General features: G+C 31.3%; 3 protein-coding genes and 1 long non-coding RNA gene across 4 annotated transcripts; all 4 read right to left on the bottom strand.

Annotated features, from left to right (window-relative positions):
• Positions 1-8,705: 8,705 nt before the first annotated feature.
• Positions 8,706-10,112, bottom strand: LOC107415244 (calcium-transporting ATPase 12, plasma membrane-type). The gene has a single exon (XM_048474215.1). It carries the CDS (start codon positions 10,110-10,112, stop codon positions 8,706-8,708), a length of 1,407 nt encoding a protein of 468 aa, XP_048330172.1.
• A 2-nt stretch (positions 10,113-10,114) lies between these two features.
• Positions 10,115-14,301, bottom strand: LOC125422440 (calcium-transporting ATPase 12, plasma membrane-type). Its single transcript, XM_060818560.1, has 3 exons — positions 14,277-14,301; positions 11,396-11,750; positions 10,115-11,306 (listed from the first exon to the last, which is right to left on the bottom strand). The coding sequence occupies exons 1-3, from the start codon at positions 14,299-14,301 to the stop codon at positions 10,115-10,117; spliced, it is 1,572 nt and encodes a 523-aa protein (XP_060674543.1).
• Positions 14,302-22,022: 7,721 nt separating this feature from the next.
• On the bottom strand, positions 22,023-23,678 carry LOC125419304 (uncharacterized). The gene is made up of 3 exons (XR_009635092.1): positions 23,585-23,678; positions 22,929-23,506; positions 22,023-22,412 (listed from the first exon to the last, which is right to left on the bottom strand). It is a non-coding gene; the product is annotated as an uncharacterized LOC125419304 (long non-coding RNA).
• A 4,517-nt stretch (positions 23,679-28,195) lies between these two features.
• On the bottom strand, positions 28,196-45,154 carry LOC107435188 (calcium-transporting ATPase 12, plasma membrane-type). The gene is made up of 3 exons (XM_016046746.3): positions 44,891-45,154; positions 42,606-44,555; positions 28,196-28,453 (listed from the first exon to the last, which is right to left on the bottom strand). The coding sequence occupies exons 1-3, from the start codon at positions 45,152-45,154 to the stop codon at positions 28,196-28,198; spliced, it is 2,472 nt and encodes an 823-aa protein (XP_015902232.3).
• Between the last annotated feature and the right edge of the window lie 15,794 nt (positions 45,155-60,948).

Raw genomic sequence — 60,948 nt, 5'->3', positions numbered from 1 at the left:
CTATTGACAAATGTTAGCTTTACAACGAAAGAATTATATAAAATAAAAATGATGATGATAAAAAAAAAAAGTAAAATTCATGAAAAATTACAATAAATTAAAAAAAATAAAATGTGTACATGAAAAAGGTATTCGATAAAAATTAAACGATAAAAATTAAAAATCCATATAGAAAGAGAGGCAAAATTGAAACCTCTTGAAATACAAGCCTCATGCAAATCTCTCCTCCCACCATCATGCAATAGAATCTCTACTGCCACCATTGTGCAAATCTAAACTCAATAAAATCAATAATTTTTATAAAATCAAAACATCAACCATCATCACTCCATCATACAACCCACCAACACCATTATACCCAGAATTCCCACCGCTTTGAGCTCATTGGATCTCCATCATTCCCACCTCTACTACTCGAAGCGGTCACGCCTGCATAGTTGCTGGAGAAACCCTAGAACCACTACCGAAAATTTACATTTGGGCCTTTACTTTTTAATCACCAGCTTTAAAAAAGAAGGTACACAAAGAAGGATTGAAGAGAGGAGACATTGCAGAGGGATTAGAGAGAGGAGAGATACCTCACCTCCCCAATTTGCAATCCCTAACTTGTCTTACGCATTTGTTTCAAAAAAAATAAAATAAAATAAAATAAAAAACAATCATATTATGTAAGAGGAGAGAGGACATATAAAAAGACATATTTTAGTCCTAGAATTATGCATCTTTTGCTACACATGTGAGCTTCAACGTGCATTCAGATACAAATAAGCCTAGAAACTTAGGTGACATGCTTAAGTAAGTTTAGGGACTAATTTGCGAAAAAAAATTGAGATAAATTTGTAAAATGCAATATAACTTAAGAACATGCAATTATAATAATCCTATATATATAAATATTATCCTTCCTCTATTATGATATTTTGGTGGGGAAACCATCTATACTTTTTTTATTAATGTTTAAATTTCATCAAAGATTATAATTTATAAATGTTTTGTTTGACCATATAAGTTTAGTAAAATACTAAAATTTTAAATTTAATTAAAAAATTAAAATCTTAAAATAGGAATATGAAAAAGTCTACTAAAATACTTAACATTGGGTGACATATTATCATTTCATTAGTTGAAAATTTAATATAATTTAAAATATGAATAAATAAAGTTTAGAAACAACTAATGTAATTAAATATATAAATTGATAAAATCATAATGCTTCATTACTTGATAAATTAGCATTATTTATATTTTTAAATCTTATTCTCTTTCATATAATTAAAGGGTACATAAAAGAAGGTCCTCACATGAAACTCTCTGTATACATGTATATATGTAGCCATTATTAAATTAGGAAATTACTACTTCACCTCTACAAGTTTCTTGGTTTTCCCCATATGGGAAGGAATTTCCAAATTTATCATTCCAATAATCAAAATTCCCATTAAATCGGTTTCTGTTTACTTGAAAACGATTTTTTTTTATTTATTAAAAGAAATTGAAAAGAATTTTGGGTACATCACATCATAAGAAAACTTCAATTAATATGAACTTTTTCTTTTTAAAGTACTTCTTTTGTTAGATATTCTTTTCAAAGTACTTCACATCATAAGTCGAAATCACATCACATAAATAATAAACTCATATATATATATATATATATATATATATATATAATTTTGATACACTAAACTAACTAATTTATTTTATATGATACATGATTTGATATATATATCGAACAAAATGAAAATAAAAATAAGGGCAAAAAAATGCAGAACATTTTTAATTCGTTTTTCAAAAAAAAAATAATCCTGTGTCAATGTTCTTTTGAACCAGTCACAACTTGCATTTTGACTAAAAAGTGAAGCAGAGCATACGAGCAAAACGACTTGTGTCACGCTCGACATCTTACCGCGAATTTTCGACGTTATTGTAAACATGTTTGAAATTTTTGTTTTTAGATAATTTACATTTATAATTTGGTGACGCCCAAGCAGACATACATACATACATACATACATAGAAGCTTAAGAAAACCAGCCCCTTATACATACACATGCTTATATTTAATTTCCCCATTATCATCCCAAGCTGGTCGCATAGTCAAAATTCAACTTCCCATGGAACAAATTTCTTTATATTTATATGAAAGTGACAATTTTTTTTTAAAAATACAATGAAAATAATTACAAGTATATATATATATATATATAATGAATTCGAGAAAACCTTGCTTGTGTTGGTTAATTTATTAAACTTGTTTTACTTCTTTTTATTATTATTGGTTTTTTTACTTTTTAATGTATTGTTAGTTATTAGAGATAAATAAAAATGTCAGAAATCACAAATTCATCAAAATGGAGAGCATATCCAAATTTTAAAATTTGATTGCATGGAAATATTATATATATATATTATAAATCTTCATCTCCAAAATTAAAGTCGCTAATTAAGAAAGAAACTCTTTAATCTTACAATTTAATTAATTCATAAAGCACAGATACAAAAAAAAAAAAAAAAAAAATGTAAATGGAAGGTGTTTGTGAGTTTCCACCTACATTTCAGTTGTAACTAAAGGGAAAAAGAGACGAAAAGCCTCAAATATCAATAACCTTGGTCCTTTATCTCCGGTCCTCACATGAAGAAATTAGGAAGCGGCCGGCGTCTCAGTTGTTAAGTAGGACAATCTTAATCTGGTCCATATGATGAAGAAACATTGAACAAGATTTCACTACAAAAATGAAAGGTGCAAAAGTCAACGCTACCGTTGACATGAAACGTCACTGCCTCTGCTGGTGGTTTTCTAACCGCACGATGAGGAGCTAAAAAGGTGACATACCGGTCACCTTCTCTTAATTCTTTCGTTAAAACCCTTATTTTTCACTATAATTAAAAAACTAAAACTTTTTACTAGTATATCTAGTTATATAAATCATTATTTAGCAAATAATATTTTTTTTAATCTCATTTTAAAACAAATTGTTTTATTATGATTTTATGCTTCATATAATTTGTCATTTAATTTATCCTTATGTAACCTTCTTAAATTAAATATTAAGAAAATTGTATAACTTTGTTTATATTAAAATAGAGATAATTTTATAAAATTCATCTGTAATTTTAATTTTATAAAAGTAGGGATACATTAATAAACTTACGTTATATTAATACATTAGTGAATGGTATTAATGAACTTTTGAACCAAGCTTTCTTTTATTTTATTTTTATGAAATATGACATTTTTGTTTAACCACTTTACAAATATAAAAATATAATTTTTTTTTCAATTTGTTACTATTTTCACCTTTTAATTTTCATTTATTATAATTTTGATCCTTTATTTATAAATATTTGCACTTTAATACTATTTAATTTAGTCTCTACAAAACCAAAAAATAAAAATAAAAAATAAAAAAATAAAAACAACAACCAATCTTCACCAAAGAATATATGAAAAGTAGTTGAGATCACTTTCGATTAAATATTTAATCAATGGGATCTAAAATCTCACAACTTTTTAAATATCATAAAATGTGAACTGCATTTAGCTATTTTATAGTTTCTGTCATTTTTTCTTCAAAATTATGATATGTTTTTATGTTGCAGTTTAAACAATGAAATTTTTCACAATGCCATATACATTATTGCTTTTATATGTCTAATCTAAATATTTTCAATGAATGATTCTAGAGTTTTCAAAAAAAGATAAAAAAAAAAAATGAATGATTCTAGTGAAATTAGCCACCTTATGTAATTTGTTTGGAAACAATCTTATGATATTCTATTTTACTTTTATATAATGTACATATATGACTTGAATGATCAAATTAATTAGAAAAAATTCATTATTGGATGAAAACGAAAGAAAAAAAAAATAATTTAGGATGCAATGCATGTGATAAATTTTATAATAATTTGGAGGCAATATAAAATTTTTTTTTTTCATAGTTTGAGGAATAAATTAAATTATACTAACCCTAAAATTTATGTCTTATTAATAAAAAAATTTTACATTCAATCTAGTTTCATTAATAAAGATGAGGATTTTCATATTAGATACGTTATCTGGACATCTTATCAAACCTTTAGGTATTTAGTGAGGATTTCAAAAGTATGATATGGAAGCTATAGATATCTAGTCTTTTTCATGATCACCCCTAATCTTTTTGTTTAGTAGGATGGAATTTCTTTATATTTATATGTCTACAAAACCCTATAGAAGTTTAAATTTTAATACCCATATATCTCCAACCCACCTACCTTATATGAAAGATCAAACTCAGAGTCTAAAATACCAGAGCCAAAAATCCTTCTCCCGCACATCCCTAACCCTTCTGTAGTTTTGCTAACCCCACTGATTCTTGGTCCTTGTTTGGTAAGAGGGATGAAAAATAAGAATGACAGAAAATGGAAAAAAAGATGGAAAACTAGAGGGATGTAAAAATTCATATTTTTTCCTCCCATTGTTTTGTATGACATGAAGGATTGAAAACTATTTTGCATCATTAATTTGGTATAGAAGTGAAAAACGGAAGGAAGAAAAAAAAAAAAAGGTAAAGTTTAGTTATTTTGTAATACTTTTCCGTTCAATAATCCCTCCATATGTTGAAAGCCTCCAAAACCCATTTCCTAATTTTCCATTCATTATTTTCTCCTTCCTAAATAAACAAAAACCTATTTTAATTCCACTTTACCATCCATCTTTTTTTCCCCCCTTCCAATTTTCCACCATAACAAACAAAGCCTTAAAGTCTACATCAAAGCAAAAAAAACCTTTATCTCACACATCCCTAATCCTTATGTTAACGCCACCAATTCTTAAAGTATACATCAGAGCAAAAACACCCTTACCTTACACATCTCTAATCCCTTTGCTAACCATATGCATTCAAAGTCTAAATCAACCAAAAAAAAAAAAAAAAAGAAAGATTTCCTTAGAAAATTGAAAGGAAAAAAAAAAAAAAAACTCCTTGGACTTCTTTGCTTCTTTACATTCTTTGTTTTGTATGACATGAAGGATTGAAAACTATTTTGCATCATTAATTTGGTATAGAAGTGAAAAATGGAAGGAAGAAAAAAAAAAAAAAAGGGTAAAGTTTAGTTATTTTGTAATACTGTTCCTTTCAATAATCCCTCCATATGTTGAAAGCCTCCAAAACCCATTTCCTAATTTTCCATTCATTCTTTTCTCCTTCCTCAATAAACAAAAACCTATTTTCTTTCCACTTTACCATCCATCTATTTTTTTTTTTTTAAATTTTTTTTCCCCTTCCACTTTTCCACCATAACAAACAAAGCCTTAAAGTCTACATCAAAGCAAAAAAAAACCTTTATCTCCCACATCCCTAATCCTTATGTTAACCCCACCAATTCTTAAAGTATACATCAGAGCAAAAACACCCTTACCCTACACATCTCTAATCCCTTTGCCAACCATATGCATTCAAAGTCTAAATCAACCAAAAAAAAAAAAAAAAAAAAAAAAGAAAAAAAAAGAAAGATTTCCTTAGAAAATTAAATTAAAAAAAAAAAAAAAACCTCCTTGGACTTCTTTGCTTCTTTACATTCTAAAAGTATACCTCAAAAACCCACTTTGTATATATATATATATATATATATATATATATAAAATAAAAAAAAAACTGCGCGTACATCAAAGATCTCTTAAATTAATAAACAAATAAAGTTGGCTAAGTGGTATGCTTTTCATATTCATATTTTTTATTTTGTGAGTTCAAGTTACTTTCCTATCCTCTTTGAATCAGAATTGTATTGTAATCATGATAAAATAATAAAAATAAAATAAAAAGTCTAAATTAAAACCCCCTTTGCTTATAACATCAAAGATCCTTTTGCTTACACCAAAGATTTTTGAAATATATAAGATTAGCTAAGTGGTATGCCTTTACACCCATACTCATTCCTAGGTATAAGAATTGAATGTAATACAGAAAACATTCAACCCAGTATAATATATAGATTATAATTTCTAAAATAATAAATATAAAAACCTAATTTGAATGATGTACAATATATAGATTGAGTATTGCTTTGATGCAATATCCGAAAGAAAATAATTTCTCCCTTTCTCTATGCTAAAAGTTCTGTAGAAGATTGTCTCCCATAGTTAAACAATCTGATGTTTGAAATTAACACACAATTTCAAACCCAGCTAAACAATATCTCGTCTTCCTTGTAGGTTTCTTTTTGTTTATTTATTTATTTTTTATATGAAATCAATTGTGATTTTTAAAACTGCTAGTGTCAAAAATATGATTCTATTTTTGAATTTATATAATAACAAAACACCTTTTCACGAAGCTCTATCTCTCCATGAGTAGTTCTATTTTTCAGAAACGAAGAAATACGTCTTTATGGAAAAAGACATTTTTTAAAGTTTTTTAAAATGTACAGTTGCTTTTCAACGAATACAATAAAACTAAATAAATAAAATATATTATTTATTTATTTAATAGCTTCAAATTTCTGCATATTTAAAAAAATATTTATTTATTTGATCAAAATTTGAAAGAATAAAGTAAGATAAAATAAAAATACAAATAAGAAAAAAAAAATTATTAACTCAAGCCCTTTTGAATTTATATAAAAATAAAACACCTTTCATGGAGTTGTATCTCATTATGAGCGGTTCTAGTTTTCCAGAATGAAGAAATACTTCTTTATTGAAAAAGATGTCTTTTAGAGTTTTTTTTTTTTTTTTTTTTTTTTTTTAAATGATAGTTGCTTTCCAATGAATAAAATAAAACTATATTATTCATTTATTTAATAAATTCCACATTTTTGTATATTTTAAAACAAATATTTATTTATTTCATTAAAATCTGAAAATAAAAAATAAAAAATAAAAAATAAAAAATAAAAATAAAAATACAAATAAGAACAATAAAAAACCTTTCATAGAGTTATATTTCTCTATGAGTGGTTTTGTTCTTCTAAAATGAAGAAATACCTCTTTCTAGAAAAAGATGCCTTTTAGGATTTTTTAGAATGTACACAAGCCCAATGCCCAGGCCCGAATTATTTTTGAATTTATATAAAAGAAGCACCTTTCATGAAGTTGTATCTCCTTATGAGTGGCTCTGTTTTTCTAGAATGAAGAACTACTCCTTTATGGTAAAAGATGTCTTTTAAGATTTTTTTTAAAATGTACAGTTACTTTCCGATGAATAAAATAAAACTAATTAAATAAATGGCATATATTATCTATTTATTTAATAAATTCCAAATTTTTGTTTATAGAAAATAGAAAATAAAATGAAAATACAAATAAAAACAACAAAATACCTTTCCTTGAAGTTGTATCTCTCTATGAGTGGCTCTGTTTTTTTAAAATGAAGAAATATGACTTTCTAGAAATAAAAATATCTTTTAGGATTTTTAAAAATGTAGAATTGTTTTCTGACGAATAAAATAGAGGTAACTAAATAAATAAATAACATATATTATTTTTTATTCAATAAATTCCAAATTTCTGTATATTTAAAAACAAGTTTATTTATTTTATTAAAATCTGAAGATTAAAAAATAAAATAAAATAAAAATACAAATAATAAAAAAATAAATTATTAGCTCAAGCCCAATGTAAAACTGAGAGTTTGTTGTATATATGTAAAAAATATACAACATCGCTTTAAGGCCTTTCTAATTCTTCAAAATCTTTCCATAATAATGTTACACACAAAAACACAAAAAGGTTTTTACAATAATAAACCTACATCCTATTAATTAAAATTTTTCGGATAAATGGAAATTGACCATGTTATCAGATCTTAAAATACTAAAAAACCTAGATTACCACCATCTTATTGCAACCCATTTAAGAAGTTACATGCATGCTGTATATATACAATCAATTTTCTTCATTTTCTGTTCTTTTTTTTTTTTAAAGAAAATATACTGTAGTGGGTAATTTAAATGTGCGTTTTGGTAAAAATATGAGCTGTAAATTGTGATGCGCATGGTTAGATTTTTATCTCCAGATGTGGACTCAAAAGGAAGTTACATGCCTGCTGTATATATACAATCAATTTTCTTCATGTTCTTTTCCTTTTTTCCTTTTTTTTTTTTTTTTTTTTTTTTTGGGGAAATACACTGTAGTGGGTAATTTAAATCTGCGTTTTCGTAAAAATATGAGCTGTAAATTGTGATGCACAATCTCCAGATGTGGACTCAAAAGGTCAACGTCAACCGTCTTCGGTCTTCTTCTTTTCTTTTATCTCCCACAACACAGACTCATCACAAGAATATCGTCCGCCTCAACAACTTCACGTGCTAGTTAGTTCTTTCACTACTTAGAGACGAGATGCAACTGTTTTTTATGTCTTATTTTTTATTTTTTGTTGTTCTTCTGTTTTACAGTCTTAATGAAACTAACTATATCTCTCTCTGCTACAAACTCTAGTTGCTACATTTCGCTATTTATATAACTTTATTTTTCCTGATAAGCTGCAGCACTGTAATTAAGTGTTTTGCTTTATGCAATTTTTGATTGTTTTCTATGAATAAAGACCCACCAGTTTAGCTAATATAGTTAGCAATGTGAGTTACCTTTTTAAGAAAATATTTATCCAAAAAAGGCAAAGCTAATAGAGTTTAGATAAAAAAGAGTACTTTTGGTGATATTTATTGTACAAACTTGGAGCAAAATAAGCTTCATTTTTCCAAGATACATGTATAGATATGCATGACTACTAAGCCAAAGTAGTGGAGTCAGAATTTTTCCCAGCAGCAATCCAAGGGAGCTCGAAAATACTAGAAGCTGTTGATTCCGCAGGAACAGACGCCGTGAAACTTGTAGATCCAATATTAGGGAGGAGTGGATAAATCTTGATGAAGCTGGCGGTCAATTTCACAGCCAAATCGATTGGCAATGAAACAAATCCCATTAGAATACACAAACCCCACTGTCTCATGTTCAATCTGGCATAATCCACAAGAATATGTGAAATCTCAGTAAAAGATACCTTCAGGATTAGGATGATAAACACAGCCATATGAAAGCAAGGATTTTGAGCAAGCCCTTTGAGCACGTTTTTCTTCTCTGGCTCCCTTGAATTCAACAGGTTGAATGCCTGGCAGACCATGAAACTGTTGAAGACAATGGATTTGCTCACCTGCTCGCTAATGCCAAGTAGATTTTTCCCTTTGAAATGAAGGGTGACCAAGATGGATGTCTGGTATAGAGCTTGAGTTGCTATGTTTCTCCACATGCCCTTTGTGATGAAAGGTTCAGTTGGGCTGATTGGAGATTTGAGCATCAGTTCATCCGTAGGTGGCTCTGTTAATAGAGCAAGCCCACCAGCTAGGTTCACAACAAAGTTTGCTAAGATCAATTGGATCGCCGTAATTGGGATGGCTACCAAAGACACTGTGGTGATGAAGGAAATCAATTTCCCTGATATGATCATTGTGAGCTCAAATTGAATGTATTTCAGGATGTTGTTGTAAGTACATCTTCCGCAACTGATAAGGCTCACAAACAAGCCGAAATTTCCATTTCGAACAATGATGTCTGAACTTTCTCTTGCCATTTCGCTGTTCCAAATCCCCATGGCCACCCCAACATCAGCTGCTTTTAGTGTAGCACTTGCAGTTGTTCTGTTTCCAACCACTGCAACCACATTGCCTTTCTTCTTCAAACACTGAACGAGGAGGAGCCTATCAGATGGATGAGAATTTCCCATAACAGCAATTTTATCCACTAGATCCATCCTCTCTGTTTCAGTAAGACTTCGAAAATCTGTACCTTCAAGCACCGATCTGTCTGAGTTGCGAAGCATTTTTAATCCACACTTATGAGCTATGTCTTTCAGAACTGAAACATTATCTTCTGAAGCAAGTCTGATTTTTACTCCAGCGTTTTGACAAGCACTAATTGCATCTATTGTCTCCGTGCAGCATGTGTTTTTCAGGCCTACCATTGCTACTAATGTCAAGTCATTTTCTTCTACAATTGAAATATCAATATCCTTGTAAGCAAATGCAATGGTTTTGAGATGGTCAGTGTGCATTCCTTCAACAATATGCTTAAACTCCCATGACTTTTTTACATCCATTTCCTTTATTTGACCATTCCTGTCATGGTAAAGGGAGCACATGTCTAATATCGTCGTTGCAGGGCCTTTCCAGCATACTCGCTGATCGTATCTTCCATGTTCTCTGTACTTCCTTCCTCATTGGAGCTCAATGCTTTCATCTCCTGAACGGTGGAATTTTGCCTCGAAATCTCCATATCCATCCCCAGTTCCGAGGCAGCCCATGGAAGCAGCGGATCTTCTGTTGATCTACCATGAACCAACGCCATCAGTATTGGGGTGCTGATACATTGGCACAGAACTTCAACAACGCATGTACCTACTCCAGAGTCGGCCCAGCAGCCTTTCTGAATGTTTTCCCCACCAACATAGCACTTAACAACTTCGGGCTGGTATAACTTTTCAGCACAAATGATATTGGCAGAGCCTACTGTGACATAAGCCAATAGGTCCTCAGCATAAGCTTTGCCTGAAAACATCCTTTTTCTCATATAAGCCGTGGCTAATAGGATGACAAAAGGAATTGGCTCTTGGATTCCTACCAGCAAAATGGCCAGTAAAGTTGTGAAGCGACAGATCTTTCCATCTGGTTTTGTGGCAACTTTCTTGATGATGTCAATAATTCCCTTGGTTGCTGCTGTATTCTTTAGCTCTGGGAGATCAGCTGAGTGTTGATTCGTAGTATGTTTGCCTTCAAGCATAAAACGGAGGAACAACACCACAAGGGTTAAAATAGAGATTGAGATCCCAGCTATCTGTGTTGTTGTGCCAACCTTTTCAAGTTGAGCTGGTAATGGGGTCTCATTGCAAGTATTGGAAACTTGATTCATCAGCTCCCCCAATACTGTGTCCAGTCCCACAGAAGTTATCAGCATTTGTCCGTTGCCGTTAATCACCTTCGCACCATAGAACAAAAATGGAGTTTTCTCATCAACTGTTGACTCCAAACCATCATGATCGACAACAAGGAGGGAGTGGTCATCACCTGGATTAACAATGACTAATCCATCACCAGGGATTGGAGATCCGCTAGTGAGGCAGACCACATCCCCCACCACAACATTGGAGATTAATAATTCCTTTTGGCATCCATCTCTGATCACAACTACTGTATCGATTGGTTTCTGCATCTCCAAAAGCCTCTGTGGTCGTTTGCGTATGAGATTGCAGAAAATAGGGGCAAGTATGAATATGAAAATCACCACTGTTATGATGGCGCCTTCATACCAACCAGTCTTCCGGCCCTCCTGCTTGATACTGACCGCAATGGACAGCACAGCACACAAAGAGAGAAGTAGGATGTCGGGTTGTTGCAATATTTCTTAAGATATCCAATCGGGCCTCGCCGTATAGGAGCTTCTCTTGCTGCCTGTGTTGAGGAAATCTGTGCTGCTTCTGCACTTTCCCTTGCATTTCGAAATTCAAGACTTTCTTCGTCTCCAAGAATCCCGAGCTCTAGATCGGTACAAAGAGCTTCGGCAATTCCTCGAACGCCTCCAAAACTCTGTAAAGAATCCTTGTCCTTTTCCTTTACTATCTTCACTATGTTTGCACGTTGCCGGTTTGCATTATCCCTGGCTCTTCTACAGTAGTCATCATCATCTACCTCTGCATGCAGATGGACCTCTATTGATACTTGGTCATCAGGTAAAACTGAAGAAGATTCGTCCTTCAACAAATTAATGAATATTCCTATATTAGCTAGACAGCAATTAAATTATGTTCGCGCAAACAGTCTAAATATATATATATATTTTTTATGCTTTTGGGATTTTTTTGACTGTAATTGGAGATTTAGGATATCGCGTAAATTTGCTCATCTTTGTATCAATTTTTCGATATTGAATTTGCTTGTCCCTGCCCGTAATTTTTCCCATCAAGAGTTTCCACGTAAATTGTGTGTTTGTTTTTTACTTTCTTTGTTTCTGTTACTATTTTTTTTTCTCCCAATTCCATAATATATATATTTCACAAAATAAAAAGTATTATAAAAAAATCAGAATTAATATACGTTTCTTATTTTTTTTGAAAAAATTACTTCACATTATAACTCCAAATCACATCACATAAATAAATAAAATTATATATTTATCGTTCTTCTGAACCCGTCATAACTTGCAAGGGATTTTTTACCTTTCTTTTTGCATTTAAAAATGAAGCAAAGTGTGAAGGTCCCACGTAAAAGTTGGCGACGCCGTCACACAGCGCATGCTAACCTCACAACGCAACCAGGACTTTGCCGGCGCTTTATTACCAAAAAAAAAAAAAAAAAGAAAAAAAAAATCTTACCACGAATTTTCCACGTTGTTTTTAACTTGTTTGAAATTTAACTTCCCCTGATATCAAGATCTACGTATTTATATGAAAGCGACAATTTAAAAAAAATAAAAAAATAAAAAAATAGCACAATGAAAATAATTACCATTAAAATCTTAGGTCTATTAACTCGTGTTACTTACCAACTTATTTTTTTATTATTATTTACTTTTTAATGTATTATTAGAGATAAATAAAAATGTCAGAAATTAATCAAAAATCCATCAAAATGGAGCATATCCAAATTATAAATTTGAATGCATGGAATATTATATATATATATATATATATATATATATATATATATATGTATATGTATGAATCTCCATCTTCATGAAGTCACTAATTAAGAAAGAAACTCTTTAATCTTATATATTAATTAATTAATAAAGCAAAAACAGAAAAGAATGTAAAATCAAAACAAAACAAAAAGTGAGTTTTGACTCACTTATTTAATCTTTTATAGTTTGATTATTTATGACAAACTTAAACATTTATAGTTATTTTGATATATTTTTGTGTATATGTGTAGATAAGCTCAAAAGTGAAATTAAGCCTAATTTACATAGTTTTTAAAGCTTTGAAAATAACTTTGGAGAGGAAAAAAGCTCACCATATGCAAAGTAAATCAAACATACCATTCATTATTTAAAATTTTTAAAATGTTGACTTTCCATGCTTTGATTTTTAATTTTGACTTTTAATTACTTAGGTCAAAATAAAGCATTAGTGGAAGCATGTGCAAGGCATATGCCTTTAATGTAGAGATTTACATGTGCAAATCATGTGATCTTATTTTAAATAGGCATGTAAAAGTCATGTGCAAATTTAAAATACTTAAATCTTGATTTAAGGGTTAGATTTAACCAAAAAAGATAGGGTTTTGGAGATCATTTTATGAGGCTTTATTTGGTGGCTTGGTAGAAAGGGGAAAAAGGGGAGCATCATTATAGATAGCTTGGAGAAGAACTAGAGAGCAACACACTTAATGTAGAGAGATAGAGTGCTAAATTTAGAGAGAAAAAGCTTGGGCTTGGAAGAAGGTTGAAGACTGAAGATTGAAGAGATTCCTCTACAAGATTCCTCCTCCTTTGAGTTTTCTCTATCTTTTATCATTCTCTAAATTTGGGTATATATTTATATATATATATATATATATATATATATATATATATATATATATTGTATTTGACATGGGATTAATGATGGATATACATTTTATTTTGGATTTTGTTTATATTTTGTACATGAATAGTTAGATTTATATCTAGGATGTTGACGAAACTTTTATTTGGATTGTAATTGCTAGATTTAATGTTATAATATACCTAATTAGAATGGAAATCAATTGTGTAGATCTATACATTTTACTTTGGAAAGGGTTATTGAATAAATTTGTCACTAGAGTTGGAAAACTTAATTAGAAGTGGGTAACCTAGAAAAGAAAAATTAATGCATGGCTTTTTAGGTTAATTTAGGAAAAGATTCTTGAATTTTCACTAATTATTCATAGATTCTAATTTTCCTAGGAATAGGGAATTAGAAAACCTTTGTTAGAATTAAGAATAGATATCCATTAGTAATTACCCAAGTTAAATTCAATTATAGGAAGAATAAGAGAGATATCTATATCCTAGAGCTTTAAATCATAATATTTGTAATTTTTATTATTTGTATATATTGTTTCTCTTGATTTCTTATCCTACTTTTAATATTGGCTTTTGATTTACATTTGCACTAGTTTTTTAATCAAATTGGGTGTCAACGCTTTCAATATCAATTTCAAAAAAAAAAAAAAAGATACTCACTCATTATTTTATTATTTATCCAATTTATATATTTACAAAAATAACGGTGGATTACCCATTTCAGTTGGAACTACAGGGGCAAGAGACCAAGCGCCTCACTAACCTCCGTCCTCAGGTCCTCTCACCATGACGAAAGAAGCATCGTCTCAGTTTAAGTTCAGTGATGACATCATCTAGTGCGGTGAGCTTAACTTGGTCCACATGCAGAAATATTGAACAAGATCTCATTACAAAATTTATATTAAACCAAAAAAAAAAAAAAAATTTCCACCAAAGTATATATGAAAAGTAGTGGTGAGTGGAGAGTTTCCAATAAATATTTAATCAATGGAATCAAAAATGAAAACTTTTAAAACATCATAACTTTAATATTTAAAATTTTAACTAAAAACAGTGATGAGCAATTAAATTAACTAAATTAATTTTTAATGAGAATTAATTAATTATCTAATTATCTAGTTAATATATGTTGAATTAAGCTTTTTGCGCTTTCAATGTGGAACAAATGCAAATTGCGTCTATACATTTCTAATTTATATTTGTACAATTTCAATGCATTCTCATCCCTAAACAATATGGGAAGGTTGTCATTTACTAATCTTCAAAAATAATATTTTAATAAATTAAAATATTAATTTGAAAAATTAATAAAAGGTTAGAACAATTATATCCCATTTAGAGTTTCCCTTCAAATTATGATATATTCTCATGTTATCTTTTAAACTATAAAATTTCTCAGATCGCTATATAAATTATTGTTCTTACAACATTTTAGTCCAATCTAAGTATTTTTTACCAATGACTTGGACGATTGTAAATAGCCTATGTAACTTTGTTATGATATTTTATTTTACTTTTGTACTGTATATGCATATGACTTGAATGACCAGATTAATTAGAAAAAATTGCATGGTTGGACGTCAATGAAACAAAAAATAATAATAATAATTTGGAATGCAATGCAATAAATTAATTATAATCATTTGGAGGCAATATGAAAAAAATAAAAATGTGTCATAGTTTGAGGGATAAATTAAATTATAGTAATCCTAAAATTTATACCTTATTAATAAAAAAAATTACATTCAATCTAAAAAGAGGATTTTTCATATTAGATATCTTATATGGACATCTTATCACGTAGTCCTCTAGGCTTTTAATTAGAATTTCATGGGTAACCCCACCAATTCTTCAAGTCTACATCAAAGCAAAAGCACTTTTACCCAACACATATCTAACCCCTTTCCTAATCAGGATTTCAAGGGTTAGAGATGGAAGCTAATGGATACCTATACTCTTTTTTATGAGGGTTTTTCGAAAACTAGTCACCTTGTAAATCGTTTTTTGAAGAATAGCAAATTAAAAAAAAAAAAAAAATTAGCCACCTTAGGACAAAAATATTTTTGACCAAATTGAAAATTACACAATATGTTCTTTCTTACCTTTTCCTTCCTCCTCTACACATCCGTTCATGTTTTGTGCAAGACATTCTCTAACAGACCACAAACACTCTTTGCATCTCATCTACTCTCTCTCTCTTTTGCTTGTATTTTCTCATTTCTGAAACTAAACTCAGGTAAAAAAATTTTATTTTTTTTTATTAGATGAAACTGAGGAAATATGGGTATGTATTTTTTTTTTCTCTTTTTTCTTGTGTTTTTTAAGATTTTTATTTAATATGGGTATGTAAGAAATTAATTTATAAACTGTTATATGTGAGTTTAAAGATACTTAGGTGACATATGGTTTGAAAATGGAGAAAAATTTGTGTAAAATTGAAAAAACGCAAAAAACAGTAAAAACGGAGGAAATTTGGTGGAAAAGATGAACTTCCGCCATTTTCCTCCAGTTTGTCAGTTTTCGTGAGTTTTCTGCCAGTTTTCCGCCAGTAGGAAAATGCTATATTTAGCCCCAAAAAAAACAGAATTGACTTTTTTAATACAGTTAATATGTTTGTTTAGTATTATTCAAATTTTTATATATTTATTTATTAAGTTTAACATTATTCATTTAATTTTGTAATAAAATGGAAGATGATGATATTGTAATTGCAATTTTATACAATGGAACATTGGTACAAAATGATGGTGACAATTAGGAATATCGAAATGGTAAAATTATAATGGTTTCTGTCGACAAGAGATGCACAGAATCAGAGTTAGAGGATGAGATTTTCAATTCCATTGAGATAGATCGAAATGAATATTTGCTAAAGCTAAAATGGATATATGGACGATGTGCAGAAAAGTTAGATCCTACAAAAATATGCTGTGATAGGGATGTGAAATGCTTTGTTTAAGAAATGAGGAATGGAGGGATGGCAATGATGTGGCCTCCATTGTATGTTGAAGTGATTTCGAAAGTTGAACATATATCTAGAAATGTTCATCAAATAGCCTTTGCTTTGGATAATGGGAGTAATCTTCATTCTTTTGCTTGTCCTCCAATTGGCGTTCGTCTACCACAAGTTTCCGGTACTGAAGCTATTCAGGCCATATCTCAAGAAATTATGGTTCATGAAACTTAGTTTAGAGATCAAGTTGATGCTCATAGGGCCTGAACATCATTTAACATCCACAAAGAAGTTGATGTTGGAAATGACTATGCTCAATGGTTTTCTAACGATGAGAAGTATGAGCAGTTGCATAATATTGATCATTACGAGAATTACAATGCAGCAGAGGATCATGTTGATCATAATGATGTAGATTTTGATCATGAGTTGCTAGACAATGATAATGATATGCATCTTGAAATGAACAATGAAGGGGTTGATGATGTTAGGGTTCATCGTGCTATAAGTGACCACATATCATCGAGCAACAAAAGTAGTTCTATGGCCATATTTTTGTCAAAGTTCACTGGCTGTGGAGCATAGTAGTTGGACAATTATTTCGCAACGTAACTTACAGAATAAACTGAGTACCTATTGCTTGCGTGAAAATAAGGAGTTCCAGGTGATACGGCCAACTACACAACTGTAAACTACACAACGGTATGAGGTTGTATGCTTGGAAAATACTTGTAAATGCAACTACGTGCAAACACATTTAAAAATGGAAAAAAATTTGTTATGATAATTTTTAATAATGTACACAGTTGCTCGTTAGATATCGTGCATCGAGAACATAAGCAGACCAGTAGACGGGTTATCGGGCAATGTATTAAATCTACATATGAAGGGATTGTATGTGTTTACAAACCCAAAAAAATTCAACATGATTTTTTGCAGAAATATAGGGTGAATATAAGCTACAACAAAGCATGGAGAGGTAAAGAATGTGCACTTAACAGTGTTAGGGGATTTCTAGAGGAGAATTTTGCTAAGTTGCCTGCCTACTGTTATAAGTTAGTATCAAAGAACCCTAGGACTCTTACACATATCAAAACATACAATAATAACAATTTTGTATATTTCTTTTTGGCGATTGAAGCAAGCATTAAGGGATTTATATCTCACATAAGACCCGTGTTGGCAGTTGATGTAACTACATTGAAAGGGAAATACAAAGGGTATATGTATATTGCATCGGGCATGGATGGCAATAAGCAAATATATTCTTTGGCTTTCGACATTGGAGATGGAGAGAACGAGCAAGCATATACATGGTTTTTCCAAAACCTCAAGGATGCCATTAGAGATTTCTCGGATTTGGTGTTTGTGAGTGATAGACACCCCGCTATTGAAAAGGCATTACGCAAAGTTTTTTCCAATGCATACCATGCGCTGTGCACGTACCATATAAGCAGAAATATTAAAGCAAATGAACATGCAAAAGATGAAACAATAATACAATGTTTCATGCTCGTAGTTAATGCATATTTGATTGAAGATTTTGAGTTTTATATAGGGCAAATTGAGGCAAAAAACAGTAGGGCTGTCCAGTACATTCGATCATGTGACCCTACAAGGTGGGCACGTTCTCTTTCTCCATGTAAAAGGTACACTATCATGACCACCAATATTTCAGAAAGCTTGAATGGTATGTTGCTAGATACTAGAGAGATGCCAATAGGAGCATTAATTGAGCACATATGGGATTTACTGCAAAGGTTTTTTTATGAGCGACGTACTGTAGGTGCAAAATTAACGAAGCCTGTGACTGACCATATGGAAGAACAACTCAAACTCCAAAATTTGGAGTCTATCGGACTCCGTGTGAAGGCCGTTAATATGCATGAATTTCTTGTGGAAGATGGGAGTTTGAGGGGTATAGTTAATCTCCAATAAAAAACATGCTTATGCAAAGTCTTCGATCTTAATCAATATCCTTGTGATCATTGCCGCTTACGGAGAAAGCAAAATTGCCCCTTATTGCATGTGTTCTCATTACTACACCGCGGATGCATATCGTGCAGCTTATGCTGAGTCCATTTACCCTGTGTTATATGAAAAATAGTGGCATGCTTTGGATGACGTGACAAGTCGTATTGTTTTTCCACCGAGATGGACACGTAGGTGAGCCAGTAGGCCGAGGATGCAACGCATACCATCCGAAGGTGAAGATGTTATTGGACATAGATGTAGCCGATGTGGTGATGTTGGACATTATAGCCAGAGATGTACGAATTCATTGTCTTATGCTTCGAATTATGAAGTTTTAATTCAGTGTTATGGTTTAATATCTTTTGATAATTATTTCATATCTTGGATATTATATTTTCTACTCGACGGTGGAAAAGTTATTAACAAGTTTTTTTTTTTTTAAAGAATTTAATCCCAAATGAAAAAAAGGCTTTCTGGAGTCGATTTTAGATTTTTATTTTACATCTCATTTTATGAAATATCCAAATGATTTTGAAAAGAAAAACAAATATATATCATTTTTCTTTTCTTTTAAATGGTTATTGATTTTAAAAGTCAATACATTTTTTGTTAAATCCATCTTTATCTTATATAATATTTGTTTTCACTCTCAATTTTTTTACCCCACTATTAATTTAAATAACCTATTAGAAATTGATTTTCCAAGTGGATGAAATTAGTTTCTGATAGGATTAAATATTATTCAATAATTTCCGCTTGGAGGAAATTTTTTCCAACAGGAGGAAAATGATTTCCACTTGGAGGAAAACGATTTCCGCTTGGAGGAAAAATTTTCCACCTGTTGGAAAATTATCCAGAAGCTTCAATTGACTTCCATATAGGATTTCTGCCTAGATGAAAAATTTTCCGACAAGTAGAAAAATTTACAGAAGCTGCAATTAAGCAAAATGTAAGATGTTTGTGCATAATGGAATTCTAATAAATAAACATGGCATATTTTCTGTAAGCTCAATTAGTTATCTTTACATCAATAATACATCGTTATCTTTGTTAAATGAATATTATAAGTCACCATTATCTTTACAATTAAAAGGCTAAAATAATAAAGAAGATGCATCTATAAACATGACAAAAGTAAAGAAAAATGCATCACCATCCAGCTCATATACTTAGTTCTTTATTGTAAGCTTCATAAGCATACTTCCTCCTAAATAACTCTATGTCATCTTGTGTGAAAGTCAATAGTAATCTAGCATGTAAAAACTTCATGGACTTGAGTGTAAACATGCCACAGTCACCACTATAAAAAAACAATTATTATATCGAGATAATAACATTATTACAACCATATTCAATAGTGAATATTTATTCAACAAACATGTAAGTGTTAAGGGGTTTTACCAGTTACTTTGCCGACGCTACTGAGTTAATGGATGTTTAATATGGATATATACATATACAGTCTGTCTATGGTGCGAACGGTCTTCATGCGGACCACAATATTGGTAATGGTTTTTCATAGTATTGGTGACGATTTTCTAAAAAACCGTCGTTAATACAATGAAAAACCGTCACTAATACTGCGGTCCTCATGCGGACCGTCCTCACCATAGAATTTCCATATACATATATATATATATATATATATATATATATTACTACATCTATCAAATTAATTATCAGTCAGAGATATCTTTGGAGTTTTTCCTCTAACTTATCATAGTGTATATACTGTACTAGTCAAGGATATATATGCTTTGGGCCACATATACTAAGGATTTAAAGAATATGGTACAACTTTTAGGTCTCCTTGATGTCCTTCTTTTCCTTTGAATACCCTTATTGGCAAGCCTTGTTTGGGTACAGGGAAAGTGCCATACTGTATCCTATTTTCATCTCCCACCACTTTCCACCTATTCAACAATAATGGAAAATGTTACCAACACCAAAAACTATAATAAATTTAAAAGCAAATCAATTTAGAGATATCCTTGAAGCCTAGTGGTATGGAATAGGACCAATTTTAGATATTTTGGAAAATGATGGGGACTGCTAGAGAAGCAGAAACAAAGAGATTTTCAGGAAAAGTACCAATCTATCATCAGAATCTTAGTACAAACAATTCCATTAGTTTAGAACCAATGCATCTTGTGGATTTAAAAGTTACAATCTTTTTTATATATTAGTGTCCATTATACATTAGGCAACATACCAACCACACATACCATCGGTTTTTGGTTTTATGTACAATACATATCATAAATAATTAGATTTTAATTACTAAAGAAATAGAAAGTTATATGTGACATTGCTTATTAAAGATAACCTATGGTTCCAACCAATCTCAAACATTATGGTTTCACATTCAGATCTCTCATTAAATTCAACAAAAAAACAACTTCATATAAGAGATAATTTCACATCCTAACCATGCAAGACAAACATTGTCCTCATTAAAAATAACACAATATCATAAACATAGCTCATAATGACGAAGGTTCAAAATTGATCAGTTTAAAAGATGATGAAAAATCATACAATGTAGCACAAATAAAGGTTCAACAATAAATTCTTTGAATTTATGCAACATGAACTTGCATAATATTTTCTATTTTGTTTAGAGAAGCAACTTACATTAATGGGGATAAACCACCACCAATGCTTCTTTCTCCCTATTCCCTACCTCTCTCTCTCTCTCTCTCTCTCTCTCTCTTTGTCTGTGTGTGTGTGTGATAGAGAGAGCTTCAAATCCTTGTTTTTGTAGTTATCTCAGCATTCACTTGTACCTTCAATTTTTTGCTTCAAGTTTCTGCTCGGTCCCTCACTTGCTCCTCCAATGCTGAAAAAATAAAAAATCTAACTTATCAATAAAACTAACTTATTGATTATGTAGGGCACTTGGAGAAATATAACTCATACAAAACTGTATAAAACATTCAGACAAAATTCAGCAAAAGCATATGGGCCAATAAATATTACTCCTCGGCATATAACTTGAATATGGACAGCAAATGAGGTTGCCTAGAAGTTTAAAACATGTCATCATAGATACTAAATGGATGTTAGTCTCTTGACAAGTTAAACATAAATGAGATCATGACTCCTTATATAAAAGACTGAAAAGTACATTCCCAAAAAACAGAACTAATTACTCAATATTACTCAATATGTCACTTTTGACCACAAATTTGGGGTCACCAAAATACATGCAACAACATTCAGCATCACCAATAAAATTTAAAATATATACTTAAAAGATACTACATGAACTGGTCAACATGCCAACAAAAATTTATCATCTAGATAGACGTTTCAATAAAACAGTTTGAGCATTAAGTAATATTAATATATATATATATATATATATATATATATATATATATATATATATATATATATATATATGGATGATCTGGAACATAAGCCGTTGTGAACCAGGGTGGCCTCATGCTCATGGAGTATATATATATATATATATTTCAAGGCCTATACCAATATATTTCTTTGTTTGCTCCTAATTGATCTATATTTAAAAAGCAAATTAAAAGCCTCTTTTGACATTTTGCATATACATATATATATATATATATATAGACACACGCACTCACACATATAGAGTTTAAACATATGAATCATACCTGTTATTGATGGCATCTGAAATCCCAACCACAACACCAACTATATTTATAATCAATAAAGTTGTAGGGGGAATCAACAAGGATGTCCACTTAAAGATGTAGAGCTCTGAAAATTCTCCATCATCTGCTGCCTTGGAGGTAACTGTGAAGTTTGTGTTCACACCACCCAGAACTTTAAGTAAACCCTGGACTAGAGCAAAAATATGCGATGCAACGCCTCCAATTACCCAGAATTGGTCATTTCTCCACCAGTCATCTATCCCAACCCCACCCCACTACATCTCGAGAGTACTGATGGCAACAATAGTTATGAAAGACTTGCATAGTTGCTAATCTGCATATTAAAAAAAAAAAAAGAAAAAAAAAGAAACAGTTAGCCAATTGTGTGATTGATTGATAATAGTATTTATTAGATCAACAATGTGATGATCATCTAAAGATGGATCCAAAAAAAGCAGATGAGAAACAGGCAAAAATTATCCATTTAGTTCACATGCATTTGAAGGACCAATTGACACTTTACCAAACAAGCAGAAAGCCATCTTGACCAAAAGATATAGACGATTAGATGGATGTTTAACTTCACTACTCATCCTAATTATGGAAAAAAAAAATTTAACAGAGCTCAACACTAGGCATCAAAATTAATGTTTTTATACCAAAGTTATTTTGGTGCTGACTGTCACCAAGTCACAAATACAGTGTGACAAGTTCATTATTATTGTATCACTAAGATTCGGCAGTGAAAGCTTTAAGTATAGCTCAAGCTCCATACAATGCATTCTTTCTGTTCAGATTTTTCTAACATATAAGAAAAATAAAAAGATAATGCAAGGACTTGTTCACTTACTTCCTTTCCCTGATCTGTTTTGTCCTCATATCCACAACTTATGACTTGGATGGCTTCTTGTAAAAGATAGGCAGGACTAGCAACTTAAGGAACTCCACCATCCTCCTTGAGTGCGGAGGTGATAAACACTTGTGACTGCCCAAACTTCTTCTGCAGTTTAATTAGGAACACACTGGATGGTTTCTCATTGTTTAATTTTGCAATAGCAACACAGCTTCGTATATTAGCCTGAAGTGTCCTTTTTAACAAATATAGAAAATAAAATATATATCAGACAAGGCACATGAAAACAAAACTTGCAATCCTTACCTTCAATACCCTTTTCAATATTTTCAAGTGCATTTATTTGTTTCGATGCTTCCCTATGTTTTGATTTCTTCTTGGTCTCTTTCTTTGACTTTCCACTCTTTTTTTTCTTAGACCCACAGCACAGACAATAGCACCATTTTGGCCAACAGTTGCAGGTCCTACTGGGAGGCTTCTTCTTAACAGGTGCGTCATATCCATAAAGTGTATACCTTCTGAAGACACACCCAGTTCCAACATCCTTGTATGCCATCTAATCCTTTCATATTGATCTGTTTTCAGTAATACAATTAGCCTCTCAAATAAAAGCAAACAGATAAAAATGAAATGAAAAAAGACTTCAGACATACATCAAAGAACACAACATTCCGATTTGAATATCTATCATGACGATCAATCCCATCAAATCTTTTCGGAAACTGCCAAAAAAAAAAAAAAAAAAAAAAAGAAAACCTAGAATGTGTTTTTGGAAGGGAAAAGGGAAAAGTAGAAAAAAAAAAAAAAAAAAAAAAACACCACAAAAACTAAATGAAGGGCATTTTTGTTAGAATGGAACAAAAATTGGCTATTTTTTAAAAAAATGAAAAACTTGTTATTTTGCAAATATTAATCTTTACAGTGGCTACTTTTAAAAGAAAAATCCTTTTTATGATCACCTACAATCAGGACCTGCTTAAGGCATAGGCCACTAAGGCCGACACCTAGGGCCCACATTTTATTGGGGCCCAAAAAATAATTATATAATATATATATATATGCCCGCATTTTATTGGGGCCCAAAAAAACTATATAATATATATATGTATTTATTAAATAAAATATAATTATTAGTTTGTTTTAAAAATATAAAAATTTTGATTTAAAAAAAAATTAAAATTATTTCTAATTGATTATTTATTTTTTTGGATGAATTCTAATTGACCATTTATTATAATAATTATCTTTAATTATTTTTATTTTTGGAAAATAACCAAATTATGTCCAATTAAACATTTTATATTTCATAATTGTTAGATTTTAATGATAAAAAAAAAGAACAAAATGTTAAATACTTCTCTTGTTTATATACTTTTCTCATCTGTTTATCTATTTTTTCTCATCTAGCTCACTTATTTTATTTTTTCTCATTCACTTATCTTTTATATTTGTCTAATTTTGATATACAACTCATATAATTTGCAATTTTAATCCAAATGGCTCTAAAATAAAATATAAGCTTGTAAGTTATTATTTATTTAAATGAATTTATATTGTTCATTCTTATAATATTTTTTTTTTGTTTTTGATGAATTTATGATTTTAATTATTTACTAATTGTTTTTGCTATTTATAAAAAGTAGACTTTATGTTTTTATAGTTTCTGCTTTCATTTTTTTTCTTTTTATCTTATCTTAATTTGAACAAATTGATTAGATTTATTTTGACAACTAAAATTCTAAAAAAAAAAATTCATAAATAAAAATAACATTTGAGATAATAAACATTATTAAAAAAAAATTAAATTTTGTTCGCAATGCATGAATTTATTATTTTTTGTTAATGTACAACAAGATTAAACAATTTAGCAATTTTGTTAATTAAAAAAGATTTATTTGAAATTTTTAATATAAAAATTTAATGAATAATTTTACAATAAAAAAACAAAAAAATATAAATTTTAAATAAAAAATCTATTTTATTAAAAATAATATTTAATTAAGGCCTCAAATATTGTTTTTTTTGCCTAGGCCTCAAAAATTCTTGAGACGGTCCTGCCTACAATCTTTTTGTTTCATGGGATGGAATTTCTTTATGTTTATATATCTTTAGCAAGAAAGAAACTCTTTAATCTTACATATTAATTAATCAATTAATAATGCACAGGACAAAAAAGAAAGCTAAAAACAAAACAAACAAAAATACGGAATGTGTGTGTGGGTTTCCATATTTCCCTTGGAACTACAGGGAAAAGAGACGAAAAGCCTCAGTCCCTCCTCTCCGGTCCTCACATGAAGAATTTAAGGAGCGGTCGGCGTCTCAGTTTAGTGGGCGATGTCAGCATCTACTGCTGGTCCACATGAAGAAATATTGAATAAGATTTCACTACCAAAAAAAACAAACAAACAAACAAACATATCTACAAACCAAGGTATATATATAAAAACTAGTGGAGAGTTTCCAATAAATATTTAATCAATGGGATCAAAATCACAACTTTTTAAATATATCATAAAATATTAATCATATTTAGCTATTTAAAGTTTTTGTCATTTTATCCTACAAACTATAATATACTTTTATGTTTCCTTTTAAGCTGCTAAATTTCTCAAATTGCCAAATACATTATTATTTTTAAATCATTTTTGTCCAGTATAAATATTTTGGATGAGTGATTCTGATAAATTAACCGGCCTATAAATGTGACTTTGTTTAAAAACAATTTTATGATATTCTATTTTACTTTTATACATCGTACATATATGGACTTGAATGACCAAATTAATTAGAAAAATTGCATAATTGGACGAAAATGAACCAATAAAACAATAATTTCTAATGCAATGTGATAAATTTTATAATAATTTCGAGGCAATATAAAAAAAAAAGAAAAAGAAAAAGAAAAATTATCATAAGTTGAGGGATAAATTAAATTATACTAACCCTGAAATTTATGTCTTATTAATAAAAAAAGATTACATTCAATCTAGTTTTATTAAGAAAAATGAGGTTTTTCATATTAGATATCTTATGTGAACGTCTAATCATGCAGTCCTCTAGGTTTTTAATTGGAATTTCAAAGGTAACCCCTCCAATTCTTCAAGTCTACATTAACAGGAAAAGCACCTTTACCCAACACATCTTTAACCCCTTTGCTAGTCTACATCAGCAAAGGCCAGTTCTTCAAGTCTACATTAGAGCAAAAGCACCTTTCCCAGTACATTTCTAACCTCTTTGCTAGTCCACATCAGCAAGAACATGAAAGATCTCCTTAATCTGTTCCACATGAAGAAATATGGAACAAGATCTCATTACAAACAGAAAAAACAAACCTATCCACTAAAATATATATGAAATGTAGTGGGGGGTTTCCAAGAAATAAAAAGTAGCGGCCAAACCCCAAAAAAATGTTTATTTGAAAGGCAATGGAGAGTTTTCCAATAAATATTTAATCAGTCTGTATCAAAAATCACATCTTTTAAAAATCCACATAAAAAATTTTAGAGGACACCATATATCTAATTTATATTATGTGGAAATACAAAATACACATACAATATTATTTTGCTTTGTTATACGATATTTTATGGCTAATTAGAATAATCACAAAGGATGATATAATTTTCTTTATTTTTATATAAAAAATGGAGAAAAGAATGATTTCAATACTTTACCAAAAATGGTTTTGTTTTCACAATAAATTTACTACCTATATTAAATAGTACTATATTATAAATAAATATTTTTTTTTGTTTAAATTACTTTCTTTTTTTGTTATTAGCTAATTGTATCAATTAAGTATAATTATTGATAAGTGTACATAAGTGTATATATTAAAAATAATACATAAATTAAATAAGTATTGAATAATAAGTAATATATTACTATGGAATTATACAAGTATTATAGTTATATTAAATATATAATCGTTGATCAGTGAGAGAAACCTAAAATACATATAGATAAGTTTCAAATTGTGACAAAGCTAAGAAAATAAATGGAAAAGTAAAAAAGAAAAAATTTCAACCGATTACATGGTGGAAAGATAAAGAAAGGGGGATACAATTTTATACATTTATATTATAAGAGGTAAAATAGTGAGCAAATGAAATGAGTGGCATTTAAAAAAAAAACAAATTAAAAAAACAAATTTTGAGGATGAGCACGTGCCCCCGTTGCCCACTTGGGTCCGCCAATGGGAATTATCAATTATGTTATCCTCTCACCTAAAAAACAGAGATCTGTTTTGCAGACACTTGTGATACGTGGTTCTAAATTTGCAATGCTAGATAGCAACACGCAGAAACAAACAAAATTTGTGAAGAAAAAAGAAAAAAAGAAAATCCTTGAATCATGATCTTTCCTTTGTTTAGTTTTTATTTTTATTATTTATTTATTTTTTTTCCGGTAAATGATTTCCTTTGTTAAGGTTGGTTTATTGAAAATGAGCTTTGAATTATTCTTATAGAAAATAATATATAAACGAAATGATAATCCAAAAGAAATGGAAGGATTGTCAATTCCAACAGGTAAACTGCTTGCTCTATATTTATAATTAATTTTTCTGTTTCATTTTTCTTCGGCAGAATTAATCAGAATAGACCAACCTAAAACAAGGAATGTTGAGCTCTGTATTTTTCATACGACAGTCCAGCTCTTTGCCGGGCCTGGAACACGACAAGTTCTGTCCCCCCAGACAGTGTCAAGAAATCGTGAGTTTTAATTGATACCAACATCAGTACGCCATCGTTTTGGAAAATTTGAAGGTGTGATACAACATTGTTGGAATTATTATCTCCGGCTATTCGTTGACTGAAGAGTCATCCTCAACTGCCATAAACTGTGTCTTTCAGTTTCTTCCCATCTCCACAAGACACAACCCAAACTCACCACATTGCCTGCCTCTCGACAACTTCACCAGTTTCTTGATCACCAATGGTCAGATGCAACTCTTTTTGCCTTTAGTCTTAAACTTTGTTGCTATATTAATATGTTGATTTTTTTTTATTTTTTTTTATTATTTTTTATTTTTTGTAATTCTTTTTTCTTGCAAGTCTATTTAAGTTTTATTTTTTCTATTTGCTGTTCTTGTTGTTTTCTTGAGTTGGATAATATGCATGTGAAAAGGCAAAGCTAAAGAGGGAAAATAGAGGTGATTAATTTTATAAGAAACTTGGAGATAACAAGCTGCAATTTGCAACTTACATTTCGAATATATATCAGCATTTTTTGGACGCCATTAGTGAAAATGAAGCTAAAGTTGATTAAGAGTTTTCTCCTGCTGTGATAGCTTCTAGAGAACTAGTAACTCGTGATTCTGAATGTGCGGGAACAGAGGCTGTAAAGCTTGTAGATCCAACAATATTAGGGAGGAGTGGATGAATCTTGAAGAAGCTCGTTGTCAATTTCACAGCTGAATCGATTGGCAACGAAACAAATCCCATTAGAAGACACAAACCCCACTGTGTCTTGTTCAATCTGGCATAGTCCACAAGAATATGAGAAATCTCAGTAAAAGATACCTGCAAGGTTAGGATGATAAACACTGCCACACAAAAGCATGGATTTCGATGAAGCCCATTCATATAGCTATTTCACTATATGAATTTCATCCTAGCTATTTCACTACCATGCATATATATATATTCTCATTGGTTTGAGATACTTGTGATCATCGATGTTGCCCATTCATCTCTAAATTCGTTGACATTTTCAGCTTGTAACCAAGTGACACCTTCGTACTGAACATGAGAAACTTATGTTAATACATATAAAAATAATCATAAATATTAATTATTACATAATAGAAATATGATGAAATCATTAAATTAATAATAATTTACCATTCCTCTTAAGTCCCGGGGAGGAACTTTGCGCCTAATGATATCTCGCATTATCATCATCATATAGTAACCGCATTCCGTATTCCCAGGCTGCATCGGTGTCTAAATTTGCAAACAGTAAATTATGTGTAATATTAGATACAAATATATACAAATATTTAAATTAACTAACAACTAATAATGCTAAGTTTAATTTTTATATATAATAATTACCTTAGTATTTTGCCACCGAAGTTTCTTTTCAAATGTCTTTCCTTGGTTCCATGCAACGAAGGAACTATATAGAAATATAAATATTGTATAAGATTATATAATATATAGCTTCAAAAGTACAAATCCAATATATATAAGAACAATTAAGGAAAAATATTAGAGTTATTAATTAACTTACTCGTCGATCAAAGATTTTAGATCCTTATCAATTATATTCTTATGAGTCTTCAAAGAATCAAAAAACCATGCTACTGCTTTGTATAAATCAACAACACATAGCATCCAATGATTCCTAAAAACACCAATAAATATTTTAGTTAATATGATGTTTCTCGAAATGAATATTTTCATAACATAATTCAATAAAACTAACACAATATTACCTTGCACAGTAGGGAAATAACCATAGTTGATTATTTCTTGCATCTTGCCATCTACTCAATATATTTGATATCCGTTCATGAGGGTTTTGATGACCAACCGAAGCAATAATATCCGGATGAACAAAGCAATACTTCCCTTCGAAGGAGCCCGTCAATCCCTCACATAAATGCCTACATAATCCGATTACAAATAATTATAGTGTTTAATTAATTAAATTAAAGAATTAGTTATAAAGACATCCAAATTTAGTTTAATTACCTTATGTAGAATGCGATGCATTCGGAAGATAATTCTTGCATGTAACAAAAATCGTTTATATCGCTACTCGCTATGGCCAACTGTTGTTCTTCCCCAAAGATCTCTTTTTTCATGTTAAAAAACCATAAATGATCGCTATCGACGTCCTTGATCCGACGTAGCAACTCTCGGATTGTTGGGGTAACGATTAAGGGATCAACATTATCATCTTCATCATTCTCAACATTTGACCTGTTCGAGCTTCCCTACAAAATATCAACAAACAACATTTAAAATAGAACAAAAATGAAATTATTTTAAACTTCATTAATATACATAGCTGCATCGAACAATACCTCCTCAGATGGCAAGATAACAAGATCTCTTGGCCATGCAACAAATGCACCTTCAGCATCACCGACACGTATGATGTCAAATGACGGAATAGGCAAAGGTGCAAATCCATCAATAACGTCATCAACAGTTACCTTATAATTTGCTGCACCTAGCTTCACACCATGGCACATATCCGTTGGCAGCGAAGGTACCAAAGTGCCACGTGCTACTATATGGCCAACATTGCCTTGTGCAAGATTGCATTTTACACCCTGCAAAGTTTAAAAAAAAAAAAAAGATTAATATATGTTCACATGACAATATTCCTTCAACTTAAAGACTCGATCCCATGACCTCATGGCGGTAGGTAAGACCCTTCAACCATGGGAGCTATATAGATCGTAAGAACCCATTTAAACATACATACATAAATATATATATAAATAAATAAATAAATAAATAAATAAATAAATAATCAATCACCTCAGGATAGATCCGAGGAGCATCAATCCAAGATGTAGATTTGGTCCCATGAGCAGCAACATCATCGAATTGGGTGCCCGGAGCATCAACATCATCGGCTGGGGGGGTCCCATGAGCAGCAACATCATCGTGTTGGGTCCCACGAGCATTAACATCATCGGCTGGAGGGATCCCTAGACCAGCAACATCATCGACTTGGGTCCCAGGAGCAGCAACAGTATCGGCTAGATGAGCGAGTGACGGAATATGAATACCACATGCCGATATGAGCGCATCAACTTGGGCAGCGCTGCTGCTGCTTGAATTTCTGACGATCGCCATCAGACCTTTGAGCAGCGTCTCATAGATTGAATTGTTTCCACTTCCCTCCGACTTGGTCTTTTTTTGTGAACTCGGCTTAGGAGTATGGAAAAAGTTATTCACCGTGTATCCTTTGCCTCGACCCCTAAGCCTACCTCCATACTCTTCTTTTCCCAAAGCTTGTGTTAGGATATCCACAGGAGGTGAAGGCCGAATTTCTCCTTCTGTTGCCTTCTTCTTTAAGTCATTCTACAATATATTGTTTAAATGATTGAATATATCAGTTTATATAATAATGAACTAAATAATAATATATGCAACAAATATTCATATAAAATACAATACTCACAATTTTTTCCGCTACATGTTCAGTTTCTTCATTTGCATATTTTCCATCCTTCCCCATACGTGCCCGTATCCACAGGTCATCTCGGTCTACATAATCTTCAGTGCCTCTTTCAAGTTGCTTCAAAATTACAAATAAATTAATTTTAATAATGCATGCAACTGATCAAGTAACAATGACAAAATTATTATGGTTAAATGTAAATAAAAATAAATTGCATACAATGGCTCTTTCTAATCTCGCGTAACCCATTGCACCCATCCTATGCGGATACTTGTTTAATTGCCGTTTTTCCGAATATTTTTGACTTAATGCCTACAAAAGTTATAAACAAACATATTAGAAAACCCAAATACCATAAGTCACCATAACAAATTTTAATTTTTATATAAATAATGCCAGCACAATTTAATACAACAGTACCGTGCCTTAAATAAAACTATACCTGAAATTTATCCGACAACTTTGTTGTACAAAATCATCCCACACCTCTTGGCTTATGAATTCATAAATTGAGGGTCGATGCTTCAGCTTTTCGGGTGTGTCAATATATGGTCGAACAAAAGATCTATACAAGTAATTCTTGAATTTTCTCCATTTGTCACAACAATCTTTTAAAGTTGCCTTCCTAAAACTATCATCCTTACCCGTATATTGCTGCAAAATTAAAATATATATATATATATATATATATATATATATTTAGTAACATTGATTGACAAGTAAATGCGGTAAGTTAGAAATGCAAGTAAAATGCACATATACAAGCTGCAAATGCAAAAAAAGAATTATAAAATCTCCATCAATTAGATATTATTTATAATAAACAATATCTAACAATAATGCACTCCGTACCTTTATTGATGCCCATAGGTTATCTTTTAACGTATCGGACACATCTCTCCAATTAGGTATATTAATTGGTATTGTGCTCCTAGCCAACGAGCCCTCCAAATTGTTTAGTCGAACGGCCTCAGAGTTAATAGCAACTCCAACCTCATTATATTGAGGTTCCAAGCTTTTGTTTCCCGCCAAATGCTTCCTAAGGCCTTTCATTGTTGTGGCCCCTCGTTTTCTACGCCTTGGGGATGATGTATTCGGCCTTTCCATATCACTGGATGGTGATCCAGCGCCATCCCCATCCGAGAGGACATGTTCATTAAAATAATCCATAATTCTACATACAAAAAACATAAACACAAATTAATATTACTAACAATATAAGGTGTAGTATAATGAATAAACCATTAATAACAATAATAAACGATAAATTCATGTAATTTATTTACCAAGTGATGCAGTAATAGTATCTTCTCTTAACATCTATCCTCTTTAACAGTCATTAACATTTTCAAAATTTGCATCCGGCGACTAAATCACTATGGATTTTGAGTCGCACAAACGACGTCGTTTTAAGACCCAAAACAGAGTCGTTTTAAGACCCAAAACAGAGCACCTCTGACATTTCCCACGCAAATTTAACCATATAAACACATAATACAAATAATAGCATATAATTTTGCTTTACATACAATTGAACCCCACTTAATAAATATAGCTATTTTTCCAAACGAAATTTAGCTAACCCATTGTCGACAACAAGCCATGATTTTGACAACATAAAACCCCACCAAAATTACAGTAACGAACAAATATTTAAAAAAAAACACAAACACCAGCAAACAGAATTTTTTTTCCAGCAAACACATACACCACCGAACCCCCAAAGGGATGAAAAACAGCACACAAAAACAGCACACATACACCACCGAACCCCAAAAGGGATGAAAAACAGCACACAAAAACAGCACACCTTTACAAATCCAGCAATCAAGAGGAACTTCAAGCCACCACACTAGCGCCGGCGACGGCACGACAGCAACCCAGCAACCAAATCCCGACGACGATTCGGCAAAAACCCCAGCCACCCAGTGCGACGGCGACGGCGACGGAGAGAAGGTGAAGTTCGTGCAACCCAACCAGCGGCAAGAAGGAAGAAGCAGAGGAAGAAGGAACTTTGGGTATTTAGGAAAGAAACCCACAAAATCCTTCAAACCCTTGAAAGAAACAAGAATGCATAATGAGAGTGATCCTTCAAAATCTTCTCATACCCCCTAGATTGCTTCCAACTCTCTAGTTTCCGTACTAATGGTTAAAGGTTGAAAAGAAAGCCCATAGATTAACGTGCCATTTTAGTTATAATATTTCATTAATATTGGGGTATAAAAAAATGTTATTAAAAACATTTTAGGGAAAAATAAAATATTTCAAGACACTTACAAACGAAAAAATGGAAATACAAAAAAAAATAATAAAAATAAATCATAAAAAGCGACGTATAGAGAATAAAATACGTCGCCTATAAAATTTAAAAAGCATATAAATTTTAAGAGTTTTGAAATGTTAAATAAAAAATAAATATACTTCAAAGAAAATCAGACTGATTACAAAAAAAAAAAAAAAACTAATACACGCTGTTAAAATATTTTAACTAGTTATTTGATGCTGAGATTAAAAAAAAAAAGAAATCGGTATTAGGCGACGCATAGTACTGATTATGCGTCGCCTATTACTATAATTTAAAAAAAAAAAAAACTCTCTTGATATTGTTTAAATATTTTCACTGGTTATTTGATGCTCAACTAAAATCCCATTGTTAAAAATGAAGGTTTAAAAAATATATATATATAGGGTATTAGGCGACGCATAAGCATGATTATGCGTCGCCTATTACTAAAATTTTTTAAAAAAAAAACTCTCTTTATCTTGTTTAAATATCTTCACTGGTTATTTGATGCTCCAACAAAATCAAATTGTTAAAAATGAAGGTTTTAAAAAAATATATTAAAAAAAAAAGGTATCAGGCGACGCATAATATAGATTATGCGTCGCCTATTACTGCAATACTTTAAAGAAAAAAATCTGTTTATCATCTTTAAATATTGTCACTGGTCATTTGATGCTGGAAGAAAATAAAATTTTTAAACAGGAAGAATTAAAAAAAAAACACCCTCTCTAACTGGTTTAAATATTTTACCTGGTTATTTGATGCTGAGATAAAATCAGATTGATTAAAAAATAAGAAAACAAAACTCATTTATGTTGTTTAACTATTTTCAATGCTTATTTGATGATGGAAGAAAATCAAATTGTTAAAAAGCATGGTTTTTTTGAAAGAAAGGAAAAAAAAAAAGAAATTGGGTATTAGGCGACGCATAGTCAGTACTATGCGTCGCCTATGACTATAATCTAAAAAACCAAAAAAAAAAAAAAAAACCCTCTTTATATTGTTTAAATATTTTCACTGGTTATTTGATGCTCAAATAAAATCCAATTGTTAAAAATGAAGGTTTAAAAAAAAATATAGGGTATTAGGCGACGCATAAGCATGATTATGCGTCGCCTATTACTAAAATTAAAAAAAAAAAAAAAAAACTCTCTTTATCTTGTTTAAATATCTTCACTGGTTATTTGCTGCTCCAACAAAATCAAATTGTTAAACATAAAGATTTTAAAAAAATATATGAAAAAAAAAAGGTATCAGGCGACGCATAAGATAGATTATGCGTCGCCTATTACTGTAATTTTTTTTTTTAAAAAAAATCTGTTTATCATCTTTAAATATTGTCACTGGTCATTTGATGCTGGAAGCAAAATAAAATTGTTAAACAGGAAGCTTTGAAAAAAAAACACCCTCTCTAACTAGTTTAAATATTTTACCTGGTTATTTGATGCTGAGATAAAATCAGATTGATTGAAAAATAAGAAAACAAAACTCATTTATGTTGTTTAACTATTTTCACTGCTTATTTGATGATGGAAGAAAATCAAATTGTTAAACAGCATGGTTTTTTTGAAAGAAAGGAAAAAAAAAATATAGGGTATTTACTAAAATTTAAAAAAAAAAAAACTCTATGTATCTTGTTTAAATATCTTCACTGGTTATTTGCTGCTCCAACAAAATCAAATTGTTAACAATAAAGGTTTTAAAAAAATATATGAAAAAAAAAAGGTATCAGGCGACGCATAAGATAGATTATGCGTCGCCTATTACTGTAATTTTTTTTAAAAAAAAAATATGTTTATCATCTCTAAATATTGTCACTGGTCATTTGATGCTGGAAGCAAAATAAAATTGTTAAACAGGAAGCTTTGAAAAAAAACACCCTCTCTAACTAGTTTAAATATTTTACCTGGTTATTTGATGCTGAGATAAAATCAGATTGATTGAAAAATAAGAAAACAAAACTCATTTATGTTGTTTAACTATTTTCACTACTTATTTGATGATGGAAGAAAATCAAATTGTTAAAAAGCATGGTTTTTTTGAAAGAAAGGAAAAAAAAAAAAGAAATTGGGTATTAGGCGACGCATAGTACTGATTATGCGTTGCCTATGACTATAATCTAAAAAACCAAAAAAAAAAAAAAAAAACCCTCTTTATATTGTTTAAATATTTTCACTGGTTATTTGATGCTCAAATAAAATCCAATTGTTAAAAATGAAGGTTGAAAAAAATATATATAGGGTATTAGGCGACGCATAAGCATGATTATGCGTCGCCTATTACTAAAATTTAAAAAAAAAAAAAACTCTCTGTATCTTGTTTAAATATCTTCACTGGTTATTTGATGCTCCAACAAAATCAAATTGTTAAAAAGGAAGGTTTTAAAAAAATGTATGAAAAAAAAAAAGGTATCAGGCGACGCATAAGATAGATTATGCGTCGCCTATTACTGTAATTTTTTTAAAAAAAAAATCTGTTTATCATCTTTAAATATTGTCACTGGTCATTTGATGCTGGAAGAAAATAAAATTTTTAAACAGGAAGAATTAAAAAAAAACACCCTCTCTAACTAGTTTAAATATTTTACCTGGTTATTTGATGCTGAGATAAAACAGATTGATTAAAAAATAAGAAAACAAAACTCATTTATGTTGTTTAACTATTTTCACTGCTTATTTGATGATGGAAGAAAATCAAATTGTTAAAAAGCATGGTTTTTTTGAAAGAAAGGAAAAAAAAAAAAGAAATTGGGTATTAGGCGACGCATAGTACTGATTATGCGTCGCCTATGACTATAATCTAAAAAACCAAAAAAAAAAACAAAAAAAAAACCCTCTTTATATTGTTTAAATATTTTCACTGGTTATTTGATGCTCAAATAAAATCCAATTGTTAAAAATGAAGGTTGAAAAAAAAAAATATATAGGGTATTAGGTGACGCATAAGCATGATTATGCGTCGCCTATTACTAAAATTTTAAAAAAAAAAAAAACTCTCTGTATCTTGTTTAAATATCTTCACTGGTTATTTGATGCTCCAACAAAATCAAATTGTTAAAAAGGAAGGTTTTAAAAAAATGTATGAAAGTGCAACTCGTTGAACATACTTACATCGAGCAATTGGACTATGGGTCCTTGCTTTAGACCAATTTACAATTGTTATATCCTATCTCAAATTATGTCGTGAGATGTGTTTTTGTGTTTGTGTATACTCATCATATAAAAAGAGCATTGATAGAACTGTTTTATATTTTTAGATTAATTGACTTGGTGTTCATTGGAATGCTATGTGAAAATTTTTTTTGAATGTAATTTTAAAAAAAATGACACAAATTAAAAAATAAATTTTAATTACTATTGGATAAGGCGACCCTTATATACGTAAATGCGTCGCCTGTTTCTATCAATGAGTCGCTAGATCATATACCTTTTTAAATGTAAAATTACCATTTTAGAATTATTGCCAAAAGTTTAAGGAGGAAATAAACAGTACTTGGAGAAACTTATTTGTTTTAAACGAATTAAAAAAAGAGCGTCTATGAAACTGTTTATCCTTTAGCGACACAGTTTATCTGTATACGTCGCCAATTTATCCAATTTCTTAAAAATTTTGGCGCGTTTTCAAAATTTACGCGGGATTTTGAATACCATTTCTTTTCACAAAATATGTGTTAGTACACTTCATAATAGGTGTTAGAATTGGAAGCAATCTAAAAGATACTTGAAGAGTGGGATATTTCGTGTTTAATTTTCCATTTGCTTGCATTGCTATCTGGAAGTTGGATTTCTTTCTTCGTGGATTCTTCTTTCTTCGTCAACCTCGTGGTTAGCTTGGATTCTTCTTTCTTCGTCTCCCTCGTGGTTAGCTTGGATTCTTCTTTCTTCGTCTCCATGGTTTCGGTGAGTTTCTTTTCACTTTATGATTGGCGGTGACATGTGGTGGATTGGGTTATTTTTTATTTATTTATTCATTATACCCGAAGGTTAGGTTCGTTGGGTTTTCTTAATCTTGTTTTTGTGGATAATTTGTTTTCGATGGGTTTTCTTAATTTTGCTTTTGTCAATAATTTGTTTACGATGGGTTTTCTTAATCTCGCTTTTGTGGATAATTTGTTTGCGATGGGTTTTTTTAATCTTGCTTCGATGAGTTTCTTAATCTTGCTTTTGTCGAAAATTTGTTTGACATGGGTTTTCTTAATCTTGCTTTTGTCGATAATTTGTTTGCAATGGGTTTCTTAATCTTGCTTCGATGGGTTTCTTAATCTTGCTTTTGTCGATAATTTGTTTGCGATGGGTTTTCTTAATCTTGCTTTTGTCTGAAATTTTTTTTATGATATTGTTTGATATTGTTCTGTTTAATTAGATTGGTAGGGAAATGGATAAATCGTGGATAACGAAGGATAGAACCTCAAGCGATTTTGCTAAGGGGGTGAGTGAATTTTTGAAATTTAGCATGGAGAATGCCAATGATTGTAATGCCATACGGTGTCCTTGCATGCACTGCGGGAATATGAAAATCCATACTATTAGGGATATTAAAGGCCATATATATTGGAATGGGTTTGATGTCAACTATCGGCGATGGATTTGGCATGGTGAGTCATGTGTTGATGGTATTAGACCATCTTCTCATTTTGGGAATATTAATGTAGAATATAATGAAAATGATAGTAGTAGTAAGGAAGATGTGGCTTTCAATAGCTTAGACATGACCCGTGCTGCATTAGAAACTTTTGATAATGATCCTAACGAATTTGCTACCTTATTGGAGGATGCGGAGAAACCTTTGTACCTAGGTTGTACCAAATTTACCAAGTTGTCGGCTTTGGTTAAATTATACAACTTAAAGGTAAGATATGGATATTCTGATAAGAGCTTTAATGTACTGTTGCAATTGTTATACCAGATATTGCCAAATGACAATGTGTTGCCAACCTCCATGTACAATGTTAAGAAGACTTTGAGTGCTTTGGGAATGGAGTATATCAAGATTCATGCATGTCCTAAAAGTTGTATTCTGTTTAGGAAGGAATATGTGGACCTTAATGAATGTCCTAAATGTGGATCTGCTAGATGGAAAATTGATAAGAATGGAGTTGCTAGCAATATTCCAAATAAAGTTTTATGGTACTTTCCTATTATTCCGCGTTTTAAACGAATGTTTCGTAGTGTTGAAACAGCTAAGAATTTGACATGGCATGCCAATGGGAGAAAGGTTAAGACAGGGGAAATGCAACACCCTGCGGATTCTCCATCTTGGAAGTTGGTTGATCGTTTATGGCCAAACTTTGCATCCGAAGATAGGAATTTGAGACTTGGGATCGCGGCCGATGGAGTTAATCCACATAATATGTTGAGTAGTAGGTATAGTTGTTGGCCTGTGATGACGGTTGTGTATAATCTTCCTCCTTGGTTGTGTGTGAAGCGGAAATTTATGATGTTAAGTCTTCTAATTTCTGGACCGAAGCAACCAGGAAATCAAATTGATGTATACATGGAGCCGTTAGTTGAAGACCTGCAGCGGTTGTGGAATGAGGGTGTTATGGTCTTCGATGCTTACCGTCAGGAGAAATTCACGTTGAAGGCAGTGTTGCTATGGACAATAAATGATTTCCCAGCTTATGGTAACTTGTCCGGTCATGCGGTGAAGGGATATTATGCTTGTCCAATTTGCAGTGAAAATACTTTTGCTACAAGGCTAAAGCATGGAAAAAAAAATGAGTTTTACCGGGCATAGAAGATTTCTTCCTCCAAATCATCAATATAGAAGGCAAAAGAAGGCTTTCAATGGATTTCAAGAATTTGGAGTGCCTCCAAAACCGTTGACTGGAGAAGAAATATTAGATAAGCTTAATGCAATGAGATTTGATAACTCACACAAGAGGAAAAGGACTGTTGATTCTGAAGAATGTTGGAAGAGGAAGTCCATTTTTTTTGGAATTGGAATATTGGAAATTTCTCCATGTGCGACATAATTTAGATGTCATGCATATTGAGAAAAATGTTTGTGAGAGCATATATGGTACATTGCTCAATATTCCTGGTAAGACGAAGGACAGAGTTAATGCTCGGTTAGATTTACAAGAAATGGGTTTGCGGAAAGACTTGGCCCCTAAGCCTCAAGGTAATCGAACTTTCCTACCACCGGCCTGCTATACATTATCAAAGCATGAGAAGAAATTGTTTTGTAAGTGTTTAGCGGACTTAAAGGTTCCAGATGGTTATTCTTCAAACTTTAGGAATCTTGTTTCAATGGAGGACTTAAAGATGGTAGGATTGAAATCTCATGATTGTCATACATTGATGCAACAACTCTTGCCTCTTGCAATTCGTGCAATCCTTCCTAAACATGTGAGACATGCAATTGCAAGACTTTGTTTTTTCTTCAATGCAATTTGCAAGAAGTCTATCATTGTTGCTGAATTGGAAAATATTCAAAATGATCTTGTCACAACTTTGTGCCTTTTAGAGAAATTCTTTCCACCATCATTTTTTGATGTAATGGTTCATCTAACTGTACATTTGGTTCGAGAGGTAAGATTGTGTGGACCAGTACATTTCAGGTGGATGTACCCGTTTGAGAGGTACATGAAAGTATTGAAAAGTTATGTTCGAAACAAAAATCGGCCAGAAGGTTGTATTGCCGAGGGTTACATATGTGAAGAAGTGATTGAGTTTTGTAGTGAATTTCAGAGAGGATTAGATGCAGTTGGAAACCCAATTGGTAGATATCAAAAGTTAAATGATAAGGATGATGTTGGTGCCCCATTTAAAGGTGGAAAAAATCAATCAATTGATCAACAACTTTGGGAGCAAGTTCATAGATATATACTTTTGAATACACCAGAAGTGGAACCGTATGTCAGGTGCGTATATACATGTTAATGTATAAAATAGTTGATATTTTTAATATATATATATATATATATCAACATGTATAATTTAGTTGCTATTTTGAATATATTAATAGGCATCGATAAGTTGATATGTTGGATATTTTTATTAATTACAACAACTTTTATTTGTTTTAGTATTCATTTTGAAGTCTTGAAGTCAAGCAAAAAAAATCGAGGAAAAAAAGCAAAATGGTTTCAAGACGAACACAAACGTACATTTACGTACTGGTTACGTGATAAGGTATGGGAAAGTTAAATATTCAATATATAATATCATTGTTTTAGCTTTAAATTTTCATATTTTTCTATTGACTAGATTGCACAAGAGCGAAGTCAACCTAACCACACAGTGTCTGAAACATTACGATGGTTAGCCCATGGTCCGCAATGGGTGGTAACGAAACATGAAGGATATGTCATTAGAGGGGTTAGATTCAACACTATAAATATGGATAATAAGAGGGTCACCCAGAATAGTGGTGTCAAAGTTATTGCCAAAAGTGAGCATTTTGCTAGTGCTAAGGATAATAACCCAATTTTAGCCGAGATGACATACTATGGGATCATAAGAGAGATTTGGGACATCGATTACACTATGTTTCGAATTCCAGTGTTCAAGTGTGATTGGGTTGACAACAGTGGTGTGAAAGTTGATGAGATGGGGTTTACATGTGTTAACTTTAGTAAAATTGGATATAAATCTGACCCATTCATCATGGCTTCACAAGTTCAACAAATATTTTATGTCGAAGATCAACTTGACTCGAGATGGTCTGTTGTTTTAACTCCACCACGACATTGTACTTTGGTTGAAGAAGAATTGGTTGAAGAAGATGTTCTTGGCGATACTACAATGGCTCACAATCCATTTGCCATACAATTGCCAAGTGTTGATGAAAATTATAATGAGGATGAATGTGAGAGTGGCTATGTTCGTAATGACTGTGAGGGGATATGGATAAACAATATCTTTTAAATAAATTGGTACGTATATTTATTAACTTATAATTATATTTTAAGTAATATTTATTTATTCATTGTGTGTTTTTTTCTTATGTGTTTTACACTTTAATTAGGAGAAACCTTAAGAAGGTAAATATTCATTAAATTTTCATTTGCCAAATTACAATTTAATTTATTAATTATGATTAAGTTTTTATTAATTTATTTTGCGTCAGTGCTAACAAATTTTTTTATTTTTCCATATGCAGTATGAGGGCGTAATATCGTCAACTCGAGTACATCAACTTCCATCTCAATAAGTATGCATATATATGTAAAAATATGTCAATGAGATGATATTTAATTATATTGATTATTGTTTTGTTATGAACAAGTATTTATTTTAAATTTTTATATTCTAATTATTTTGGACGAAGTTAGTTTGGGTTTTTTGCTATTATAATTAATTTTATATTTTAATAAATTTTTATGAAGATAAATCTAAAAAATAAAAGAAATAGCGGTTTATGAATATAACTAAAAGTCGCCTAAAATATATAACGACATATAATAAGATCAATTTGGCGACTCTTATAATTTTTAGCGACATAAGTATATTGTTGTATACGTCGCTAAATAGGTAACAGAGTCGCTAAAAATTAATAAATATGCGACTCTTATAATTTGTCGCTAAAACATGAACGGTCGCTAATATGGCGACACTAAAAACTCCTCGCTAATTGTTACGGGTCGTTAAAAAACCGATCCACAAAATCTGTCGCTAAAAATAATACGTCGCTAAATAGGGGACAAAAACGCGTCGCTAAAAATTAATGAGAAGCTATTTTAGAGACACTAAAAAATAGTCGCTAAAAATATATGGTCGTTAAAAGAGAGACTCACATAATGCGTCGCCAAAAATAATGCGTCGCTAAATAGGCGACAAAAACAGTGTGTCGCTAAAAATGAATGAGTCGCTATTCATTAAGAATTTTTAGCGACATAATTATTTGGCGACTAATCACGTACGTGTCGCTAAAAATTTATTAGCGACTTTATTATAAAAAGTCGCTATTTTATTAGTCGCTATAAGTACATCACTGTATGAGTCGCTAAAAATTAAATGTGCGTCGCCAAAAATTATTATTAGGCGACTGTGATTATGCGTCGCCTGTTATCTTATATATCTCGCGACAAGACATTTGGCGACTCCGTCAAATGCGTCGCTGTTTATTTAGTGCGACGTAGTATTTGCGTCGTGTATCAGCTCGATTCTAGTAGTGACAACATTGCCTTTCTTTTTCAAACACTGAATAAGAAGGAGCCTATCAGTTGGATGAGAGTTTCCCATTACACCAATTTTATCCACTACTTCCATCCTCTCTTTTTCAGTAAGATTTCAAAAAACTTCACCTTGAAGCCTGTCTGAGTTGGGAAGCATTAATCCACACTTGTGAGCTACGTTTTCCAGAACTGATATATCATCTTCTGAGGCAAGTAAGATTTTCACTCCAGCATTTTGACAAGCATTAATTGCATCTGTTATCTCTGTGCAGCATGTGTTTTTCAATACTAATATTCCTACTAAGATCAAGTCATTATCTTGTAGAATAGAAACATCAATTGCCTTGTAAGCAAAGGCGACAGTTCTGAGATGGTCAGACTGCATTCCTTCAACAATATGTTTAAAAGCCCCTCTCTTGTTTTCGTCCATGTCCTTTATTTCGCCATTTCTATCATAGTAATGGGAACACATGGCTAATATTGTGGTTGCAGGTCCTTTCCAGTGTAAGTGCTGATAATATCTTCCATGTTCCCGGTCGACCTTCCTCATCAATACTACACTTCCTTCCTCATCTGAGCTCAATGCTTTCATCTCTTGAATGGTGGAATTTTGCCTCGAAATCTCCATATCCATCCCCAATTCTGAGGAAGCCCATGGAAGCAGCGGGTCTTCTATTGATCTACCAAGAATTGATGGCATCAGAATTGGGGTGCTGATACATTGGCATAGAGCTTCACGAACACAAGTAGCTACTCCCGAGTCGACCCAGCAGCCTTTCTGAATGTTTTTCTCACCGACATAGCATATGGAAACCTCCGGCTGGTATAATTTTTCGGTGCAAATGATTTTGGTAGAGCCTATTGTGACACAGGCTAATAGTTCCTGAGCGTGAACCTTGCAAGAAAACGTCTTCTTTCTCCTATAAGCCACGGCTAATATGATGACAAAAGGAATTGGCTCCTGGATTCCTACCAGCAAAATGGCGAGTGAAGTTGTCAAGGGACTGATCTTTCCACATGGTTCTGTGGCAATTTTCTTGATGATGTCAATAATTCCCTTGGTTGCTGCTGTATTCTTTAGTTCTGGGAGATCAGCTGAGTTTTTATTAGTAGTATGTTTGCCTTCAAGCATACAGCGGAGGAACAGCACTACCAGGATTAGAATCGAGATTGAGATCGCAGCTATCTGTGTTATTGTGCCAACCTTTTCAAGTTGGGCTGGTAATGGGGTTTTGTTATGAGTATTGGAAACTTTGCTCATCAGCTCCCCCAATACCGTATCCATTCCCACAGAAGTTATCAGCATTCGTCCGTTGCCGTTAATCACCTTTGCACCATAGAACAAAAATGGAGTTTTCTCATCAACTGTTGACTCCAAACCATCATGATCAACAACAAGGAGGACTTGATCATCACCAGGATTAACAATGAATAATCCATCACCAGGGATTGGAGAGCCGCTGGTGAGGCATACCACATCACCTACCACAACATTGGAGATTGATAATTCCTTTTGGCATCCATCTCTGATCACAAGTGCTGTTTCATCAATTGGTTTATGCATCTCCAAAATCTTCTGTGATCGTTCGCTCATGAAATCACGGATGGAAGGAGCGAGTATCAGTATGAAAATCGCAACGGCTATAATTGCGCCTTCATACCAGCCGGTCTTCCAGCCCTTCTCCTTGATCCCGAATCCGATGGACAACACCGCACACAGAGAGAGAAGTAGGATGTTGCAGTTGTTGCAATATTGTCTTATGTATCCAAACAAGCCTCGTCTAGGAGCATTGGTTGCCTGTGTTGTTGTTGAAAGTAATGCACTTCCTCCATATAGAAATTGATCAAGACTTTCTTGGTCGCCGCGAATCCCAAGCTCTAGATTAGTACAAAGATCTTCTGCAATTCCTCGAACACCTCCGAAGCTGTGTAAAGACTCCATGTCCTTGTCTTTTACTATTTTCATAATACTTGCTTGTAGCAGGTTTGCTTGATCCCTCGCTCTACTGCAGTCCTCCTCTTTCTCCGACAAATCTGAATGGACCTCTATTGACACTTGAACATGTAATTCATCCTTCAAGATATCAAATACTTTCTTAGGCAGCAATATTTGAATTCCATATCTTACACTATAACATATATGGTATATTATTAAACAAAAGATACAATTCTCTCGCTCAGACAAGAAAGACGTAGCTAAAAAATACATATAATTTGCATTAACTAGTACTTCTCGTGAGAAATGAAAATCTCTCAAAGTTCGTAATTAGTTAAATACGCACCTTAGGGATTAGGATATCTCTGTTGCTCAGGCTTTTATTAATTAGTTATTGCATCTTTGTAGCGGATATTACCATCTATTATAGAAATTATATATATATATATATATATATGTATATAAAAACTTACTGCATCACCATTAATGGCGGCAGTAGAGGAGATAGCAGTGTAAGGCGGCACAGACAGAGCATTTGCTGCTGCTGATGATGATGAGGACGAGGATGAGACTGACACTTGCGGAGCAAACTTGTTGAGTTTGTCAGCTGGGATTGAGATGAATACCCTATGCACTTTAATGAGCAACATAAACCTGCGCAGCCGTGCTTTGAACAAACATTTTTCCCGCTGACACTCAAGATCTACATGCTGCTCTGTCGAGCTCGTATACGACATTTGGTTCATCTGGTTTTGCACTTCTGTGTATATATATATATATATATATTAATTCAAGCTAACAAGAGCCCCCCCCCCCCCCCCAAAAAAAAAAAGAACGTATAAACAATAAAACACAAGTTCAAACAAACCTTGCTGAAATTTGCTTCCCAATGATAAACGGAAAACAGAAATGCTGGAAAATTTGATGCAGAAATAAAAAAAAAAAAGTAATAATAAGCGTTAATAAAAGAAGCTATTTGCTGCAGTTATGTGGGAATGAATTTGATGGTCATGAGATGATTGGATGTGAGAGGCTTTATATAAGACTGAGACTACCATCCATGTGTTGTGGTTCTCTGACCACTTTAGAGAAGAAATATGAGAAGAAAAATAAAAAGAATTATATTAATCTCTTAAAAATAGAATACAAAAATAAAAACTTCTCTCATGGAGGATTCTCACGTGGAACCTCTCTCTGCACTCTCCAATTCTCTCTGGAATTGCTCACTCTTCTCTCAAGCTCTCTCTGGAACTTAAACACTCTCTCTCGGAGGTTTTCTCTCAATATTCCTCACTTGGGATAATATTGAGCTTTGCTCTCTTGGCTTGGTTTTCATGCAACGGGAAGGAGCCTATTTATAGGCTTACAAGGTTGGTTGCATGGCCACAATCTTCAACAGCTTAGCCCACAATTGTTGAACAATCCATTCGGTGCAGCAATGGTGTCAAAAATGGTGGCTGTCCAAAATGGTGGCTGTGGTTGGTGCGGCTGTGGTTGGTGCGGCTGGACTTCACAATTCTCCCCCTCCAGCCGCATTTAAAACTGATGGTCATCTGCCATCTATTCCAGCTATGTCTCTGCATAGCTTCAGCTTCTCTTGAGCAACAACTTTTGTTAGCATATCTGCTGGATTCTCTTTTGTGTGAATCTTCATCAGTTTCAGCAACTGTTGATCTATTACTTCGCGTATCCAATGATAGCGGATGTCAATGTGCTTTGTACGGGAATGATACATTGAGTTTTTGCTCAAATCCATGGAACTTTGGTTATCACAATGTATCTTGTAGTCTTCTTGCTTGATGCCCAATTCTGTGAGAAAACGCTTTAACCACAACATTTCCTTACCCGCTTCCGCTGCGGCAATGTACTCTGCTTCAGTAGTGGATAAAGCAACACACTTCTACAATCTTGACTGCCATGACACAGCTCCCCCTGCAAAAGTATAGAGATAACCTGATGTAGACTTTCTATTATCAGGGTCTCCGGCCATATCTGCATCTGTATAGCCTTCTAAGATTGGATCACCTCTCCCGTAGCACAAGCACAGCTTCGATGTACCTTTAAGATACCTGAGAATCCATTTGACTGCTTCCCAGTGTTTCTTTCCAGGATTTGAAAGAAATCTGCTCACAACACCTACTGCGTGAGCAATGTCTGGTCTGGTACACACCATTGCATACATCAGACTTCCTACCGCTGAAGAATATGGTACTGAAGCCATCTCCTCTATCTCTTCTTTGGATGAGGGGCACATTCTCTTACTCAACTTAAAATGATTTGCAAGTGGAATGCTGACCGGTTTGGCTTTATCCATGTTGAATCTCTTTATCACCCGTTCAACATACTTCTCTTGAGATAGCCATAACCTTCTATTCTTCCTGTCTCGGATTATTTGCATTCTCAAAATTTGTTGAGCTGGTCCTAAGTCTTTCATATCAAAGGACTTAGACAATTCTTTCTTCAGCTTACTAATCTTCATTGCATCTTGTCCAACGATCAACATGTCGTCCACATATAGCAAAAGTGCAATGAAGTTTCCACCTGAAAATTTTTGAATATAAACACACTGGTCTGCTGCAGTCCTTTTATAACCTTGACTCACCATAAACGAGTCAAACTTCTTATACCATTGTCTTGGTGCTTGCTTGAGGCCATACAAGCTCTTTTTTAGCTTGCATACGAGGTTTTCTTTCCCTGAAACCTCAAATCCTTCTGGCTGCTCCATGTAGATTTCTTCATGTAAATCACCGTGAAGAAATGCTGTCTTCACATCCATCTGTTCAAGCTCTAGGTTTAGACTTGCTACTAAACCAAAAATGACTCGAATTGAAGTCATTTTTACCACTGGTGAAAAAATCTCATCAAAGTCAATTCCTTTCTTCTGAAGAAATCCTTTGACCACCAATCGGGCTTTGTGTTTCACCACCTTTCCGCTGCCATCTTTCTTGAGCTTGAACACCCATTTATTCTTTAGTGCCTTCTTTCCTGTTGGAAGCTCAACCAACTCATAAGTATGATTTTTCTGCAAGGATTCCATCTCATCTTGCATTGCTTGCAGCCACTTTTCCTTCTCTTGATGAGAAACAGCTTCCTGGAAACTCTCTGGCTCCCCCTCTTCAGTAAGTAGAATATACTCAGATTCTGGAAATCTCTTTGATGGAATTCGGCCTCGCTCAGATCTCCGAACTTGTAAACCACTGGTTTCAGGAGGTGTACCATCATCTGACCGCTGTGATGGCCCTGCAGCTGCTTGAGAGGATTGAGTCTCCCCCTGCTCAATATCCCCTTCTTCCTCCTGGTCTGCTTCTGGTATATCTTCATGCACCTCATTATCCTCTGTGGCTATTTGTGCTGGTGCTGGATTAGGACAAAAATTCTCGGCACTAGAACTACAATTAGGAGACATTCTGGGCTTTTCAATGTCTTCCATTTTCTGGTTTTCATGGAATACTACATCCCTACTTCTAATAACCTTCTTTGTTTTCGGGTCCTATAACCTGTATCCGAATTCTTCATCTCCATATCCTATAAAGATGCATGGAGTAGATCTTGCATCGAGCTTCTGTCTGATCATATTCCTCACTTGGGATAATATTGAGCTTTGCTCTCTTGGCTTGGTTTTCATGCAACGGGAAGGAGCCTATTTATAGGCTTACAAGGTTGGTTGCATGGCCACAATCTTCAACAACTTAGCCCACAATTGTTGAACAATCCATTCGGTGCAGCAATGGTATCAAAAATGGTGGCTGTCCAAAATGGTGGCTGTGGTTGGTGCGGCTGGACTTCACACCATGGCCTTTGTTAAGACTAAGGCACAGAACCTTCATGGAATTAGTTTATTAATTATAAATATCATATTGTTATTTTTAAAATGTAACTTACTTTGTATAGTCTCCCATCTAGTCGGCGATAAAACAGTAAATTATGAAGAATATATGAGAACGTGACTTGGGTTGTCGAGTGGGTTTTTCGTAACATTGCGTTGGGTTTTGGCATGCATGACGCCGCAGTTTCTGGAGATAATTTTGTCCTATTTGACGGTTTTTTTTTTTTTTTTTTTTTTTTTTGGTGCTGAAAATATTTGTTTTGTCTGCTACTTTGACGAAAATTCCTATAGGCTCTGTAGCCGTCACGTTGGAAACAACAGTACATTTTCTGGTTTTTTTTTTTTTTTTTCTTTTCTTTTCTTATCTCAACTTATTTTAATTAATCTTTTTTTTGTTTTTTTTTTTTTGGCCCACTTTTGGAAGCATTGCTAAATAATCTATATGCAACGAAAGTTCTACAAAATATATATTATATTAATGATAAATTCTATGCACTAGAAGTTAAACTGGTTTTCATTTTTAAAAATAAAATTCTGTATTTATTATGTGAATAATTATACATTATAATTACAAATTATTATTTAAGAAGTAAATGTAAAATTAATTTTATAAACTAACAATTTTTATACTGAAGAAATGCTAAATTAAACTTATTTTTAAAATTTTAATATAATTTAACTTAAAAATACTGCAAATCATAAATATATTTCTTTTTCTTTTTAACTAGTCACCGACATGGAAGGACTTTATTTCTTCATCATCTTCTTTTGTCCTCATTAATATTGTTACTATGTTTTATTCTGGTCTAAAATGTGAAGTAAAATAGAGGATCCTCATATGATCTCACAAGGAATGAGTCATGACTACTTGTTTCACCGATCAGTTTAATTATTATCTTTTCGGTTCTGATCAATTTTATTATTTAAATACCAAAAAACCAGCGGAAACATAGCGTTTAGGGCAACAGATACTGTCAGTGGTCAATTAAAATACCAGGAACTTTTATAAAGTGTCAAACATGATAGGTTATGTTATCTCGTTAATATGTAAAGGATACTTCAAATTTATTACTTAATTATTTAATTGTAAATTATAATAGAGATTTAAATAATATAAGAATCTATTTCAAAAAATTAAAAAATATAGACAAATTAAAAGGGAAAAAAACTGAAGAATTGGGGACTGAGGATCCGAAGGAAAAATGATTGAAATTTAAAATAAAAAAAGATGAAAGATTATTTTCGAAGCAATAATAATAATTAGGTAAAATAAATAGTATTTACATATGAATATGAGATATTTAATGATTTAAAAAAATTAAATAAAAATCATCTGATTAGATAAATTAAAGGGTTTAAATTATTTATGAAATACCTTTTGTCAAAAAATTTTATATCGGAAACGCTTTCCATAGTATTTTATTATAGTAAAAATGCACATAAAATCGTACAGTAAAAATATCCTACATAGTAAACCATTGGTAATATTCATTCAAGCTATTTATTAAAAATAAAGATAATGATTTTCATATGAGATATCTGAACATCTTATCATGCAGTCCTCAGGATTCTCATTGGGATTTCGGGTGCAAGATGGAAGATATATATACCTACTCTTTTTTCATGATCACCTACAATCTTTTTCTTTCATAGGATGGAATTTCTTGATCTTTAGCTATCTTTCAAGCAAGAAAAATAGAAAATCCGAATTCCGCTTTAGTGGTGTGTGTATATCTATCTTTTTATATATATATATATATATATATATGATTAATTGTTGAATATATATATATATATATATATATATATATATATGTATTAGGAAAAGGAAATGGAGAACAAATATTTGGTCCATAGGGTAGGTAAGTTGTACTGATAAGAGAGGGATTAGAAGACATTCATATATATGAGGAAGGATAATAAATAGGAAATAATTAGAGAGGTGGAAGTCTCCAAGGTGCAGATGATGAAGAGAGCAATTTCCACGTTACACCCTAATACCATAATAAATAAATAAATAATATATCCACATGCGGAATCAACGTATTCAACTTTTAACCCTGCGCAGGGGTTAAGAATATTCCTACTAGATTTTTCCCTCAATAAAAAGTTGCCAAGTTTGAGCTTAGAAATCTTTCACATTTTATTAGGATTTAAAAAAAAATTAAAAAAAAAAAGGGTGTGCTTCGCATCCTAGTTGAAATTATAGCCCATCCCCATTAGTTTATAGAAAATATTTGTCATCTAAAAACACCACATGGTAAATAATATCCAAAATTCCTGAACCTTAAAAAATAGTTTTACGCCAAAGCCAGCAATAGAACTAATGGAGCTCTCTCGTATCAAGACCCAAATTAAAGCCATATAGCTAAGTATATCTAATTGACAAAATGTTTAAAAACTGAGCCTTTAATTTATTAGGCCATGACCATTCATTATCATGTACTTCCTACAACTCCTATGGTATATAATATGATATATAATATTTAAGGCTTTATATATAGATATTCTTTCTAGTTATATACATGAAGGGTTAAATATACTTTACTACCCTCTAATATGGCAAAATTTATTTAAAAGTCTCTAGAATTCTTTTTAATACATTTGGTACCTTTAAATTTAAAAAAAATATATATATATATGTATTGATAACAAAACCATTAAATATAAGGAATATTTAAGGAACTCTATCGGTTTATCTACTTTTTATTCAAAAAAAATTTGTTATGTTTATTTATCCAATAAATGATGAGTTTTTGAATTATCTAGGATGAATCAATGATTAAAAAATTAAAAATTGATATACATGAAAAAATGAATAAACTTAATAATTTCTTTAACATTTAATAGTTTATCATATGAATGTAGCGTTTTTGAGACTTAAAGGTGTCAAATACAAAAAAATAAAAAAAAAATAAAAAAAGAATTTGAAATCTTAACTTTACCCAAATCCGGAGCTCCTTATACAACTCCCACCAAAAAAACAGAGGTTAATTTTATTATTTTATTATTTTATTATTGTTTTAATATTGTTTTTATGTACTTCAGGCTTTTGTTTTGTCATCTCTGACGTCAGGAAACCATATACGGTACGGAAATCAGGAAAAACAAAAGATGTTGGCGGAGCGACATGCTGGAAAGACCTCATATTCCTTTTACCAAAAAAATTAAGAAAGAACGACCTTTTACGTGGCACATAGACGCCCATCAATTGAAATACCAGGAACTTTCCATGTCAGTTTTAAACTTGGTTTGAAAATGTTTGCTTTTAAGAAAAAGATGATAGCCACGTATATTATGCTATGGTGGCAAATTCACCCAATATTATCGTGAACTGCCTTCGGATTACATGAAATTGTAGCAAGGATATATTGCATTCCAAAGTCTAATTTATAACCCACCGACTCCTTAAGTTTTCTATAACTGCAAATACCTCCTTTTCATTATTATTATTATTATTTTTTATTAAAATTTAACTGAGAAAGATATTAAGCTATGATTTCTTGGACCTGAAATTTATTCATTTTCAAGTAAATACATAAAATATTTCTTTACCTATACCCAATTTCTAATGAGTCACGACAATGATTATTGGTTTCAATATAAATATTCATTATTTGTTCTTCCACCATGGAGTGGGGTTGATTGAGATTGTTTGAGCAAACTCACGTGATCGTTCACCTCTTGCCTATTGATTATCAATTTAGTAGTAAAATAAGAAACCTACCGACCAGAAAGACTTATTATGTACGACACACCACTTCTCCTACGCGACACATGCGCCCACCATTGTCAAGCATGGCCATTTATTTTTTACTTTTTTATTTTATTTTATTATTATTTTCTATTTTAATATTATCTCATCCTTTTCCTCTTTTTCCCTATCTCACCCGTTTTGAAAAACCAAATTTCTCTGTTTTTTTTAATCACCAAAATGTAAAATCTCTCTCTCTCTCTATATCTTTTTTTTTTTTTCAAACTTTGTCCCATATGGATTTTTAGAAAAATAAAAATAATAACGCAAAGCTAAAGAATGGGAAATATAGTGTACTCTTATAATAATTCATCCATACATTGTATATAGTTTGATAACAGTAAAAATAAATAAATATATATAATAATAACAATTTAATAAATTATAAAAATTTTATCTTACAATACATTACAAAAAAGTAAATATGATTAATTATAGATGTTAATCTTAATTTATAGTATCTATTTTTATTTTATTTTTGAAAATAAATTTGTATTTTTTTAATATTAAAAATTTAATATGGAAAAGTTTAAGCGACTTGCCACATTATGCACAGATCCCATTAGATTTTTCATCAAAAAAAAAATATATATATATATATATATTAAATTTTTTTGCATTTTTTTTCCCACTTAGAATCTTTCTCTCTCGTCTATCGGCGCCATCGTGCACTCCATTGCTTTTCCTTCTCTGGTATTTTACCTTCATTTCTCCTTTCGTCTTGATCTTCCCTACACCTACAAATTAAAAAGATTTTTTTATTTTTTATTCATTATGGATTCTGGTTGACTGGGCATTTGTTTATTGCTTTCTTTGTCTCTATTTTGTTCCATAAATTAATTAAAAAAGAAAATTAAGAAATTGATTTTTTTTATTATTTTTGAATTAGGATATCTCCTGTTAGATTGTCAACATAATCCATCCAATTAATTACTCAACTATACCTTTTTTCTTTTCTACTCCAAAAATCTTAGAATGGCTTTGCTAGGAATTTCTTTTGCTTTCCTTCTCTTCTTTCTTCCCACTTATATTTATAATTTTCATTGAATGGGTCCAGTTGAAGTGAGTGAGATTAGATCTTCAAGAAGGAGCAACTCTGTCTTTTATCTACGTACCTCGCAATAAAACTCTACGCTTTGGAGTTTTTTTTCACCATTGTTGACTCCATGCTTCCATGTCTTTACTCTTTAGATATAACATTACTTTGCTTTGCAAGTGGGAAAGATGAACTCAAAAACAAAATGAAGTTAAAAAGTAGACAAGGAGGAGAAGGTAGAACGCGATGCGCGACTGGACAGAAGAGAGAAATTAAAATGCTTTTTCGATGGAAAGATACGTGGCAGCGTAGAGGTGGCAGCTTAGTGTACTGGCGGCTTCTTCTCGGTGGGTCTCTCTCTCTCTCTATATATATATATATATATTTTATAGTACTGATCGTATCAAAAATTAATATATTTTTTAAAAATATTAATTTTAAAAAATATTAATTTTAAAAAATATTAATTTTTAATACGATAAACACAAATAAATGATCTATTTATACAGTAAAATTACTATATATATATATATATATGTACGGAGAGTGTAACTGCAGCTTTACAAATTAATCCTTTTTTTTTCTTTTTCTTTTTCTTTTTCTTTTTTCCAGGGATAAAACAAATTTTTTTACATTGCATACGTTCTAATCTCTCTCTCCTCTTATATAATATTTTATTAATATTGATAATAATTAAAAGAAAATATATAAATAAAGAAATAAAGAGAAGAAAAACTTAACTAGTATGTTTTTTTAAAGCAATTTAAGCAATAATGAAAGAATCATATCAAATAAACGTGATGATGATAAGAAAAAAAGTAAAAGTCATAAAAATTACAGTAAAAAAATATATTCTTTTAAAAAATGTGTACGTAAAAAAGGTATTCGATAAAAAATAAAAATCCATATAAAATGATAGGCAAAAATTGAAACCTCTTGAAATACAAGCCTCATGCAAATCTCTTGTCCGATAATTAAACAATCTGATGTTTTAAATTATCATACAATTTTAAACCCAACTAAATAGTATTTCTTCTTCCCTGTATGTTTCTTTTTTTCTTTTCTTTTCTTTTCGTTTCTTTTTAAAAAAAAAAAAAAAAAAAGAAAGCAAGCGTGTTTTTAAAACTGCCAATGTTAAAAATATGATTCCATTTTTGAATTTTTATAATAACAAAACACCTTTTCATAGAGTTATATTTCTCCATGAGTGGTTTTATTTTTCCATAATGAAAAAATACGTCTGTATGAAAAAAAGTTGCTTTCCATCAATAAAACAAAAATAAATAAATAACATATATTATTTATTCATTTAATAACTTCCGAATTCTGCATACTTAAAAAACATTTATTTATTTGATTAAAATAAGAAAAAATAAAAATACAAGTAAGAAAAAATAAATTATTAACTCAAACCCAATGCCCTAAGCCTGATCTATTTTTGAATTTATATAAAAACAAAAAAAACTTTTCATGAAGTTGTATTCTTTATGAGTGGTTTTATTTTTTTTTAAATGAAGATATATTTCTTTGTGGAAAAAGATGTCTTTTAGGGTTTTTTAAAATGTAAGTTGCTTTTCAACAAATAAAATAAAACTAAATAAATAATTAGCATATATTATTTATTTATTTAATAAATTCTAAATTTCTTTATATTTAAAAAAAATATTTATTTATTTATATCATTAAAATCTGAAAATAAAATAAAAATACAAAGAAGAACAACAAACACTTTTCATGGAGTTGTATCTCTTTATAACTGGTTCTGTTTTTTTTTTTTCAATGAACAAATACATCTTTCTAAAAAATATAATATCTTTTAGAGTTGTTTAAAATGTTCAATTGGTTTCCAACGAATAAAATAAAACTAACTACATAAATAAATAACATATATTATTTTTTATTAAATAAATTCCAAATTTCTGTATATTTAAAAACAAATACTTATTTGTTTTATTAAAATCTAAAAATAAAATAAAAATACAAATAAGAAAAAATATAAATTATTAGCTCAAGCCCAATGCCCTAGGCTATCTATGACTTTTTTAAATATCCTGATGTAATATTAAGAGTTGGTTGTACATATATATATATATATATATATAAAATATCACTTTATGGCCTTTCTAATTCTTCAAAATCCCTTCTTTGGTTTCTATTTATAAACCACATGAAAGGCTATTATAGCCAACGTGGAATTTTTGTCAAGTATCCCAACACTCATGAGGTCATGCAAAGAACAAAACACAATTTTATTTTATTATTTCTTTTTTCATTCGGTAATCAATTGTTGATAATTAGTTGAAGGCCATATTGAACTGTCTCTTAGGAGACAAATAAATTTTTTGTCTTTGAATAAATAAATCATTCTAGCTACTAAATTTTCTTAATTTGGATTAATTTTACTGTAGTACCTTTCAATTTTGAAATTTACAATTTAAAACCTCGATTACAAAACCTGCCACATTAAGCCCTTATTATTTGTTATTCTGTTCATATAGATCCAATTGACAAGATGCCAAAAATGAAATTGACAAAATGTTAATGGTTTAATATAATATATTAGTTATGTTTATTAAATTGTGTATTTTAGAACCTACATATTATGTTACTATTATTAATATAAAAAATTGAAGGCAATAACATAAGTAGTGGGTTAGGATTGCATCCAATTGGATTCATGTGCACAAAATAAATACTAAAAGGTTCAATATATTGAATTTTAAAATTAAAGATATAAAATGCAAAATTTTAAATTCCGTATGCACGAGTTTTATGGCAATACTGTAGCTTTAATAATTTTCTAACCATTTGTGTGGTTGTTTTTTGATGTCTATAGTTTTCTGTTAGGTAGATAAGTTTTCCTCATAATTTCAATGAAATATCTGATATTATTAGTGGGAGGGGAGAAAAAAGAAGAGCTTCAATTATGACCGATGGGCCTCTATTTTGTTTAGGGTGGTTCATTTAAAATGAGCTTGAAATAACTAATATAGCAGACAATGTTGTAAACGAAAGAATAATTCAAAAGAAAGGAAAGCCATCGTCAATTCCAATGCACAATATATAACATAGTAGTGACATGCCTGCTGTATATATACAAAATTAATTTTCTTCATTTTCTTTTTTTTATTTTTCTTTTTTTCTTTTAGTGGGGAAAGGCGAAATATACTGTAGGGGGGAATCTAAATCTGCGTGTTTAGATGAAAAGAAGCGGTGATGGCCCAATTCTCTTGAATGGGTTAGGCCATCTCCAAGAGCCCATAAACAAAAACAAAAAGGAGTTCTCCGTTTTGGGAAAAAGTTAACATCCTCTCAATTCTCACAGCTCCGGCTATAGAAACATATAATTGAAGATGATGGATCCATGAACGACAATTTGTGCTTTTTTTCTTTTTATCTTTTTTTTTTTTTCAAATATATTTTTTGGGTCAATGACAATTAAGCTCTTTGCAAGACATGGATGTAGAACAAGACAAGTCCAGCCAGTCCTCCAGACAACATAAACAAACACCAAAGTTTAATTCATACCAATATCTGTACGTCAGCGTTTTGGTAAAGACATGGACAGTAAATTGTGATGCACATGGTTAGATTTTTATCTCCAGCTGTGGACTGAAAAGGTCAACGTCAACTCTCTTGGTTCTTCTTCTTTTCTTTATCTCCCACAACACAGATTCATCACCAGTATTGTCTGCCTCAACAACTTCATGTGCTAGCTAGTTCATTCCTTACCTAGATGTGAGATGCAATTCTTTTTTATATCTTATCTTTTATTTTTTGTTGTTCTTTTGTTTTACAGTCTTAAAGAAACTGGCTATATCTCTCTCGCTGCTACAAACCTAGTTGCTATATTTCTCTATTTATATAACTTTATTTTTCCTGATAATCAGCAGGACTGAAATTAAGTGTATTGCTTTATGCAATTTTTGATTGTTTGCTATGAACAAAGACCCATTAGTTTAGCTTACATAGCAATTTGAGTTCCATCTTTTAAGAAAATATATATGCAAAAAAGGCAAAGCTAATAGAGTTAAGATAAAAAAGAGTACCTTTGGTGATTATTTATTGTACAAAACTTGAAGCCAAATAAGCTTCATTTTTCCAAGTTAATGTATAGATATGTACAGTATGACTACTAAGCCAAAGTAGCGGATTCAGAGTTTTCCCCAGCAGGAATCAAAGGGAGCTCCAAAATACTAGAAACTGTTTAGTCTGCAGGAGCAGAGGCTGTGAAACTTGTAGATCCAATATTAGGGAGGAGTGGATGAATCTTGATGAAGCTGGCGGTCAATTTCACAAATCGATTGGCAATGAAACAAATCCCATTACAATACAAGAACCCCATTGTCTCATGTTCATTCTGGCATAATCCACAAGAACATGTGAAATCTCAGTAAAATTTATACCCTATGAGATGATCCACAACAACAGCAATATATATATACATATATATGTATACACACACACACACACATGAAGGAGACGAACATTTAAAAAGTACAAGTAGAAAGAAAATGAACAACTCTACCATATAAGTAAAGATTGCCGAAATTTGTTTCCTACTGAGATTAGTACGTGGAAAACACAAATGAAAAATTGAAAAGGTGAATTTGATGGCGAAACAAGATTATAGATAGGGACTTTGTAGTTGTGAGATATATATATATATATATATATGAGATAGTGGGGGCGGTTCATGATATTGATATATGGATGATGTGGATGTATGGAAACATACATACATCTGTCCACATATGAGATGATACTATGTATAAGATGTTGGTCATGGCTCATGGCATCCTGGCAGTTCCCATTAAGTTGATATATATGGATCATGATATGGATGTATGGTTGCATCCCTACATCTACACATTTATATATAAGATAAAGATATTAATCACGAGATCATATGATTTGAACAATCCATGATATTGATATATATGAATAATGCGTGTGAATATATGGATGCATATACATTGGCACATCCACTATAAATAAGATAGTGATCGTGAACACATATGATGGGGACAATCTATGATTTTGATGTATGAACAATATAGATGTATGAAATATACATACATACATTCATAAATCCACATATAAGATAATACCACATATAAGATGTTGGTAAAATGTCTCTTTTTTTTTTTTTGGGTGATATGGTGAGAACATATATATAGATACTAGTCTTTGACGTGGATGTATGGACAATGGATACACATATACAAAGGATGGAAATCTCAAGTACACAATACCGCGTGAATTCGGGAGGAAAATTGTAGAGTAGTTGGTTGAATTTATTATTATCATTATTTATATAGTGTTTCATCTACTTGCCTTTGTTTTTTGTCAGCCTGACGTCACTAAGGCATTTTTCGACTTTCATGTGGCCATAGCCGATGAGTGGGGACTCTTGAGTCTTGTTGCAACCCCCCCACGTGGCATATGGACTTGTTTACCAGGGGAAGAAAGCGTTTAAGATAACCGAAAGACCTTATATTCCTTTTTCCTAAAAAAAAACAAACAACGACCTTATATCCCACATAGTCACCAATCAATTGAAATACCAGGAACTTTCCATTATTTTCAACTTTTTTGAAGATTTTTGCTTTTAAGAAAAAAGTTTAACATGTATTTCGGTGATGGCCACGCATATTATGCTAGGATGGAAATGTCATCCAAATTATGGTGAATGTTGCCTGTTGAATTATATATAATTCTGATAATTCATCTATGAATTGTTATACATAATCCATTATGGTAAAAATGTATGCATATACATGGGGGAAGTCAGGAACTTGAGAAAGTGGGGGTAAATATGGATAAGACATAAAGTAAAAAAAAAAAATATATATATATATATATATATATTATAATAAAAATTCATGTAAACATTTTTCTTTTTTTCTTTTTTCTTTTTCTTTTTTTTTTTTTGGAAACCATGTAAACTTTGTTATATGTATATGCAAGAATGCAATAATATAAATAAATATAGCGATCTAAAATTCTATAGTCTTCCTCTTTCTTCCATGATTAAATTCTGTGAGCCTTTAACATTTTAGCCCTTTTATAGATCATCTGGAAAAGGAATAAAATATACTAGTTAATCATCTTAACTTTTATTTCGATGGCTTAAAAAATTAAGAGATAATAAAACTTGTACAAGATGAAAGTATAAGGTCTATAATTTTTTTATCTCCATCTATTATATATTGATTTGCCGAAAAATAAAAAATGAAACAAATAATGAGTTTCCAATAAATATTTAATCAATTGGATCAAAAATCCCAGCTTTTAAAAATCCACATAAAAAATTTTAGAGGGCACCATATATCTAATTTATATTATGAGGAAATACAAATATATACATACAGTATTATTTTGTTTTGTTATACGATATTTTGGTATGCATGACGCGCAGTTTCATGAATTAAAATTTGGTCCTATTTGACGATGTTTTGTCAGCTAGTTTGATAAAAGAAAATGTCTATAGGCTCTGTAGCCGGCACGCTGGAAACAACAATATATTTCTGCTTTTGTTTTTTTTATTATTGTTATTTTCGGTTTTGCCCAATTTTATTATTTAAATACCAAAAACCGGGGGAAACAAAGCGTTTAGGGCAACATTTACTGTCCCCAGTCAATAAAAATACCGGGAACTTTCACTTCTATAACTTGTGTGAAAATACCAGGAACTTTCACTTTTATATTCACATATTTGTGCAAATATATATGTGTGTGTGTGTGTGTGTGTGTGTGTGTAAAGAGTTTCATGCCTTTAATGAGTTAATTATATGTTTTTCTCTTCTAATAAAAACATAGTCTAATATTTATAACGAGATTGTCAAATAGAAAAGATTATATATATATATATATATAGATATATGTTATCTTGTTGATCTTGTAAAAGATTCTTTAACTTCATCATTTAATTATTTAATAGCATATTATAATAGAGGTTTAAATAATATAAGAATCTATTTCAAAAAATTAAAAAAAAAAAATATATATATATATATATATACAAACTAAAAAGGAAAAAAAAAATCGATGGATTGAGGACTGAGGATCAGAGAGAAAAATAATTAAGATTAAAAAAAATTATTTTGGAAGTAATAAATAATTTAGATAAAACTAAATTGTGTTTAATATGAATATGAGATATTTAAAGGTTCTAAAAAAACAAATATAAACAATTTGATTAAGTAAATTGAAGGGTTTAAATTATTTATCAAATACCTTTTGTCAAAAAATTTTATATGGGAAATGTTTCCCATAATATTTTAATACAGTAAAAATGCATACAAATCATACAGAAAAGATATTGTATATGGTAAACCATTGGTCACATTATTCTAACTAGTTTTATTAAGAAATTAAGATGAGGATTTTCATATGAGATATCTAGACATTTTATCATGCAGTCCTCTGGATTCTCACTGGGATTTCGAGTACGAGACGGAAGATATATACATATATATACAGTCCGTCTAGAGTTAAGTCCGACCACACCCCTTCCATTCGAACCAAAAACATGCTCTAATTCACAGCTGTTGGATTTTATGACTTCGAATGGATGGCTGAGATTGCAGGCATCACTCACGTGTGAAAACCTTGCCCAAAACTCTCATTTTCGTTCGCTCTCCCCTTCCAACTCTCTGGTTCCTCTTCCACTTGCACCAGCTCCATCGCAAATCTTCCACTCAACTAGCTCTCCGGTTCCTCTTCCACTAGCACCAGCTACGTTGCAAATCTTCCACTCACACCAGCTTTCTGGTTTCTCTTCCACTTGCACCAGCTCTCTGATTCGCCGCACTAGCTCTCAGGTCGCACTAGTTTTCCACTCGCACCAGTCAAATTTTGGTAGTATGTTTATTTTTGTTTTATTTTATGTACATGCCTACTCTTTTTTTTT

Source organism: Ziziphus jujuba, chromosome 1, assembly GCF_031755915.1.
Source record: "Ziziphus jujuba cultivar Dongzao chromosome 1, ASM3175591v1".
Classification (NCBI taxonomy): Eukaryota; Viridiplantae; Streptophyta; class Magnoliopsida; order Rosales; family Rhamnaceae; genus Ziziphus; species Ziziphus jujuba.
Note: the sequence above shows the minus strand (reverse complement) of the source record. Positions and strands in the feature narration are given on the sequence as shown.

What these genes read in the sequence shown, in the direction of transcription:
- LOC125422440 (XM_060818560.1), bottom strand. Translation starts at nt 14,301, where the DNA reads ATGGTGAGAGGACCTGAGGACGGAG. An exon ending in GAGAGGACCTGAGGACGGAG is followed by an intron (nt 11,751 to 14,276) that starts GTTAGTGAGGCG and finishes ATTGCTGTCTAG; the next exon opens with CTAATATAGGAATATTCATT. An exon ending in GCAAGAGAAGCTCCTATACG is followed by an intron (nt 11,307 to 11,395) that starts GCGAGGCCCGAT and finishes CATTGCGGTCAG; the next exon opens with TATCAAGCAGGAGGGCCGGA.
- LOC107435188 (XM_016046746.3), bottom strand. Translation starts at nt 45,154, where the DNA reads ATGTCGTATACGAGCTCGACAGAGCAGCATGTAGATCTTGAGTGTCAG. An exon ending in CCGCCATTAATGGTGATGCA is followed by an intron (nt 44,556 to 44,890) that starts GTAAGTTTTTAT and finishes GATATCTTGAAG; the next exon opens with GATGAATTACATGTTCAAGT. An exon ending in CAGACAGGCTTCAAGGTGAA is followed by an intron (nt 28,454 to 42,605) that starts GTTTTTTGAAAT and finishes CTAACCTTGCAG; the next exon opens with GTATCTTTTACTGAGATTTC.
- LOC107415244 (XM_048474215.1), bottom strand. Translation starts at nt 10,112, where the DNA reads ATGTGCTCCCTTTACCATGACAGGAATGGTCAAATAAAGGAAATGGAT.